Source organism: Eptesicus fuscus, chromosome 6, assembly GCF_027574615.1.
Source record: "Eptesicus fuscus isolate TK198812 chromosome 6, DD_ASM_mEF_20220401, whole genome shotgun sequence".
NCBI classification, from domain to species: domain Eukaryota; kingdom Metazoa; phylum Chordata; class Mammalia; order Chiroptera; family Vespertilionidae; genus Eptesicus; species Eptesicus fuscus.
This window is the reverse complement of record NC_072478.1, coordinates 31,004,860-31,076,749: the sequence shown is the minus strand read 5'-3', so window position 1 is coordinate 31,076,749 and position 71,890 is coordinate 31,004,860. Positions and strand designations below refer to the sequence as shown.

At 46.2% G+C, this 71,890-nt stretch overlaps 1 protein-coding gene across 2 annotated transcripts; it reads left to right on the top strand.

The window, feature by feature from the left end:
- Positions 1-13,518: 13,518 nt before the first annotated feature.
- Positions 13,519-35,706, top strand: TRIM35 (tripartite motif containing 35). Of its 2 annotated transcripts, none has more exons than XM_054717595.1 (7): positions 13,519-14,046; positions 26,330-26,425; positions 28,977-29,207; positions 30,637-30,659; positions 31,485-31,603; positions 33,200-33,809; positions 35,132-35,706. In XM_054717595.1, exons 1-6 carry the CDS (start codon positions 13,612-13,614, stop codon positions 33,775-33,777), a joined length of 1,482 nt encoding a protein of 493 aa, XP_054573570.1. In that variant the 5' UTR covers positions 13,519-13,611; the 3' UTR covers positions 33,778-33,809; positions 35,132-35,706. The 2 variants fall into 2 exon arrangements, with proteins under 2 accessions (XP_054573570.1, XP_054573571.1); XM_054717596.1 differs by lacking the exon at positions 35,132-35,706 and adding an exon at positions 33,991-34,053.
- The last annotated feature ends 36,184 nt before the right edge of the window (positions 35,707-71,890 follow it).

Here is a 71,890-nt window from a genome sequence, read left to right as displayed (position 1 = left end):
TCCATCTCCAACACCTTTCCTACTCAGCATTCTCTTTCTAGTCCTATTGCCTTTCTGGTTCATGGTGTCTGTGTCTTACACCCAACTCTTGTAACCTGTCCTCTACTCTCACCCCAAGAGAGGTTGGACTAGAGCTCAGAAAAGTGGTCTGATGAACTTCTTGCATCTGAAACCACAGGAATGGATGAGATTGTCTGGGGTGGGCATAAGAGAGAGTAGAGACCTTAAGGTCAGGCTCTTGCTAGAAGCAAATCTAGTGAAGAGGCAAAAAGTCAAATGGGGTGGGTTGATGAGTAAACTGGAAGTGAAGACATGGAGGCAGAGTGTGCCAATAACTTTCGAAAAGCTTGGCTGAAAGAGAGGGTGGGCGGGGTGGAGGGAGTTGGGAGTTGAAAGAGGGCTGTTTTGTCATTTGTTTAACCTGGTAGCCAGAGGAATGGGTTTAAATCCACGTGGGAATGATCCAGTTAAGAGAGAAATGTGACCTTGGGCAAGCAAATTCATCTCTCTCTGAGTTTGTATCTCCTAATCTAGAAGAGAAGAAGCGTAAGTATTAGTGCTCTATGTATTACACAGGGTACTATGATGCCCAAATTAAGTGATAGGTATGAAAATGCTGTAATTATTTTTTATTATCATGATTATTTTTAAATATATATTTTATTGTTGACAATATTACAAATGTCCTCATTCCTGACCCCTCCATCTGCCCAGCCCCTACGCCTCTACCCCAGGTCTTCCAATGCTGTAATTATTAATTTTAGAAATGACAGGAATTAAATAGGATAGGATTATCTATGTGGAGATACTACACATATATCTGTTACATGGATACAATTTGTCAGGTGTTCGCTGTATACCTTGAACTTTCATCCATAAGCTAGTTAATCTTCATAACAACTGAGGTTGATAGTAGTTTTCCTGTTTTGTAGAAAATAAAAGGAGGCTTGAAGAAGGCAATTTGTCTACAGCCACCCAAGTGTTAAAGAGTAGAGCTGAATCCCAAACCATCATTGGCAGAGCAGTTATGGTATATACTAGTAATCAGGGCCTTTCCATTCTGAACAATGGGATTAAATCACATAATGTAAATTTACTATTAAAATAAAATTTCATTTTAAAAGAATAGTATGGTTATAAGTGTTCTAAACCAAAAAAAAAAAGGAACAACAATAACAACAAAAAAGAACCTCATGGGCACAGGGCTAAATAACCGAAGTCTTTCATCACCAAAGAACATCTATCTATAATTTAATCAGGTGCCTCTAGATTTACTAAATGGACACATTTGAAGCCAAAAGAACTGAAGAACTCAAAACCATGCCCTTGACTTCAAAAGAACCCTTTCTTCCATCCATGAAAGCACTCCTGGTTGTCCCCTTTCCCCCTTATAATAGAATACCTGATTTTTAGTTGGTCATGGCTGCCCAAAATAAAGACTACATTTCCTAGTGTCCCTTACAGGTGTAACCATGTGATTAAGTTCTGGGCAATGGTTGGTGAGAAGTTACCTGTGCAACTTCAGGATGTGGCCCTTCAGGGAAATGGGCATGCCCTCCACTATTTCCTTTTCCATTCTACCTGATGATGGAAACCGGAGCAGCCCTCTTGATCTGTGGTTGTAAGAATAGCTGAACACCACGAGAGATGAAGCCTGGGTTTCTATTGCCATCAAGCTGCCATGCTAGTCCTAGAAATAGCCTGGACCTAGCTGAACTTTTATATGATACAGAAAACCACTTAAATTATTCAGGTTATTGCATTTTGGGCTTTTCTGTTACCATAGCCTAGACTGCATTCTAACTAAAGTACCACCATTTAGCCTGATTTATTTTGTATACAAATTAAGGCAGAACCTCAATTTCTTTATTTATAAAACTAGTGGACCGGTGCACAAAATTCGTGCATGGGATGTGTCTCTCAGCCAGCCTGCACCCTCTCCAATTTGGGACCCCTTGGGGGATGTCCGACTGCCAGGATCGGGCCTAAACCAGCAGTCAGACATCCCTCTCGCAATCCAGGACTGCTGGCTCCTAACTGCTCACCTGCCTGCCTGCCTGCCTGATCGCCCATAACCACTCTGCCTGCTGCCTGCTCACCCCCAACTGCCCCAAACCCCCACTGGCCTTCTCACCCCAACTGCCCCACCTTGCTGTCTGATGGCCCCCAACTGCCCCCCACCAGCCTGATCACCCCTAACTGCTCCCCCGGCCAGCCTGATTGCCCCCAACTGCCCCCCCCCCCCGCCAACCAGCTTGCCCCCAACTGCCACCCCTTGCTGGCTGATCACTCCCAAGTGCCTCCCTGCTGGCCTGATTGCCCCCAACTGCTCCCCACCCCGCCAGCCTGCCCCAACTGCCCTCCCTGCCAGCCAGCTCACCCCCAACTGCCCCCCCTTGCTGGCCTGCTTGCCCATAACTGCCCCCCCCCCCCCGCCGGCCTGCTCACCCCTGCTGGCCTGATTGCCCCCAACTGCCCCCCCTTGCTGGCCTGATCACCCCAAACTCCCCCCCCTGCTGGCCTGCTTGCCCCCAACTGCCCTCCCCTCCTGGCCTGATCGTCCCTAACCACCTCTGCCTCAGCCCCACCACCATGGCTTTGTCCAGAAGGACGTCCGGAAGGTCTCCCAGAAGGTCTCCCAGTCTAATTAGCATATTACCCTTTTATTAGTATAGAAGATGGGAATAATTTACCTTACAGGGTTATTGGGAGGACTAAAAATAATACTTATAAATTCCCATGCTAGTGCTATGGCTCATGATGATAAATGGAAGGTATGATATCCTTATTGTAATTTTATTGTAAAAAATAATGTGTCCCTGAAATAAATATAATCATTGTTTTAAAATACTCCATGACCCCCACCCATGTGGAGGGGAGAACTAAAATAAAAATAGCAAAGTTGATAACTAATGTAAGCTAAATGATAGGTATATGGGGGTTAATTATCCTGTCCTCTCTCATATTGTCCTTGAAAATTTTCATAGTGAAAAAAGTTACAAGAAACAAAATCTTTCCACAGAGAGAAAAAAATAATTCCTGGACATAATCCAAAGAGAATTTTCTTGGGAAAAATAAAACTGTATCGAGTCCTTTGAGAAATTAAGTTGGGTACTCAAGAGAGAGGGCAGATGGAGAAGGCAGACGAATGTTTTTATTTTTCCATTAAAGAACAACAGGCAGAGCCTTGGTGCCACTGAAGCCAGGCAGTTTCCACAGCCCTGGGCACTCCGAGCCAGCTCCATGACTTTTGTGACTATGGCCTTCTTGGCTCTCAATCCCTTACTTTCACCTCCAAGTGAGCTCACCAGGTTCCCCACAGCCTACAGCTAAGCTCTAAAGCAATGGAGTAACTAAATGGACTTTTTCTTGCCATCGTTGACATCTGCAATCCTCCCAAATGTGGCAATCTGCTCCCAGATCACACTATGCTAGAAGCATCAACTAGGAAGTGAGAGCAGAATGCCACAGGCAGATTTATTGTTAGTAGCAAAAAGAACCTCTTAAAAAGTAAGAAACAAAAAAAATGCCTAGCTAATGCAAGAACCCTCAAATCAGAAGAGACAAACAACCCTCCACACTTTATTACCTTCTGAAGGTAACCCTATATTACTCAGAGCAGCTCAGTAATTATTGTCTACTAGAGGCCCGATGCACAAAATTCATGCAAGAGTAGGCCTTCCTTCCCCCAGATGCTGGCACTGGCTTTCCCTCTGGCACCCGGGACCTGGGCTTCCCTCCAGCCACCAGCAGGCACTGGGACCCTCCCAGCCCCAGCTTCGGGACGTCCGGTCTAATTAGCATATTACGCTTTTATTATTATAGATTTTGAACATCATGAAGAAAAGTTTAAATCATGTTCTTCGTCTTCTATTTTAGAGAAAAAAACATACACTGTATTTCAGAAAAGTTTATTCAAATGTTTACCATAAAAGAATTGGGTGCTTATAGATAAATTTCAGGAACATGGGAAATCAACTTAGATTTCATTTTTGGGGGGATGCTAAGTTACCTGTCTGTACCAGAGTATTTCACCCTTCTAACTCCTTCGCAGTGAATCAAAGCAGTATGTAATCTTCACTGGGGACATCCAAACAAGCGGTCAGGTGAGGGTTTTTTAAAAATCACATAAATCATATCAATAGGTGCAAAAAGCATTTTGATAAAACCCAGCACCCATTTATGACCAAAAACTCTCAGCAAAGTGGGAATAGAGGGGATATACCTCAATGTAATAAAGGCATATGTGACAAATCCAGAGCCAATATCATACTCAATGGACATAAACTATAAGTGTTTCCCTTAAGTTCTGGAACAAGACAGGGAAGTCTGCTTTTACCACTCTTATTCAACATACTACTGGAAGTCCTAGCCACAGCAATCAAACAAGAAGTAATAAAAGTCACCCAAATTGGAAAGGAAGAAGTACAACTGTCATTATTTGCAGATCAAATGATACTTTATATAGAGAACCCTAAATATTCCACCAAAAAACTACTAGAACTGATAAATGAATTCACTAATGTAGTAGGATACAAAATAAATATCTAGAAATCAGTTACATTTTTATACACCAATAGTGAACTATCAGAAAGAAAAACTAAGAAAACAATCCCATTTATAATTGCTTCAAAGAGAATAAAATACCTAGGAATAAGTTCAACCAAGGATGTAAAAAACCTGTACTCAGTAAATTATAAGACACTGAAGAAAGAAATTTAAGAAGACACCGCCCAGCTGGTGTGGCTCAGTGGCTGAGCATCAACCTATGAACCGGGAGGTCATGGTTCGATTCCCAGTCAGAGCACATACCTGAGTCACAGGCTCAATCCCCAGTGTGGGGTGTGCAGAGGGCAGCCAGTTGATGATTCTCTCTCATCATTGATGTTTCTCTCTCTCCCTCTCCCTTCCTCCCTGAAATCATTAAAAATATATTAAAACCGAGAGATGCAAATCAAAACAACAATGAGGTACCATCTCACACCTGTCAGAATGGCTATCATCAACAAATCAACAAACAACAAGTGTTGGCGAGGATGCGGAGAAAAAGGAACCCTCGTGCACTGCTGGTGGGAATGCAGACTGGTGCAGCCACTGTGGAGAACAGTATGGAGTTTCCTCAAAAAACTGAAAATGGAACTCCCATTTGACCCAGTAATCCCACTCCTGGGAATATATCCAAAGAAACTAGAAACACCAATCAGAAAGGATATATGCACCACTATGTTCATAGCAGCACAATTTACAATAGCTAAGATTTGGAAACAGCCTAGGTGCCCATCAGCAGATGACTGGATCGGAAAACTGTGGTACATCTACACAATGGAATACTATGCTGCCATAAAAAAGAAGGAATTCTCATCATTTGCAGCAACCTGGATGGAATTGGAGAACATTATGCTAAGTGAAATAAGCCAGTCAATGAAAGAAAAATACCACATGATCTCACTCATTTAGGGATAGTAAAGAACATTATAAAGTGGTGAACAAAAAGATAGATACAGAGACAGTAAAGCATCAAACAGACTTTCAAAGTACAGGGGGAAAGTTTGGGAAAGGTGTGGGAGTTATGAAATCAAACGAAGGACTTGTATGCATGCATATAAGCATAAACAATGGACGCAAAACCCTGGGGGGGAGGGCATGTGTGGGTGTGGGGTGGGGGGGGTAATAGTAAGATATGTACACATATAATACCTCAATAAAAATATTTAAAAATAAAAATAAAAATAAAAATATATTAAAAGAAAAAAAAATAAGACACAAATAAGTGGAAGCATATAACCATGTTAGGTGATAGGAAGAATTAACATCATTAAAATGTCCATACTAACCAAAGCAATCTATAGGTTCAATACAATTCTTATCAAGAAACTAGTGGCGTATTTCACAGAACTAGAAGAAATATTCCAAAAATGTATATGGAACCACAAAAAAACCCAAATCGCCATAGCAATTTTGAGAAAGAACAACAAAGTTGATACTATGATACCCAACCTGATATCACAGTAATCAAAACAGCATGGTTCCAGCATAAAGAACAAATATATAGATCAGTGGAACAGAATAGAGAGATAAGAAATCAACCCATGCCTTTATAGTCAATTAATATTTGACAAAGGAGGCAAAAACATACAATGAGGTAAAGATAGTCTATTCAATAAGTAGTGTTGGGAAAATTGGATGGATACCCACCAAAAAATGAAACTACACTACCTTCTTACACCATACACAAGAATAAACTCAAAATGGTATAAAGTCTTAGATATGTTTATCAAAACCATAAAATTCCAAGAAGAAAACAAAGGCAGTAAAAAACATGACATTTCTTTTTTTTTTTCTTTTCTTTTTTTTTTTTTGCTACTACCACCAAGATCTGCACCTGCGGCGGCTCCACCCTGGCCCACGCCCTAGGCTTCAAGGCTCAATGCAGCGGCCCTCCTACTCGTCGAGGCGTAGCGTGCGCGGGTGTGGGAAAACATGACATTTCTTATAGCAATATTTTTTTTCTGCTATATCTCTTGGGGCAAGGGAAACAAAAGAAAAAATTAACAAATGGGACTACATCAAACTAAAAAGTTCTTGCACAGCAAAGGAAACATCAACAAAATGAAAAGACAACCCAGTGAATGGAAGAACATATTTGCCAATGATCTCTGATGGGGGTTAATATCCAAAATTTATAAAGAACTTACACAACGCAACACTGGAAAACAGCCCTGCCTGGGTAGCTTGCTTGGTTAGAGCTTCATCCCAATACACCAAGGTTGCAGATGTGATTTCCAGTCAGGTCACATGCCAGAAACCAACCAGAGAAATGCAAGTTAAAACCACAATGAGATATCCTCTTACACCTGTCAGAATGGCTATCACCAACAAATCAACAAACAACAAATGTTGACAAGGATGTGGAGAAAGGGGAACCCTCATGCACTGTTGGTGGGAATGCAAATTAGTGCAGCCACTGTGGAAAGCAATATGGAGTTACCTCAAAAACTTAAAAATGCAAATGCTGTATGACCCTGCGATTCCACTTCTGGAAATTTATCTAAAGAAACCTGAAACAATAATTTGAAAGAATATATGCACCCCAAGTTCACTGTAGCATTATTTACAATAGCCAAGATTTTGGAAGCATACCCTTTGCGACAGCATGGATGGACCTGGAGAGTATTATGCCAAGTGAAATTAGCCAGTCTGAGAAAGACAACTACCATATGAGTTCACCGCTATAAAAAGAAATACTAGTAGAGAATAACAAGTGCTGGTCACAGTGTGAAGAAACTGTAACCCTTGCGCATTGTGGGTGGGAATGTAAAATGGTGCAACTACTCTGCAAAATAGTATGGTAGTTCCTCAAAACAGTAAAAATAGAATTACCAAGTGAACCAAAGAGTTCACTTCTGGGTATATATGCAAAAGAATTGAAAATAGGCTCTCCAAGAGATGGGTGTATACCCATGTTCATAGCAGCATTATTCACTAGAGCCAAGAGGTGGGAGCATAAACAAAAATGTGGTATATACATACAAATGTTTATTATTCAGCTTTAAAAAGGGAAGGAAAGCCCTGGCCAGCATGGCTCAGTGGTTAGAGTGTCAGCCTCTGCACTAGGAGGGTCTTGGGTTCAATCTCTGACCCAGATTGGGTGAGTGTGGGAAGCAACCAATGGATGTGTCTCTCTCACATCAGTGTTTTTCTCTCTCTCCCCCATTCCCTTCCACTCGCTCTAAAAATCAATGGAAAAAATGTCCTCACTCCTCAAGTAAGGATTTTTTAAAAGGGGAGTGGGGGGCGGGGGAGGGAAGGAAATTCTAACACATGCTACTACATGGGTAAACTTTGAAGACATTCTGTTAAGTGAAATAAGCCAGTCATAAAAAGGCAAATACTGTAAGATTCCACTTATGTGAAGTATATAAAGTGGTCAGACTCATAGAAACAAAAAGTAGACTGATGGTTGCCAGGAGATGGGGGAAGGAGGGAGAAGGGATTTGTGTAATGGGTAGAGTTTCGGTTTTGCAAGATGAAAAGTTCGAAGAATTGGTTGCACAATAATGGGAATATAGTTAACACTACTGAACTGTACACTTAAAAATGTTCAGAATGGTAAATTTTATAATCTATTTATTTTAGCACAATTGAAAACTTTTAAGAAAAAAAAGCAAAGGTGGAAATCAGACTTTTTATGTGAAATCTCCCAAATTGCAAATGTTAGCAACTGTCCTCAAGCTGTAGTTGCCTACCTAATGGGATTACACCCTTTCCTAATAGCCAAGCCCCAATTGTATCTCAGTGACCAGCTCCCCCCCCCCCACACTGCACCCCCGCCCCATGTGACTTGGGTAAATCCTAATTGGCTCAAGTCAATCATAGTGGTCTCATTCCTTTTGCCAGGGCTGAACAAGAAGTGGGCATGTGACTCAGTTCTGACCAATAAGGTGTGAGGGAAAGTCTTCTGTAGGTTTTCATAAAAGGTTTCTTGGGTCTGAAATGAGACATACTAGGGAGAAACAGCCCTGTTCCATTTCTGGACATTGGTTCATGTCAGGTTAAGACGCCTGGAACTGCTGCAATAATTTTCCAACCAAAAGGCAGCCACAGGCAGATCAGAAGGATGGAAAGAATCTGGGGTCTCAATGTCATTGGGTTGGACATAGCCTTCTTGCCTCAGACTTTCTGTTAAGGGAGACAATTCATCCCATTATTGGTTAATCATTTTGAATTGCATTTTAAAAGTTGCAGCTTAGGGGCCTCCTCTGGCACCAGGTGCCGTCCTCCACACAGACTCGACTGAATCATCTTGACAGAGAAGTCAAGTACTGTATCTGAATGACAACCATCACAGGGTCCTGTGGCCTCGTGCTATCAGTATTGAGTATTGGTAATCCACCTCCCGGAGGAGGCCCAGCATCATCTAGGCAGGCTGACTCACAGGAGAGACGTTTGTCTCCTGGTCCCTGTGCTTATGCCCTCAGGTTGTGAGCGCACCCCTATTCCAGGCATCAGCCCTTAGTGCACATTTTTCACCATTCGATCATTAAATTTGTGGTATACTGTGCCATACCAAAAAAAAAAAGGTGCAGCTTAGAAGATCATAAGTGATACACAGCTGGGGTGAGTACGTGGATCAAATACACTGAGTGGCCAGATTATTATGATCTCTGAACGCATAATAATCTGGCCACTCAGTGTATATCCTATATAATAAGAGGCTAATATGCAAATTGTCCCCTCGACCAGGAGTTCAATCAGCAGGCAGGCTGGCCAACTGCCCTGGCCAAGCTGGCCAGACCCCCACACCCATGCACGAATTCATGCACCGGGCCTCTAATACACACACACACACACACACACACACACACACACTGAATATATACTGAGTGGCCAGATTATTATGCATTCAGAGATCACAATAATCTGGCCACCCAGTGTAAATCTGCTGCCAAATCTGACCCAGCAGCAGGCTATTTACTGCCCACGTGTTTCCCTGGTCTCTTGCATTAGCACTACTTCTTACGGAAGTTCTCCCTGCAATATTCAAACCAACTCAGAGCCCCCACCCTCCTATGTCCATCATTTAGGCCTCAGAGAAGGCCCAAGCCATCTCTGTGTCCCACATCAAGCACCAGTGATTTCCTCAGTCACTTACTAAACAAACTCAATTATGTCTGCACTGTGGTTGCCTATTTCTAGAAATGGTTCTTGCTACTGCCAGCTCTGCAACAGTTGCATTCAGCAGCCATCCTCCTTATCTCTACAAGATTATTTGATATGAAGTTGGCTTTGTCTGATATTAACACATCCACCCCAGCTTTCTTTGATTCCTATTAGCATGGTATATCTTTATCTCTCTTTTATTTTTAACTTGTGTTCTTATATTTAAAGTGGGTTCCTTTTATACAGCATATAGTTGGGGCTTGCTTTTATCTAATCTAACAATCTCCGCCTTTATTTGTAGTCACTTTGCAGTCAACTGCTTTAAGGGGCGGGGTGGGAGGGGGGGTGGTGTCTGCACTTAGGAACTTTATTTTTTTCTGGCACAACATTTAAAAAATAGTTGTCATTCCTTACATAAATTTACATAATGATGACAGGGAGGTTGGAAATGTGGTAGTGCCCAGCAAGGATGCCTGGGGTATGAGGTGGGGCACATTAGAGACAGTGAAAACTGCCACTAGACTTTGGCAATAGTTTAGCTGAACTTTGGGGTCCTCTGATGAAGATCCATTCTACTGAAGGAAGAAACAGAAGTTGGTCACAAATTGGTTATAGTCACCAAGATTTCTCCTTCCCAGGCTCTGGGTACGCCTTAGTCGCCCTCTTTATTGAAATTATGCAGAGGATAAAAAAAAGTTCAGAGTGTCTGAGTTGGGAACATTTAGTTCAGCCTTTTCTTTTACAGTTGAAGGAAGTCAGAAAAGTGAAATACTATGCTCAGGTCATGCCCCTAGCTCAGCAATTTTCAATATTGGTATGCTGCAAGAGGCACACTGGTATGCTGCAAGAATTTTTAAAATACGCAATATTTGCCTATTTAGTCAAGGGCACTGACTTCTTTTCCCTTAGACTATCAAATTAAAAAATTATAACAGCCAATACAACAATTGCTGTTCGGTGTGAACAAATCAAAATTATACCTATTTATGTATCAGATCAGCAAAAATGATATATTTTCTGGTGTGCCACAGAACTTTAGTAATTAGTTTATGTGTGCCATGAGATGAAAAAGCTTGCAAATCGCTTCCCTAGCTAGTGGTAGAGCTTGGACTAGAACCAAGTCCTTTCCGGATTCCTAGAAAGGGAATATTACTGGTTTAACATTAACCTTTGTATTCTACTTTTTTTTTTTAAAGATACAATTAATTTCTACTCTTTACCCACTCAAAGTTTAAGGGGGGAAAACAACAAGACAAACAAGGAAAATCCTTTAAGAACAGAATGAAACACAAAGATAGCAAAACAGACAAATTCACCGAGCAACTGGGACACACAGATAAGAGAACACAATGAAAGAAAGAGACAAGAAAAGTCAAGTTTTTCCAGGGAGTTGTTAGCCTCAACTTGTAGCCTTTTTGGAGATTGCCACTAAGGTTAGCATTTGAACCAGGAACTATAACTTACCCGGGTTTTGGGCTCAATCCCCACTGTGGTGTGTGCAGGAGGCAGCCGATCAATGATTCTCCCTCATCATTGTTTCTCTCCCTCCCTCTCCCTTCCTCCCTGAAATCAATAAAAATAAAAAAAGATATGTAGGAACTGTCTTCCAACGGAAACCAGGAATGGGTGTGTCAAGGGAAAGGAATCCTATGTGTTAAAGTAAGAAACATTCTAACCTGTAAAGAATTTTTGTGAGTTTATTTGAGCCAAACTGTCAACAACTGCCAGGAAGCAGACCCTCAACATATTGAGATAATGCTCCAGAGAATGGCGGTTTTTTCACCTAGTTTTATAAATTACCTTCAAAGGAAGAGACATAAGTGGGTTTACATGAAATCCATTGGTGATAGATTAGGGAGGTGGGAGAAAGCAAAGTGGGGAAACCTCTGGAATGGGATAAAAAAGTAAAATGGCAGACACATGCTTCTTTTACAGAGGTGGGTACAGGAGAGTTAACAGTCAACAGTTAACAACTGAACAATAACAATGTGGGAATTTGTGGTCTCTGCCCTGGCACATTGGTTGTGCCCTGAGGGGTCCTGAAAAATGGAAGCTGCTAGGTACCCTGACATTCCAAAGGTATGTTATCATAGATGTAAAAAGACAATAGGGCTGAAACCGGTTTGGCTCAGTGGATAGAGCGTCGGCCTGCGGACTGAAGGGTCCCAGGTTCGATTGTGGTCAAGGGCATGTACCTTGGTTGCGGGCACATCCCCAGCAGGGGGTGTGCAGGAGGCAGCTGATCGATGTTTCTAACTCTCTATCCCTCTCCCTTCCTCTCTGTAAAAATCAATAAAATATATATTTAAAAAAAAAAGACAATAGGCTCAGTTAAGATCAAAGTTGATCTTTGTCAGGGAAGATACCAGCCTAGGACATGACTACCCACTATAAACTGCTTTTTATTTTTTTAAGTGGAGGATTCTTTTAAAAAATATACATATATATGATTATTGATTTTTTTAGAGCAGAAGAGAGAGGGATATAAACATTGATGACAGAGAAACACCTATCAGCTGCCTTCTGCACACCCTCTACTGGGGATCAAGCCTGAAATCAAGGTACATGCCCTTGACTGGAATCGAACCCGGGGACCCTTCATTCCTCAGGCCAATGCTCTATCCACTGAGCCAAACCAGTTAGGGCTAAACTGCTTTTTAGTTTCAGACCATCCTTTGTGGTTACTTTAGGCCTCTGAGTTTGCAAGGCTGCCACGCAGGCCTTCCCTGAGTTAGTCAGGTTAGCATGTGGCCCCTTTTTGTCCACCTATGTCTGAAGGCTGTGAAGTGATCCAACTGAGGCAGTAATAGGGAGGTGGAGAGATTCAGGCCTCCTATACCAGGCTGGATTCTAGTTCCCAGAGCTAACTTTGCAGAAGTCCCTACTCTTTGTTTAAAGGGTACCTGCCTAATGTCATGAGCACTTTCCGTACTTATTTCACTTTAATCCTAACATCTCAAGGAGAGAAGAGAGATTTTACCCAGGGGGTGGGAGTAATATTAAGTAAACAACTAATGCAAGAGTGGGCACAGATCTATAAATCCTAAATAGTGAAAACACTAGCCACGCTGTGAAAACCAGACTCACCTAGCCGGTTTGGCTCAGTGTCTGCCTGCCAATTGAAGGGTTCAGTTCCCATCATGGGCATGTACCTGGGTTGCAGGCTCAATGCCCAGGCCCTGGCCAGGTCACCCCCTCCCTTCCACACTCTCTTAAAAAAAAAAAAAAAATAATAAAAGCCTGGCCTCCTAGCTCAGTGATTGAGCATGGAACCCTGAACCAGGAGATCACAGCTGGATTCCGGGTCTGGGCACATGGCTAGTTTGGGGCTCGATCCCCAGTAGGGGGCGTGCAGGAGGCAACCGATCAAAGACTCTCATCATTGATGTGTCTATCTCTCCCTCCCTTGCTCTCTCTGAAATCAATAAAAACAATTTTTTTTAAATCAATGGGGTAAAATATACTCGTGTGAGGACTTAGATTAACTGGGTGGGGGGGAGGGGGGGGGGAGAAGACTACCTCAAAACCAGGAAGTGGGGAGCTCTGGCTTTTCCTACCTCACAGGCCTCAGGGGCCTGACTGACCTTTGGGGATTGGTTAAGGAAGGGGCTTATAGACTTCATTTCCCATTTCAAATCGGAAGCAGGTTTCCGGTGACAGAGCATACCTACAGCACCGCTGGGGAGTTTACTCCTCGCTACATCCAGGTACCTCTCGGGGTACTGGCAGCGTCATTGGAGCTGATCAGCCCCGCCGCGCTCCCCCACGGTTTTCCACCCTGACCGGAAGTGGGGCGGAGCCTCCAGCATGTCCCTCGTGATTGGCCTGCGCCGCTGTCATTCAGCGCTTGGAGGGAAAGGGCTGGGCCGAGCTCCCCAGAAGTCCCCGGAGCAGCGAAGGGGCTGAGCAGCGGCAGCGGAAGCTGCGGGCACCCGAGGTGCTGTGGGTGCCATGGAGTCAGAAGCCTCGCTATCCCCCACGCTTTCCCGCTCCATCAAGGAGGAGCTGCTTTGCGCCGTCTGCTACGACCCCTTCCGGGATGCCGTGACGCTGCGCTGCGGCCACAACTTCTGCCGCGAGTGCGTGACCCGCTGCTGGGAGGTGCAGACGACGCCCACCTGCCCGGTGTGCAAGGACCGGGTGGCGCCCGCCGACCTGCGCACCAACCACACCCTCAACAACCTGGTGGAGAAACTGCTGCGCGAGGACGCCGAGGGAGGGCGCTATGCCGGCCACCGCTCCCCGCGCTTCTGCCGCGCGCACCGCGGCCAGCTCAGCCTCTTCTGCATTGAGGACAAGGAGCTGCTGTGCTGCTCGTGCCAGGCCGACCCCCGGCACCTGGGCCACCGCGTGCAGGCAGTGAAGGACACTGCCCACGACTTTCGGGTAAGCGCGGCTGTGTGAGGGAGGTGGCCCAGTCAGGGGCTGGAACCCAGCACCCCTGACCCCGCTGCTCCCGCCACCACAGCCTGCCTGAGCTGAGTGTGTCCAGCCCGCCCCTCATCCTGCAGCCAGCTTGCTGGTGTCGCCTCTGGACCCATTCCTGGATGACTCCGGTAACCTATAGAGGCGCCATTTCTTAAAAAATATATATTTTTTTTATTGATTTCTGAGAGGAAGGGGGAGGGAGAGCCAGAAACATCAATGATGAGAATCGTGGATAGGCTGCCACCTGCAAGCCCCCTACTGGGGATCAAGCCCACAACCCGGGCCTGTGCCCTGAGGGGGGATCTAACGGTGACCTCCTGGTTCCTAGGTCTGGGCTCAACCACTGAGCCACACTGGCGGGGCTAGAGGCTGCCTTCCCCCCTCCCCCCCTCATCAAAGCCGGTCTAAGGGGGCCTGAGATGGGAGAAGAGAGGCAAACAGGAAGTGTGTGGACTGGGCTTACACGAAGTTCTCATGACAGCCCCAACCTACGTGTTAGGCTATGCACCCTTTCTGCCAGCGGGGTGTGGTCCATGCCTCGTTGAGAAGCACAGATGTGGATAAAGCTCAGGAAACCTTAAAGGAACACACATTCCAGGTTAGAGGTGCCGGAGCCCAAAGCCTGGCCATGGATATGGAGCTGTGAGATCCTCAGTGTTGGTCACCTGCTTCCCCAGCTGGCCCATCTATTGTGTAGCTGTGGGGAGGCCTCTGGCCCTGGCCAGCTGGCTTATTCTGGATCAGCATCCCAATGCCTAGAGTGCCAGTGGCTATAAATACAGGAGCAGCTTACAGGGCAAAACTAACACGGGGAATATTTTGGTGTCGCAAGGAAAAATGATCAGAAAATAAGGATTAGCCAACTCGGGAGTTTTCAGATTTTTGTTGATTTTTTTTTTTAATTGATTTTTCACAGAGAGGAAGGGAGAGGGATATAGAGTTAGGAACATCGATGAGAGAGAGACATCGACCAGTTGCCTCCTGCACACCCCCCACCGGGGGATGTGCCTGCAACCAATGTACATGCCCTTGACCGGAATCGAACCTGGGACCCTCCAGTCCGCAGACCGACGCTCTACCCACTGAGCCAAACCGGTTTCGGCTGGAGTTTTCAGATTTTTTTTACCTTGGCCCATAGTGAGAAATAGTTTCTCCATTATGACCCAGAACACTCATGTATGTATCAGTTGAAACAAAAGTTCTGTGAAAATGATCATTGTACGCTGGCATTTTATGTTGTATTTTTGCTTATTGTTTTATTTTTAAAAATTGTGCGCGGTGTGAAATGCTAATTTATGTCGTCACCTATAATACATGGGTTAGACCCACAGTTTGGAGAGAACACCAGTTAGGTGGTAGGAGGCTGAATGTATTGAAAAGGAGGTGCTGCAAGAACCCCCTACTGCCTGGTTTACAGACACTTTTAATTAGTTGGTTTTAATGACTTCCTTAAGAACTGTCAAAAGTTGATTATTAAGCATTGAAATATGTAAAGTTTCATACACATTTTGACAAAGTTCATCAGTATGCATTGAACACTATGTGGCTGGCTGCTACCTTGTTTGTTTAACAACAGTGCTTTTTCCCATTTCCACGGGCATAGGTGCCAGGGCCTGATTTGGGACAGCTAAAGTAAGTGCTGAGCAGTCTGGGGCTGGGGTGAAGGTAGAGGATCAAGTCATGAGCAATCACTATGGGGCTGGCAGAGGTACAGATCAGGAAGAGGGTCAGGGGTCAAGGCAAAGGGTACCAAGGTAAAACCCCCAGGTCTGGACTAAGCCAGATTCAAGATCAGTGAGCCAGACACCAGGAAGTATATATGATCTAATGACAACTTTCTATTTATTCAGCAGATGCCTTGGGGGACAATACAGGACACAAGATAAATACTTTGTATCTTCTAGGAGCTTCAAGCAGAGACCAGAGGAATAAGGAAGTGTTAGCCAGGTGAAGAGGGTAAGGGAGGGGCAGCAGCAATGTGTAAGGGTCCAGAGCAGGGGGCCCTTCCTTTCCAAGACTGAAAGCATTATAGAGTAATTAGAATGAGGATGGAGATACAGTAGGAACCAGGAGGCCCTGAGCCTTGGCATTTATCCTAAAGACTATAGGAAGCAGTCTGAGGGTTTTAAGCAGAGGAAGGATGCTGTCAGATCCATGGCACCTCAGGGCAATGTCTGAGGAGGTAGGGAGTCTAGTCCTGAAAGATCTGAGGAGTGTGCAAGCTAAGTGTGCTCAGCCTTATGCAGGGTGGAGCTCATTCGTGTCTTAGACAGCTGTGTACCAAGGCCCTGTTGTGTTCCAGGGCCTCTTCCGGGTGTTGATGCTGCGGAGTTCACGAAGGCAGAGATCTCGCCCCAAGGAGTCTGTTTGCAGTGGGGGAAGACAGACAGTAAATAGACAAATTGTAGTTCTGGATGGTTGAAGTGGGTGGGTGGTGGTTGTCGGGGAGCAGTATGGGAAGGCTGGAGAGGTCTGGCACTGAGGGGGTCTTTCCCTTGTGTGCTGTGGGCACCTGAAAGCTTTTCCATAGGATTTTGTGATGAAGTGTGTGCTTTAGAAAGATCACTTTGACACCCATATGAAGAATTCAGCAGAAATCATATCAGCCAACCTTTTGAGCACTTACTGTGTGCCAGGTGCTCTTAAGTGCTTACCTGTCAACAATTTTAATCCTCACAAAACCCTATGAGGTTGTGTATTAATATCCTGTTGCTGCTGTAATAAATTGCCACAAACGTTGTGTTTAACACAGCGCAGACTTATTATCTTACAAGTCTGGAGGTCAGAAGTGCTAAAGTCAAGGTGTTGGCAGGACTACATGCCTTGTGGAGGCAAGGAAAGGATTTATTTCCCTGCCTTGTCCAGCTTTTAGAGGCCCCTCCATCTTTAAAGCACATCATTCCAACTCCTGATTCTTGTCCCATTACCTTCCTAACTCTGCTACCTCCATCTTATAAGGACCCTTGTAATTATAAGGGGCCCACGCAGATAATCCAGGATAATCACCCCATTTTAAAATCTGTAATTTAATCACATCTGTAAAGTCCTTTTTGCCATATAAGGTAACATACTCAACAGGTTCCGGGATTAGGATTGGCAACTCTGGGGAAACCATTCTTCAGCTTGCTTACAGGTAGGTACTGTCTCATTTTAGAGACAGAGACACTGAGTCTCAGACAAGTTAAGTAGCCTCCCTGTCCAAAGTCACAGAGCGGATACTATGGAGTTCTCCTGGGCCTTGTTCAGCCCTTACTCTGGTCATGGGCTTTCAGAGAAGCTTCTGTGGTCTCAGGGTAAAACTTTCCCCTCTGGTCCTCTGTTCCAGGAGCTGTGAAGGCAGTTGACTGTGTGTGTGGGAACTGAGTGGGCTGATTGAGTGCCTACTATGTCCAGGCACGGTATGTCCACTAGAAGACAGGGCAGGCAGTCCTAACCCCTGCCTTCTTGGGGTCTGATAACACGACTGAATAATCACGCTAACAGTTACATGGTTTCAGACTGTGACATTCCTATCGCTTCTTCTAGGCCTTTTGGCTAAGATCAAGTATAGTATCAGACTGTGACATTCCTGTGCAGGACAATAGGATGTGTGGGCCGTTGTTACAAGGAGGCCTGCTCTTATCTGATGGGCATGGGGAAAAGTTTCTGAGGAAAGGACTGATGAGCTTTCAGAATGTGACATTGTTTAAACCAGAGCTTTGAAGTGTGTGTTGGATCTTGAGGGGACCTTACAAAATCATCTAGTATTTGAACACCTTCTTTTTCTTTCTTTTTAAATATATTTTTATTGATTAGAGAGGAAGGGAGAGGGAGCCAGAGAGAGAGAGAAATATCAATGATGAGAGAGAATCATTGTTTAGCTGCCTCCATCAAGCCCGAAACCAGGCATATGCCCTTGACCAGAATCAAACCCGGGACCCTTCGGTCTGCATACTGACGCTTTATCCACTGAGCCAAACCAGCTAGGGCTATACACGTTCTTCTTAAAGGAACAAATATTCCAACAGTATGTCTTAAATTATCATTCCTTACATATAAACACAAAATTAGTGTGAATTCCTCTTGTTTATACCACATCGAAACAATAAAACCAAAAGAAATTTATAGATTAAATACAAATAAAACTAAAGTCAATACAATCCTAGTTAAAATATTAATTACAGGGTTTTATTTTGTTGGAACTAAAATGCTGTTTCTGGGTGGCTGTAAAGCCCCTTTTCCATGTTCAAAATGATGACTTGATTCACCAACCAAAACTTCCCTGTTTGCAGAATGAAACTTTCCTGGGATATAACTGTCCTTATTTGGGTCTAATATATCCTTCACCTGTAAAGTGAATTCTGTTCTTTATTAAACCAAGACATTGTAAGAGTATAGCCTGGTGTCAAGGAAGTTGTTAAGAAAATACAAATACTGGCACTGAAGTTAATAGGAACCGAAAGTGTGCGTCAGCACGGTTTATGAAATGATTCACAATAGGCTTATCTTGGGGTGTTTTTTTTTAGGTTGTCACTAAGTGAAACACTAATTTAAAACACTCATGGAAAACTTGCAAATTCCCCATATACTTAGACCCAGAGCCACAGGGGCTGTAAGGAGATGATTACATTTGACTAATGAGAAAACGAAAACTTGGAGAAATACAGTGACTCATGCCAGTCACAGGGATTGAATGTAGAACACCTAGGATCACAACTCAGGCTTCCTGACTCCCCAGTCTAGCCTTCACTCTGATATGCATCTCCAAAGCAAACCTGCCTTGAGCCTGCACCAAGTCCCAGGCCTCTGAACTGCCTTGTCAAGACCCTTTTCATATCCATCCCATGGGACTGACCTGATGGCCATCCTCTACCCTCCAGCCTTTTTCTCCCCCCGCCCCTTTCCCTTCCAGGGTTACCTTCTTAGAATCAATCTGACCTGGGAGTATTCCAGGCACTTCTTTTTTTTTTTTTTTTTTTAAGATTTTTAAAAAATTTGTTTTTATTGATTTTAAAGAGAGGGGGATAGAGAGATGGAAACGTTGATGAGAGAGAACCATCAATTGGCTACCTCCTGTATGCCCCCTATCTGGGATTGAGCCTGAAACCTGAGTATGTGCCCTGACTGGGAATCAGTCCTGTGACCTCTTAGTTCATGGGTCAACGCTCAACCACTGAGCACACCGGCCAGGCCAAGCACTTCTTAAGTCTTACCCTTCCAATTCTTTCCCCTTGTTCACTAAGTACTGGTATTCACCTCCATCTTACATCCTCTCCAACCCTCATGGGTCAGACCCTACCAGATCCAAGTGACACTGCAGGATGTTCATTTCCTACTGGCGAGGCATGTGCCCACGGACAGAATGGGGTCTTACTGAACACTGCTCATGAAGGCTCCTGAGGGACAGGGCCCCCAGCACTAGGTGCATAGTAGACACCTGCTTCTTAGGGCTGAACACCATGGGAGAGGAAGAATGGGGAGACTAGGTTGGAGTTGGATAAGAAAGGGATCTGTTGTCTCAGATGCATTTGTGTTACCCATTTAGGATAAGAAGCCTGGAGGTGGGTAAGCAAAATGGGTGAAGGTGGCCTAAAGGTACAAACTTCCAGTTTTAAAATAAATAAGTCATAGAATGTAATGTACATCATGGTAACTATTATTAATAATACTGCACTGCATATTTGGAAGTTGCTAAGAGAGTAAATCTTAAAAGTTTTCATCACAAGAAAATTTTGTAACTATGGTGATGGATGTTAACTAGACTTATTGTGGAGATCATTTTGTAATATATTCAAATATCAAAACATTATGTTGTATAACTGAAACTAATATAATTTTATATGTTAATTATATCTCAATTAATAAATGAAGAAACCTGGAAAATAACCAGTAAGAGAGGTAAGTTACCTGGCAATAAGTGGCACTTAATAGTAATAAGAGCCAGCACATGCCTGGGGCACTCTTGTAAGCAGTTGCGTGGACTAACTTGTTGGATCCTTACAGACATTCTACGAGCTAGGTAGTGTTCTTTGATGCCAGAGATGCAGAGAAGTTAAGAAACTTGCTCAAGATCACTCACCAATAAGTGGAGGAGCTGGGATTTGAACCTGGGTGGCCATCAATCTGCCTGAAATCAAATGTCTGAAAGAGATAGGAAAGAAGACATGAACTAGAGACAGATGGTCGGAAATCCTGGTGATGGACCAGTAAACATAAACAGAGGAAACTGCACTCTTCATTTTCATGGGAAAATTTGAGAGACCATAGAAACTTTGATGCCTTCATCTTGACGCTGCGGAGCCCAACAGCCACAGAGAGAGAAGTTCTCACCAGTGATGAGTGCCCAAAACAAGGGTGCAAATCAGTTTTTCTAACTTCTGATCCAGGAGGTGATGTGTCATAGTGGAGAGAACATGGGTGTTCAGTGCACTGATGGACTAGGCAAGTAGTTAGTTGAGCATCTACTTTGTGCTAAGACCTGGGGATATGCATTAGGCCAAACAGTCTCTACCCCTGCAGAGCAAGCCTTCACTCCTGCAAACGTTTATTGAGCGTCACTCTGGTAGGTTGTGAGGACAGGGTGTTAGGACTTGCCCCCAGGAAGCCTGCAGTCTTTCCAAGAGAGTGAGGTGATTATCCAGAGTAGTGAGTGGGATGATAGAGGTGGATTGGGGAGCTGTGAGAGCCCACGGAGATACATCTGAACTGTCCTGAGAGATCAAGTTGGCTTCCTGGAGGAAATGAAGAGGCCCAAGTTGTTTTCAAGGCTACGATGTGATAGTTGAGTGAAACAGGTAGGGATAAGTCAGAAACATATACAGGTCCTCAGAGGACAGAAAACTTGGGTTGGGCCTGACAGCCCTAGCTTCAGACATGGCCCTAGCACTTTGATAAGTACTTGCAAGGGTCCTGTGACAATCTTGGGAAATCATAGTTATTCTTTCTCTTACCCGCACCTTCAGCATTCCCATTTTCTGTTATAACATCTGAGTTAACAGATATTTTGGGTAAAACCATTTTATAAAATCCTTGGGGTATTAAATATGCTATTGAAATTTGCTGCATAAGGAATTAAATTGTAATTTCTAAAATATCCATATAGACTATATAATCACATTCTGAATCCTGTAGTGTAAATAAAAACTTCATATTTTCTGTGTATTGATAACTAAATAATATTGAATGTTATAATTTGATGCCAAAATCAGAGCTCATTTGTTCTTTGGGGTTTGGGGCCTGGGTGACATTCCAGATGTGTCATGGGCCACTTAGCCACCCAGGGCATTGATAACTATTAGTCCCGATGGGCTTCACACCAGAGCCCTCACTAGTGACCCTGTAGTTTCTGCTCATTCAGGCATTTCTTGGGTTACAAGCAGGTAATTGGGTCCCTGAATGGTGGGTCCAGTTGTGATACAAGTATGTTAAAACTTAGAATATCAAAAGCAAACATGAAAAGTATATGGTTTAGATTCATTTGTATTCATACTTTTAATGTATTTTCTAGGTTAACCACTAAATGCAGAGAAGGGGAAAGAGTGGAATAAAAATGCATAGTAAATTTTTCAAAAAGGCATAAAGAAACAGAAAAAGAAATACTGAACAAGCAGGGCAAATAGCACAGAACAAGAATGTAAGTTTAAATGCAGATATATCAGTAATTATGTTAAATATTCCAGTTCAATGACAAAAGTTGTTAGACTAAATAGTAAACCAAAATTCAATTCTGTGCTACTTAAATATGACATATCAGTTGATTAAAAATGTACTTGATAAAATTCAATATCTTTTTGGAATTAAAAGGAGAGGAAAAAAACACACAGTGAACAAGGAATGGAAAGAAGTTTCTTAATTTTGATTAAGGGTATCTAACAAAAAGTATATAACAAATACCATATATAGTGGTGAAACATTGAAAGCTTTCTTATTGAGATTTTACCAAAAAAAAGACAGGAATGCCCATTTTGACCAATTCTATTCAATTCTGTAATGGAGATCCTAGCTAATAAAGTAAATCAGGAATTATAAATAAGTTACAAGGTTTGAAAAGAGGGAAACAATACTGAAATAGGGTATGTAGTGTTGTGGTTAAGAATATGGCCTGTAGAATTGGACAGTTCTGAGTACAATTACTGGTTCTGCAACAGTCTGTGTAATTTTGACACATTACTTAGCTCCCCTGGGCCTTATTTTCTCTGCATAGTAAGAATACAGGGCCTCCCTTCTAGGAATGTAACAGGCTCAATAATAACTGCTTGCTGATAATAATAACATTTTTGGTTGATCTCCCCAACTGCATTAAACCAGAAATCTCCAGGTGATTGAAAAGTGTGGGAAGGACAAGGGACTTATCTATCTTCATTGTCCTACAACTCCCTAACTGTCAAGGTTGAAGGCCAGAGGGTCGGGCTCTGTTTGGGGGCCAGCACAACACTAGGTAATGTGTGTGGGCAGTTGCTTCACTTCTATCATTCATACTTATTTGGACAATCATAGAATTGTTCTCTTGGACTTTATTGCATGATTTTGTAACAATATAATAGAACAGGATGATATTTCAGTGGCTGTGTGGGACACTCATACTAATGTTATTTTGCTACTGAGGACACACACCACCTTGTGTGTCAAACGACATTTAAGTGGTGATATACTACAAAAATACCAGTACCTTAAAAATCTATTAAATATTCCAAGAAGAACATAAAAATGTCCAGAATGAGTAGAAAAGAAAACAAAACCTGCAGAAAATGAAATCAGTCATTATTTTGTTTTCTGTAGCACGGCAGTTAAAAGAATGGGCTGTGGAGTAGGACAGATAGGCAAGTAGTTACCTGTTGCTGTGTAACAAATTACTGCAAAACATAGCGGCTTAAAACAAAAAAAAAAAATTATCTCATGGTTTCTGTGCGTCAGAAATGTGAGCATGACTTAGCTGAGTGCCTCTGCCTCAGGGTCTCCTGCTGCTGCCGCCAAGGTGTTGCGGAGGCTACGGTCTCAGCGGAAGGCTCAAGTAGGCCAAGACCCCCATTTAGGCTCGCTGGGTGGTTGCTGGCAGGTTTCAGGTCCTCAAGGGCTGTTGATTGGAGACCACCTCAGTTCCTTGCCCCATGGGTTGCTCCATAGGCCAGATCAAGGAAGAGAGGGAGAGAAGGCGTACACAGCCTTTTTGTCACCTCATCTCAGAAGTGACATGCCATCACATTTGCCATATTTGATTGGTTAGAAGCTAATCACTAGCTCTAGTCCACAGGGGAGGGGTTTTTATCAGGGCATGAGTACCCAGAAGTGGGGATCATTGGGGCCATTCTATAGGCTGCCTCCTTCATTCTGTCCTCTGGCCCCCACTGTTTCATATCCCTCCCACATACAGAATACACTTACCCCCTCTTAAGATCCCCATACATCTCACCTCATTATAGTATCAGCTCAAAATCCAGAATCTCATCATCCAAATCAGGTCCAGGTAGGGATGAGGCTTTTGAAGACAACTCTCTATTATCTATTGGTGTATAATATATCACCTCCAAATTTGATAGATTAAAACAAGAAACATCTCACAGAAATGAGGGATCACTGGGGCCATCTTAGGGGCTGCCTACCACCACTGTCTCGGTTTACATTCTTATTCTGCCATATACTAGCTGTGTGCCCTTGGGCTAATCACTTTCTCTTTCTGTGCTTCACTTGTTTTCATCTTTAAAATGGGGCTAATAATAATACTTACCCAGTAGGAATATGATGATTAAGTGACATAATTTGTAAAGTAATTAGCATAGTCCCTGGCAAATAGTAAATGTTCAATAAATGGTAGTCATTTATAATTAACTAGAGGCCTGGTGCACGAAATTTGTGCATGGAGGGGGTGTGTCCCTCAGCCCAGCCTGCACCCTCTCCAATCTGGGATCCCTCTCACAATCCAGGACTGCTGGCTCCCAACTGCTTGCCTGCCTGCCTTCCTGATTGCCCCTAACCACATTCTGCCTGCCAGCCTGATCACCCCCTAACCACTCCCCTGTCAGCCTGATTGATGCCTAACTGCTCCCCTGCCAGCCTGTTTGCCCCTAACTGCCGTCCCCTGCAGGCCTGGTCACCCCTAACTGCCATCCCCTGCAGGCCTGGTCACCCCCCAACTGCTCTCCACTGCAGGCCTGGGTCTCCCCAACTGCCCTTCCCTGCAGGCCCTGTCACCCCCAACTTCCCTCCTCTGCCAGCCTGGTCACCCCTAACTGCCCTCCCCTGCAGTCTTGATTGCCCCCAACTGCCCTCCCTTGCAGGCCTGGTCCCTCCCAACTGCCCTCCCCTGCTGGCCATCTTGTGGTGGCCATCTTGTGTCCACATGGGGGCAGGATCTTTGACCACACGGGGGCAGCCATCTTGTTTGTTGGAGTGATGGTCAATCTGCATATTACTCTTTTATTAGATAGGATAGAGGCCTGGTGCATGGGTGGGGGCCAGCTGGTTTGCCCTGAAGGTTGTCCTGGATCAGGGTGGGGGTTCCCTTGGGGTGTGGGGTGGCCTTGGCGAGGGGCCTGTGGTGGTTTGCAGCCCGGCCACGCCCCCCGGTGACCCAAGCGGAGGCCCTGGTATCTGGGGTTTATGTATCTTCTACAATTGAAACTTTGTAGCCTGGAGTGGAGCCAAGCCTCCTGCTTGCTCTGTTGCGGCAGCCATTTCTGTTAGGATTTATGTATCTTCTATAATTGAAACTTTGTAGCCTGGAGCAGAGGCCAAGGCAGGCCAGGGCTTCAGAAGCTTGGCTTCCTCCATCGCTGGGGGCAACCCTAGCCTCCTGCTCTTTCCAGCTCCATGGCTGCCACCATTTCTGTTTGGATTTATTTATCTTCTATCATTGAAACGTTGTAGCCTTGAGTGGAGGCCTAGGCTGGCAAGGGCAGGCAGAAAGCTTGGCTTCCTCCATTGCTGGGGAAACCCAAGCCTCCCTCCTGCTCTCTGTGGCTGCAGCCATCTTGGTTGGGCTTATTTGCATATTTGCTCCTGATTGGCTGGTGGGCATGGATTGTGGGTGTAGCAGAGGTGTGGTCAATTTGCATATTACTCTTTTATTAGATAGGATGTTATTAGAATTGTTATTTTTTATTATTTTTTTCAAAGAAAAAACTTGAGCCCTGGCCAGGTGGCTCAGTTGGTTGGAACGTGATCCTATACACCAAAAGGTTGCATGTTCAATCCCCAGTCGGGGTGTGTATGGGAGGCAACTGATTGGTGTTTCTCACATCGATGTTTCTCTCCCTCCCCACTCTCTCTCTCTCTCTCTCTTTCTCTCTCTCTCTCTCTGGGAATAGCAGGAACATATCTGTGGAAACATATCCTCAGGTGAGGATTCAAAACAAAACAAAACAAAAAACTTGAAAAGCTTTCTTAGAATGTAGAGAGAAAAAGACAGAGAAAATGCTAGGCTCTGGATACAAAGGCTCTGTTTTTTATCTTCCTGTGTGATAAGAATCATCCCAGATTTCACTCTCCCTTCCACTATACATTGTCAGACTTTTTATCTCGATATTTCAACAGTGCTATCTCTCTTCCTTTGCATTTCTTGGATTATTAGTAAGTTTGTACATCCTATCACAACCTAAAACTAGTCCCAATGCCTCAAGGAGTCCAAGGAGATCAGAGTAGTGGCTAAAGTTTAAAAAACAAAAACTATTAAACAAAAAGATATTTGAATCTGCTAATTAAAGTATTTCACATGGTCAAAGCACAATTAGAATACTGGGATAAGGTTGGGATGTGCGAGACAGTTTAGATAAGGACCTGTGGGAATACCTGGATGAACCCTGTAATCGGACCTGCTGACTAGTGACTGCAGGCCAGTCCAGTTTAGAAAGTCACAAAGGGAGGCTGTGGGCACATTGTCTTTACAGTTAAACACACAGCTCCAGATTCACGGCCGAGCCTGGACCAGCTTTAGGCCTGAGCAGGTTGCATCCCCTCTCTGCTGTACTGTGACCAACGAGGGGGAATAGGTCCCTTGGTTTTCTCAGTCTTGTCTCTGTACCTGTAGCAGGAATAAAGCAACAGTCGAGTTAGAGGATAGCTGAGGGCCCTTTATGCTGTAAACATGGTTCAAGGTCAGGGCCATACTTTCTGCTGTTCCCTACAGTGTGTGGACGGAGTAGGTTCAGTAATTATGGTTGAGCTGTACCCTTGTGGAAGTGGAACTCCAGTTGTAAATGTGTCGTCCTCCCAATCTGGCCTCCACCCCTAACCTACCTCCTTGCCTCTCTCTCATTCCTCCCATCAGGCCAAGTGCAGGAACATGGAGCACTCGCTGCGGGAGAAAGCCAAGGCCTTCTGGGCCATGCGGCGCTCTTATGAGGCCATTGCCAAGCACAATCAGGTAAGTGAGTGCTCCGGCTACGTGGGACAGTGGGGCCACCTAAGGCCATCTTGGGGGAAGGTGAGGGTGGGCTGGCCCTGGTCATGGCTGTGGATACAGAGTCGGCCTTCCCCAGCCCTGATGGTCTAGCACAGCCATGCTTTCAGACACTGATCATGGCTGTAATGCCAGGCCCTCTTTAAATACCTGTGCATGCCATGCCAGTAGCCACAGGAGTGGCTTAAAAGCCACCTGCACTATGGTTTCAGACTAACTTAAGCATGTGGCACACTTCTCCATCTCCCTGAGTACTCAAGCCAGTGATGACCTGGGCTCATGAGTGATTACTCTTTCCTGCTCACTCTCTATGTCCACTCCATCAGCAGTCCTGACCCCTCTATCTCCAAAATACATCACGATCACATCCATCCTTCACTCCGTATCCACTGCCACCATCCCAGTCCAGGTCACCGTCTTTTCTCACTTGCCTTCCTACCTGAGCCCCATGCTTCCTTCACTCTTTTTTTTTTTTTTTTTTTGATGTTTCCACTATTTATTTATGACAAATTAAACATCTGTGATGCTCCTCAGTCAGTTCAGTCAGAAGTTCTTTGAGACGATGTTCTAACCACGGAGCAAACCAGCGAGGGCACTTCCTTCCACTCTTCTTCTGCAATCCACTCTCTGCAGAGTAGACTGCTCTTTTAGAAAATGCATCGATCACATCACTCCTCCCTTTATAATTGTCCAGTGGCTTCCATGACCCACAATACAATCCAGACTCCTCACCAAGGCCCTCATCCAACACCTTCCTGCTCCTCAACTTCATCTCCTCTCAGGCTGGCCTGTGCTCTCTGTTCCAGGAACATTGGCCTTCTTCCTGTTCCTTAAATGAGCTAAGTCTTCTGGCTGTTTTTTTCCTGCCTGCTCTGTTTTTTATCTTCCTGTGTGATAAGAATCATCCCAGATTTCACTCTCCCTTCCACTATACATTGTCAGACTTTTTAGCTCGATATTTCAATAGTGCTATCTCTCTTCCTTTGCATTTCTTGGATTATTAGTAAGTTTGTACATCCTATCACAAGTATAATAGCCATTTGTGTTTCTTGGAATAGTTATCTTTTCTCCTTGTGGACACATAAGAGCACTTTGTATATTAAGAATAATATGTAGGCCTTCCTTTCCCTGGCTGCTGGCACCAGCTTCCCTCCAGCACCCAGGACTTGGGCTATTTCTCTCCTCTGGCCGCCGGCAGGCACCCGGGACCCGGGCTGGCTTCCCTCGGGCCGCCCGCAGGCACCTAGGACCTGAGCTGGCATCCCTCCAGCCCTGGCTTCATCAGGATGGACATCCAGAATGACATCCGGAAGATGTCCGGTCTAATTAGCATATTACCCTTTTATTATTATAGAAGATTTATATATGGGAAAATATTTTTCCTACTTTATCTTTCCTTTTTCAACGAATCATTTTCACTGTTTTGGGTCATTTTCATTTTTTCAGTGAATCATTTTGTCATCAGATTGTCGGAGCCATAAACATATATTGAATTTTCAATCCAAAGATGTGGATTACTGACCTTCCATTGCTAGAGCACACATTTTGAGGTGTTTTTCCGGTAGTATTCATGAAATATACAATTTGTGTATTTTAATAAATATATATTTACCTTTTTTAGTATTTACCTTTATTACTTTTTTAAAGCTTTTTGTGGTTATGATTAATTATGCATATTATTAATGACTAGAAGCCCAGCGTGCAAAATCGTGCAGCCCCGCCCACCCACACGTACCCCACCCGGCCGCCAGGCACCCACCCAGGACCCGGGCTGCTTCACTGTGGCCACCGCTGCCACCCACCCGGTTCCCCGTGGTTCCCCGTCTGGTTGTTGGGCGTTACAGCATTACGGCCACAGGCCTTTTATAATATAGCTTCCAGTTTTTGTTTGTTTGTTGATTTAAGAAAGGGAGAGAGAGAGAAACATCGATTTATTGTTCCACTTATGTATGCATTCCTTGGTTGATTCTTTCATGTGCCCTGACTGGTGATTGACCCTGCAACCTTGGCATATCGGGATGATGCTCTAACCAACTGAATTACCCAGCCAGGACAATGATTCCATTTTTAAATAAATATTTCCTGCTGCTTTTTTGTGATCGAACAAATTTGAAATCCTAAGATTGGAAGGCAATTAATTTTTTTAAATAGTTGCTATTTGCATCGATTCTTTTCTGTGACTCAGGATTTCTTTTGCTATTGTGCAGCTTAAACAAGATACAGAATATTGTATATTGAGGAAGTTACAAGACCACAGTTGTCATATATAAGCAGCAATTTCAGCTTTTAAAAAATTAATCAAAAACAACTTCATAATGCTGTTTGACTTATTTCAAATTTAAACTTGTAAATTTGTGCTAAGAAAACTTCTATATTTTATCCATTTGAGTTCTGTATATGGTTTCTTTGGAAAGTCGAGTGCCTTTGCTAAAAATCTGAGTCACTGGGCTAGCTGACAACTTAGGTTCCCACCACAGTCTGATCCTCTGTGCCTCCTTCCCGCTCTCTGTTGCAGGTGGAGGCTACCTGGCTGGAAAGGAGAATCCGGCAGGAGTTTGAAAAGCTTCGAGAGTTCTTGAGAGGGGAGGAGCAGGCCATCCTGGATGTCATGGCCGAGGAGGCGAGGCAGAAGCAGCATTTGGTGGAGGAGAAGATGAAGCAGCTCAAGAAAGACACAGAGACTCTAGCCCATGAGATTGAGCGGCTGCAGATGGAGATGAAGGAAGATGATATTTCTTTTCTCATGGTGAGAAGCTCATCATCTCAGTTCATCATCTCAGTGACAGGGACCAGATGTTCAGGAACCAGTGGGAGCCTGAGACCAGCAGCCCCGGGCAGCCCAATATGTTTTTATTGGGGGGGGAGAGAGAGAGAGAGAGAGAGAGAGAGAGGGGTGAGATCAGCTGCCTCTTGGATACCCCCTACTGTGCTCTGACCTGGAATCGAATCAAACCAGCGACCTTTGGGTGCATGGGACAGTGTTCAACCAACTGAGCTACACCAGCTGAGGCTCCCGTACAGTTTTGATTCGCATTTCCCTGATGGAAAATGACTTTTCATGTAGTTGTTGGCCATTTGTATGTATCTTCTTTGGAGAAATGTACATTCAAGTCCTTTAGCCATTTTAAAAATTGGGCTGTTTGTCTTTTTGTTGTTGAATTGTAAGATTTTTTTCGTATATTATGGCTACTAGACCTTTATCAGCTCTATAGTTTATAAATATTTTCTTCCATTCTGTGAGTTATTTTTTCACTTTCTTGATGACATCCTTTGAAGGACAAAGACTTTTCATTTTGATGAAGTGCTACTTAACTGTTTTCTTTTGCTGCTGCTTAGTGCTTTTGGTGTCATATCTGAGAAACCATAGCCTAAGCCCGTGGTCGGCAAACTGCGGCTCGCAAGCCACATGCGGCTCTTTGGCCCCTTGAGTGTGGCTCTTCCACAAAATACCATGGCCTGGGCGAGTCTATTTTGAAGAAGTGGCGTTAGAAGAAGTTCACATTTTAAAAATTTGGCTCTCAAAAGAAATTTCAATTGTACTGTTCAGTCGTTGGCTCTGTTGACTAATGAGTTTGCCGACCACTGGCCTAAGCCAAGGTCATGATTTTTCTAGTTTTATCTCTACATTTAAGTCTTTGACCCATTTTGAGTTAATTTTTTAATATGGTGTAAGGGAATCCAAGTTCATTCTTTAGCATGTGGATACCCAGTTGTCCCAGCACCATTTGTTTAGACCGTTCTTTCCCCGTTGAATGTTCTTGGCACCCTGTAGATTAACCAATTGCCGGTAAATGTGACGGTTTAATTGTAGACTTTCAATGGACAGACACCGGTCCATATGTCTGTCCATATGTTAGTACCACACTAACGTGTATACTGTCGCTTTTATTAAGTTTTTAGTAGAGAAGTGTGAGCCACCAGCTTTGTTCTTTTCCAAGATTGTTTTGGCTATTTTGGGTCCCTTGAATTTTCATATGAATTTTAGAACAGCTTATCAGTTTCTGAAATTTTGATAGAAATTGCATTGAATCTTTAGGTCAGCTTGGGGATTATGGCCATCTTAACGCTATTAAGTCTTCTGATCCATGAACATTGGATGTATGGCTCCTTCTGAGGTCAGAAACTTACATGTTTTCTCTGTGTCTATGTTTGTGTCTGATTTTTTTCTCTTTCAGAAACACAAGAGCCGAAAACGCCGGTAAGTTGCCAAGGTTGATGGAGGGGAGGGAAAGAGCAGGCAGAAATACCTGGGGTGCAAACTCCAGTGGCTCCAGGGCCAGGCGTGTAATAAAGCCAACTGGGTGTAATACGGAGGGCGTGATGGGGACTGGCCAGGTGTACAGAGCCCTCTTTCAAGGCATCCCCCTGGTGCAGTGTTGTTATCCACTGGGCGGGGAGAGAGAGTGCCATCCTGTGCGTGGCTCGTAGCTCTCAGTAGGTCGTCCCAACATTTAAGCTTGTTTCTTGATCAGCACCCTCCCTCCGAGAGCCTCTGGACACGTACTGGTTTATGTTGATGGTTGAACACAGGGATGAGCACAGAAGAACTGTGTCTCAGACAGAGCTGTACAAAGAAAGAGAAGTGCTTTGGAAGAGAGTGCTTTGGGCAGTAGTGAGTTCCCTGTCACTGTAGGTGTTTAAGCAAAAGCCAGTGACACCTTCCTACTGTTGGACTGGAGAGCCTTTATGTTCTCTTTTGACTCAGACATCCTTTGAGCAGATGTGGGAGTGTAATTTCTGCCCACAAGGAAGGCAGCCATGTCTGAGTACCTCCTATCTATATTTATCTCAGCTGGGACAGATGAGCCCTAATACTGAATCTTGAAGCGGTATGAGCTGCCCAGATGGCTCCTGGCGCATCTCTCATCGGAGCCCAGTTTGGGTTTGTCCTGGGTGAGGTGGCGGGGGATTTAGGCCTGTGACGAGGGAAGAAGTCCTATTGTTGGTTAAATCCAGCTGACCCAGTTAGGCCCACGATGCGTGACCCCGGCCTTGCCCACCAGACCCAATTCTCCTTCCCCAGCCTCTTCTGCACCATGGAGCCAGAGCCTGTGCAGCCTGGCATGCTGATCAACGTCTGCAAGTACCTAGACTCCCTGCAGTACCGTGTCTGGAAGAAGATGGTCATGTCTGTTGAAACTGGTGAGTGGGGGCGCGGGCAGGTGGTACAGGCCTGGGAGGCACTTCATGCAAGGCAGAGGGCTCGCTAAACTCACTTCCTCCAGCCTCATTCAGACAGGGCCCAGCACCCTGCTCCTGCTCCTGCTCCGCTCGTTGCCCCACTGCTCAAACGCCTCTGAGCAGGAGCCTCTTAGCAGGACCCTTCCTCTTTGGGTCCTGACACTTGGCCACCTCCTGAGAAAAGGAAACTGACTTCCCTCTATTCAGAACTGGATTGTGTATGCAAAATCTTCCTCAGTTCGGAATTGCCTCTTTCAAGGTGATTCCAGCCCACACGACCACTAGGTCATGTGCTGTGGCCGAGTGTTTCTATGCCCTCCTCCCCGACCCCAATCATGTTGAAGCCCTAGCCTTGCACGGGATGGTGTTTGGAAGCAGGGCCTTTGGGGGGTGATTAGGATCAGATGAGGTCATGAGGGTGGTGCCCGAGGGTGGGATCCGTGGCCTTCTAAGAAGAGACACGAGGGTGCTGGCTTCCTCTCTCTCACTCCATCTTGTGAGGACACAGCAGGAAAGTGGCCCTCTGTAAACCAGAAAGAGGGCCCGCACCATGCCTTGGCCGTGGGAGCGCCCTGATCTCGGACTTGCAGCCCCTAGAACTGTGAGAAATCAAGTTCTGCCGTTGGAGCCACCCCGTCCGCGGTGCTTTGGTTGTAGCCGCCCAAACGGACTGACTTTTCTAGGGAGAAATGTCGGTGACCCAGGGGATGTCCCGCGCTTTGCTAAGGCGGCATGGGAGTGGTGTGAGCATCAGGATGCCTGCCGGTGTTGCTTCCTATGGCTGACGTAATCACAGACTGCAAACCGGATGCCCTAAAATGACAGAAATTTATTCTCCCACTGCCAGGGGCGGAGAAGTCCAGAATCAAGGTGTCAGCAGGACCATGCACCCTTTCAACCCTGTGGGGGGAAATCCTTCTTTGTCTCTTCTTTTTTTTTTTTTTTTTTTTTATATATTTTATTGATATTTTACAGAGAAGAAGGGAGAGAGGTAGAGAGTTAGAAACATGGATCAGCTGCCTCCTGCACAACCCCCACTAGGGATGTGCCCGCAACCAAGGTACATGCCCTTGACCGGAATCGAACCTGGGACCCTTTTGTCCGCAGGCCGACGCTCTATCCACTGAGCCACACCGGTTTCGGCTCTTTGTCTCTTCTTAACTTCTGGTGTTTGCAGGCAATCTCGGGTCAGGGCTGCAGCACTTTTATCTCCACCTTCGTGGTCACATGACCTTCTCCCCTCACTGTGTTGCTTCTCTTTTTGTAAGGACAGCAGTCATTGAATTAAGGCCCCACTATATTCCACTCTAATTACATCTGAAACAAATAAGGTCACCTTCTGAGGGACTGGGGGTTAGGACTCCCACATATCTTATTTGGTGGGGCACGTTTCAACTCCTAACCCTGTCCCTCAGCCCAGGGCAGCTCCCTCCCTGCACCGGGGCCAGGTGGGCCACCATTGGTCAGTCTGCTGGGGGGCGAGGGCACCAGCTGGCATGGCAGAAGGGCAGGATGTGAGGTTCGCTGATTGACCGCACTCTCTCCCTCTGCTCTCAGTGCCCTTCAGCTTTGACCCCAACACGGCGGCTGGCTGGCTGGCTGTGTCCGAGGACCTCACCAGTGTCACCAACCACGGCTACCGAGTGCAGGTGGAGAACCCCGAGCGCTTCTCCTCGGCGCCCTGCCTGCTGGGCTCCCGCTCCTTCTCCCACGGCTCCCACGCCTGGGAGGTGGACCTGGGCGGGCTGCCCAGCTGGCGGGTGGGCGTGGTGCGCATGTGCCTGGAAACCGGCCCCGAGGGCTACTCCCACAGCTGCTACCAGGACACTCGCTCTGGCTTCTGGTACCTGTGCCGCACGCAGGGAGTGGAGGGCGACCACTGCGTGACCTCAGACCCGGCCACGTCACCACTGGTCCCCTCCATCCCACGCCGCCTGCGTGTGGAGCTGGAATGCGAGGAGGGCGAGCTGTCCTTCTACGATGCCGAGCGCCAGTGCCACCTCTACACCTTCCATGCCCGCTTTGGGGAGGTGCGGCCCTACTTCTACCTGGGGGGCACCCGGGGGAACGGGCCCCCCGAGCCTCTGCGCATCTGTCCCCTGCGCATCACTGTCAAGAAGGAGCTGGATACCTGAGGCCCACGCGGAGCCTGCCGGGTGCTGCCCAGGTGTTGTGCCATGGTCCTGCTTTCTCTCTGTCCCTCTTCCTCAAGCCCACACGCACCTGGACACCTCTAGGTCCTGCTTTCTTGCCAGGATCTTGCTACTCACTGTCTAATCCTTTTCTGTGTCACCAGGCCCCAACCCCCCCTACCCTCTCTTCATTTTTGGTCTTTTCTGTACCCACAGTTGAACGTCATCCAGGAGATAGCTTACGGGCCAGGCTCTCCCCAGAGTCCTGGCATCTTCGGGATGTGAATTTCCCTCCTTCTAACTCCAGGATTTCTGGGGACAAAGTTTGCCTCTAGAGTAAGACCTGTTTTTAAGATGTTTTAATGTAGTTTTTATTATTCAGGTATGATGAGGCCAACAGGCCAAGAGTTAACTGCCATTGAGAAGAGTTTGTTACTTATAGTTCCTAAGAGGAGGGGCCGTGCTGTGGGGTGGGAGACACAGAGGGAAGCACCAGGTCTCCCTAGCAGGCGGAGGGAGTGAGGGGGGTGCGTAGGCAGGAGGCTGTAGTGTTTTCACAGGAAGGAACGGATGAGGCAGGTGCAGGGTGGACAGATTGAGGATTGGTTAGTTTAGCTAGCCCTGGGAGGGGCAGTTCCCATAGTCAGTGAGCTCCAGATTTTAGAGTATCAAGAATCTATAATAATAAAAGTGTAATATGCTAATTAGACCAGACGAAACTGGGGCTGCAAGGGAAGCCCAGGTCCCTGGTGCCAGAAGGAAGCCAGTGCCCACAGCCGGGGGAAGGAAGGCCTACTCTTGCACGGATTTCGTGCATTGGGCCTCTAGTATATATATAGTTAATACAGGATCATGGCTTTGGGGAAGGACCAGGACTCGGCTTACCTGTCACCTTAAACCAATATTTTAACACTGCCTCACAGAGCCTCCCTGGGGGTCCTCAAGGCCCAAGGCGAGGATGCCCACCAGATCAACTCTGATTTAACTCTTTATATTTATTGGACGATTTCCTCTGAACAGAGGGTTCCAGAGCACTTAAAACACACTATTTTAGAACCATGGTTTAGGCCTGTTCCCTCTCTGGTCCTGGGTTTCCCCGTCTGTAAATGAGGCAGCAGGACTGCAGGATGATGTGCTTCCGTAGTCGCTGCCGCTGCCGAGGAAACCCCTCGTCACTGTTACGGAGGTAGGAGACGGGGAGGAAAGAGGGTGCAGTCGGGGTGCGCGGGGAGTGAGAAGGGAGGGAGATGCTCTTTCTTGTTCTGCTGCCTTTTGTGTTTTTATCCCGATTTCTTCTCCCTCAGCCATGCCTGCCAGATATGTACCTCCATCTTTTTTTCCTCATGCATGCCTACAGGTAATTTTAATCGTCAAATCACCATGTCCTGGGGACAGCATTGTAAAAGGAAAAAAAAAAATTTTATAGTAGCGATGTTCTCACTGGGGGAGCGCGTTCCTGACCGAGGATTGACATTCTTTCTCCTGCCTGCGCCCTCGGCTCACAGAAACGGATATTTTATACAGACATGATGACTCAGCACTATAAATCGGTTATAAATGTGGCGTGTACTTTGGCAGGGGCCACGGCAAGGACGTGGTAGGAAATACCGCCGAGTAAAGGCAAGCAGGTTGGGAGTGGGGATGCTGACACGCTCGTGAGCAGCCCCTGCAGAGGACTCAGACTTGGCAAAGCTCAAAGCACTTTGATACTGAACACGGGAGGCCAGTGCGCACTCTACAACAAAGTATTTATCGAGCCCTTCTAATATAATTTCCATGTAATTATCTTGACCGGAAATTTTGTTAGTTACAGTAAACTTTTAAAAATGTTTTTTATTTCCATCTTACATGTTGGAAAAGTTGTGTGTTTTTAACAGCTTGATTTGGATAGCCTAGGTCCCTTTTATGAAAATAAAAATATTTGAGCTAAAACCCTCTTGTTTTGACGTTTTCCTTTTAGTGTTCTCGTAAGCAAAAGTTCATCCATGTTGTAGCACGTATTCAACTTTATTCCTTTTTATTGTTGGATACTATTCTGTCGTGTGCATAGACTACATTTTAGTTATCCATTTATCTTCCCTTGAACCCTCTCCCATCCTCATCTTCCACGCTCTGGTTCACGCTCCTGCTCATCACTGCATTCCGACTGAAGACGCAGTCTCACCTGTCATCTGAGGGACCCCCACTCCTCCCCGCCCAGGTACAGTTAGTTCTCCAGGGCAGGGTCTGCAGCCATCTTTCTCCAGCTCTGCCTTTGCACCCACACTTCCCTGCCTTCCATCACACACACGCCCCCTTCCGCCCGGCTTCTCCTGACCCTTCAGACCCAGCCACCTGGCTTCCTGCATGCAGCTGGCTGTTGAGTTGGAACGTCCTGACGTCGGTTCCTCTGTCTGTTCTCGTTATATTGGCTCCACCACTTCCGTGCTGGGTCTCCTTGGGCACACGCTTTACTTTCCCGAGTCCATGTCCCCATCTGTAAAAGCGGGGCAAGCCCACCTTGTAAAGGTCTGATGCAGCTGCCTGCACGGTGCTGTCCCACGTGAGCGCTTCACAGTGGCAGCCATTGGAAGCGGGCAGAGGAGATCACGTACGTTTCCCTCATTGACCCCCGCCCCCCCCCTACACTCCCCCGACTCCCCATCACACCCACATCAACCACCAGTTATGTTTTGGGTCAGAATTAAGTGTACTGCAGGCGTCTTCCTTGCTTCCTGTGTGTGGTGGATGAAATTTCTCTCAAGAATCTGTTGATGAGAATACTGGGAATCTCTCATGACCCCTGCAGTTTGTGAAGTGGCAGTACCAGGGTCTTCAGCACGGAGTGACTGTGCCATCCTGGAATTTACCCTTAAAGTGACGTTCAGAGCCCTCCCCTGCTGCTCCTACCCACCTTTGCCACCGTTCTCTGCACAGACTCTGCCCAGCCTCCCGGAGCCCCTGGCACATGCGCATCCCTGGAAGCTGCCTTGTAGTTCTGCTGGCAGGGCCTGTGCCCTCCCAAATGGGCCCTCAGTTGTCCTTGAAGCGGCGCCTTCTGAGACCTCCCGGGGCTGCCCCTGCGCGTTGTCCGTTCTGCTGAAAGGGTGCTTGGGGGGCAGAGCTGCCCCGTGGACACGAGTGCAGGAAGCACAGCCTCCATCTCCGGCCAGTTCCAGATCCGCTGCCGGGCGGAACAACTGCTTACGGAACTGTGTAGCCGAGCTCAGGGGGCTGTCCCTGAGAATCCCACAGAACCGGCAGCAGCGTCAGTAAGGAGAACATGGCCCAGAAGCTAAAACTCCCTTTCCTGGTTCCAGATGCCACCTATCATGAGCTGCCTGTACCTTTTGAACCTCTGCTCCCATCTAAAAGGAGGATTACGATTTCACCTCAGGCTGTTGTGAGGATTAAGTCAGGCAATTTTTTTGGTACAAATGCCATGTGCGCTATCTTAAATAGTATAGACTTAGTGATACGTGTTGGCTAATTCTTCGGAGGGTGGGAAGTTCTGAATGTTGATGTTGTGATTCACATTCATAAAGAAGCCCCAAAGGAAATGGAGACATGTAAGTTACCTGTATTAGGAGTGCCCCAATTTCTTGAGATTTTTAACAAGGATGTGTACATAAAACTTACGTTTATGAGAAATTTCAATAACATGGGAAATGGTTATGCTGTAATAACCAAGAAAAACAGGATTCAGAGTTATGCATACAGACATTCAACACACACAAAACGACAAGCGGGCCCTGGCCAGTGTGGCTCAGTTGGCTGGAGCATCGTCCTGTGCATCGAAGGGTCACAGGTTTGATTCCCAGTCAGGGAACTTACCCAGGTTGTGGGTTCCATCCCTGTTCTGGGCATGTACAGGAGGCAACTGATGGATGTTTCTCACATCGGTGTTTCTGTCTCTCTCCCTTCCCTTCCTCTCTAAAAGCAATAAGAGCACATCCTTGGGTGAAGGTTTTTTAAAAAGACAAGTGGGGTCTTGTCTCTGATTTTTGTGTACTGTTGGATTAGATCATTCATTTACATGGCTGTAAATCCCAAAAGCACGGAAAGTACTAGAACAGTCTCCCACTTTTTCCCACTCAGCTTCCCTCCTTGTGGACAATCATACTACCATTTAAAAAATCTTTCCAGTTATATTTTGTGCACAGTAATAGTCTGTTTATGAGTATATTATCTGGTTCTCCCAAAACACTGTAATTTAAAAGCAGATACTCTGGATCTGTATCTCTACTAGTAAGCAACCCAACAAGAGGAGAAAAAATAAGGGATATTAAAATAATTTCATCATGGGTATTTTCATTAGTGAGTTCAACTGGTGGATTGAGCTTTTTGCTCTTGTTTAACTATTTCACCTTAGAGTGTTGTTGTTGTTTTTTTAATATATTTTTATTGATTTCAGAGAGAAGGGAAATGGAGAGATAGAAACATCAATGATGAGAGAGAATCACTGATTGGCTGCCTCCTGCATGCTCCACCCTGAGGACCAAGCCTGCAACCCAGGCATGTGCCCTGACTGGGAATCGAACCGTGACCTCCTGGTTCATAGGTTGACACTCAACCTCTAAGCCATGCCAGCCGGGCACACCCTAGGGTTTTAAAACGGGGAAAAACTAAGGGGAATCTAGTTGCTCCTGACATTAGAAGGTAAAACTTAAACCTGAGACCTCAATATACATTTAAAAAAGCTCAGTCCTCACAAACATATCTAGTGACCTAAATAGGCTAGTGGTTAGGAGTTGGGATATGGGGTTGGACAAGCTGGGTTCACGCACTCAACTACTGTGTGACCTTGGGAGAGTTACCTTCTCAGTGCCTTAGTTTCATCACGTGAAAGATGGAGATTATATGATACCTTAAGAGTCATGGGGACAACCTACATATGGTGGTTATGAGAGTAAATGGGCAAATGTGTGCAACACTTAGAACAGGGTCTGGTTCATGCTTGGCAGTTGTGAGTCTACTACTGTACTGTGTGACCTGGCCCTGCTACGAAAGAGCTGTGAGACTGTCGATAAACTTCTGTAAGCAGGGAAACTAGGCCTCTTGCATATTGTTTTCGAGGTCTTTTCCAATTCTAAAGTCCTGTGAATTGTGTCAGTAGCAAAAGCCTCGCTTCTTGCATGCAGCCGGGACTGCCGAAGACCTATGTTCAATAGCCTGGGTGTGGTACCAGGAGCTTTGCCTCCAGTTTTGAGTCTAGAGAGAAAGAAGCCCACGGAGTCTTAATGTCTGGAGTGTAGAAAAGGTTCTTCTAGGGAGGAGCAGGTCTCGGGAAATCGTTCCTTAAATTAGTAATCAGCCGTGCACAATAAAATTGTATTGTCGTGTCCCAGCGATGGCTCGTGTGCGTGGATGTGCCAGACTGTGGATGTCAGATACTGACTCACATCTACCATGAATATGATCTCAGCGGCAGCAGAGCTATTTGGATCGGGCCAAACGATGACTGTTCGTGGTGGGGGTTGTAGCATCTCCCTTCAAGGTTTCAAAAATAAAAGGCAGCGGCTTACACTGACCTGTGCCTCCCATTCCTTTCCCCAGCGACGATTGGAGGACCAGGCAAGACAGATTCAATGACCCTTACAGCCCGATGCCTCTGGGCGGAAGGAAGCTCTTTGTCCTTGGTGGTGGGTGTCACTCGGGTGGGTTTCTTTTGCTAGGGAACAGGCTGAGGAAGATGGGAGGTTTCGGTTTCCATGGATACTGGGCTAGCTTGGATTTGCATAATGTATTTCAAAGAACAGACAATCTGGGAACAATGTGGACCCAGGAGGAACATACCAGCACATGGGAACGAGCTGGAGGGTCTGGGTAGCCGGGCTCCATTTCAGCCCTCCTCCAGGGACAGTCTGGGCTCCAACCCTCTTCCTTTGGAGAGGGGGCAACGTGGAGCCCTGAGGACCAAGGAAGGCGTTCCCCACAGGACACGGCACACATTTGGGGCTCAACAAATGCTGGGGCTCTTGCCTCCCCCTTTATGTCAGCGATGGGCTAGAGGGGTCCTTGATGAACTCTATTACCCTGTGAAAGTTCCTTGTTTACTTACAAAGCATTCCACATGTGCCCTCTCATTTTAATCTCCTCTGCCACCTAATGACTATGTGAGATAGGCTCAAGAGGCTGGGAGACAAGTCCAAGGTCACATGAGTAATCCATAGCAGAGCCAGACCTCAATCCCAGGTCTGGAGGGACATCCAAAATCCCAAAACATCGAGGTTTTACAGCAATAAATGTGGCGTAATGGTGGCAGTTCCGCTTGTATGGGAAGGGGAGTGTGGGTAAAAAGAAATGGGAACTAGAAATGCTGGAGGTAAGATGGCCAGGAAGTGTTGTGAGGACTGGACCAGCTGAAGGAAGTCAGGAGAGTCATGGTGACCAGGTTTCTGGCTTTCGTGGTGTGTTAGTCGAGACTGGAGGAAGCAGGCGGGTGTAGTGTCCCGTGGGGGAACGTTGTGGTGAAAGAGAAGACCATTAGATACAGCTCTGTAGCTCAGGATCTGGATGGGAGATACAGAGGGAGGAGTTGGCAGGGTTGTCTTGTTGAAGCTACTGGAGCCCGCACTCTCACATGGCAGTTGTCTAGAACAGCCATCTAGACCAACCAGTCGTCCATGAGGTCCAAAAGGTTGGCGACCGCTGATCTAGAATAAAAGGAGCGGGACAGGTCTTGGGGAGCACTGATGCATTTAGAGGTGGGCTGAGATCTCTGGGTTAAAGACTGAAGAAGTAAATAGAGAAGCAGAATCAGAACCAGAGAAGGTGGTGGGAAAGAAAAAAGAAAAAAAACACACCATGTTGAAGGTAGAAGCGAGTGAACAACATTGTCAAAAGACCCAGAAAGTCTGATCAAATGAAGGTGGAAAATAATTCACCTGCTCTGATTTGATTGCAACCCCTGGCATAGCTTCTCCCAATATCAGTGAAGATAAGAGAAGATGAAAAATCACATCAATGAAAAGTGATGGGTGACCAACCTGTTGGCAGAAATTAAGAGGAATGCCCTCTAATTATAAAGCCAGGGAGCTGGACTTTAGCACCCTCCCAGACTTTGCCTCTTTTTTTTTTTTACTGAGAGAAGCTGGGAGGTGATGGCACCTGGGCACCTGAAGAACTGCCCTCAGTTGTACCCATCATCATCACCTCATTGGATCTTGTGTGGGGCTGATGGAATCCATGTGTCTAGTTAGGTATCACTTCCTTTGAGGATGAGCCCATTGGTTAAAAAAACAACATCGGGCATGACAAAATACCACAGAACAAAGGAGAAGAATCATCCAAAGACCCAGTGGGAACTTATATCCCTTTAAAAGGCCATCTGCGCCCAGCCGGTGTGGCTCAGTGGCTGAGTGTTGACCTATGAAGCAGGAAGTCATGGTTCGATTCCTGGTCAGGGCACATGCCTGGGTTGCAGGCTCAATCCCCAGTGGCAGCCAATCAATGATTCTCTCTCATCATTGATGTTTCTATTTCTCTCTCATTCTTTCTCTCCCTCTCTGAAATCAACTATATATATGAAATTGACTAGAATAAGCAGTCATAAATCAAAATTCCTCACTGTTTAGTTTTGAAATTAGACAAAGTGATTTTAATTTCATTTGGGATAACAAAGAGGGTTAAACTAAAAATTTTCTTTGCATGTGTGTGGGGGCTGGGGGGGCATGATCATATCCCTCAGTTTGCAATTTGAGGAAATATTTAGATATATGGGGCAATTTATGTTCATCACAGAATTATTTAGAAGAGGTAATAGTTGGAAATAATCTAATATACAAGAGAAGGGTAACAGTAAATACATTATTCCATATGCAGTCATACTATGAAGCCACTAAATAAATAAAGAATATTTAAAGACATGAAATGCTTGACAAAAGCCAAATTAAGGAAACAAAGTATAATCAGAGCGATTCCAATTTTATAAATCTACTGTATTTTAGAAACAAATACCGGTATTGTTAACCATAGCTATCTTTGGATGAGGTGGTTACACTGTGACTTTTGTTTGTTTTTCTTCCTCCTCCTTTGTTTTCTAAAGAAAGAAAGCATTATACTTAAAAAGGTAACATTAGGAGAAGGAGTGTTGGATGTGGCTATTAAGCGGTTACTGGTGCCCTTGCTGCAGGGTTCTGTTTTCAGAACTGAGATTAGGAGGGGGAAGCCTGGTCAGAGACCTGCGAGAGAGGGAGTCACCGCTGGGCTGGGTCCCCAGGGAGAGGACGGGTGACGACATGGGGACAAAGGGAAACATTTGCATTGACTGATTATGAATCCTAGAGTTTTTTCAGCAGGATGCTAGCGGCAGAGTGTCCGAAAAGAAAGTGGTGAAGCTCTGGGACAGAGGGGCTGGGAGAGGGAGCCAGACCCCGCTCGGAGAAGCCCCCAGGGTGGTGCGTGCCTGGGAACTGGGACGAGGTCCAGATCTGCAGGTGGAGGTGTCTGCGGAGCTGGTCCAGAGGCCTCATTAAGGTTTGCTACTATTGGCCCTGCTGCTGGCATGATGTCACCATCATCCAATCTGAAGTCGGTTGCTCCTCCCAGATTAGGAGTTAATTAGGAGTTAACTCTTTCTGAGCCTTAGGAACTAGCAAAAACAGTGCCCCTCATCTTTTTTTACTCTGCTTTCCAGGATAGGGAAGTGAGGAGGGGGCGATGGAAATAAACCGAATTAGAGAAAACAATGCCAGGTTTGGATAATAGGTATAGATAGAATTTTTATGGTATAAAAGTAATGCATGTTCATTCAGAAAATTGTAAAAAGAATCACACCACCCAAACTTAATACTATTAAGCTTTTTGATGCAGTTTCTTTCTATATTTTTAAACTAAAAAGTATGAGATTTTAATGGAAATTAACTCACTATATTTTTGCAGCCTTTTTAAAAATTCATTTGCTGTGAATTTGTAATTAAATAAATAATGAATCTTCAAATGCATAGCATTTGACTGCAAAACTTTTCAACTAAATGGCCACTTCATAAGTACATCATTTCCCAGGATATGCACCTATACTAGCATTTTACTAGCTATAAGGAATGGTATTGTATGAATATATTATAATTTATTTTCAAAGTGCCCAGGTCACTGCTGCAATGAACACTATTGAACATACATTGTATCGTAGGACTCTTGACCAATTCATTCCTGAGGATAAATTCTTAGAAGCAAAATTCCTGTGGCAAAGATTAAAATACATGTTGCCCAATTGCTGTCCAGAAACGTTGTAGACAGTCCATGAGAGTGTCCAGCTCTACACAGCCTAAGCAAACTTGGGTGCTTTTAATCTTTTACGTATTTGATGATCTAGTACAAAATGATAGCTCATTAATCTTTTCCCCCCATCTCCTCATTACTAGTGATGTTGACCACGATTTTATGTATGCAGTGCCTCATATATCCTTTATGAATTATCTGTCTTCTCTGCCCATTTTTATATCAGGAAGTTTATTGTTTTCTAATCCATTAGCAAGATCTTTAATTTCAACCTGACAGCACTTTCCTGAATCTTTTTTCATAAATACATAGTGGATATACAGGGTTTTTCAATCATACTGTTTTTGTCAGGTGTTTCTTTCAGTGCTCCATTATTTTTGTGCTGCACCTGGTCAGCTTTCCTACTTTTTCTGTGTGGAATAGTTCATGTAGTATGCTCCTGGGAGCTCTAAAGAACCAGAACCATTATTGGAAGTAATTCTTTGACTTTTTTAAAAATATATTTTATTGATTTTTTACAGAGAGGAAGAGAGAGGGATAGAGAGTTAGAAACATCGATGAGAGTGAAAAACACCGATCAGCTGCCTCCTACACACCCCTCACTGGGGATGTATTTACCTGCAACCAAGGCACATGCCTTTGACCGGAATCCAACCTGGGACCTTTCAGTCCGCAGGCCGACGCTCTATCCACTGAGCCAAACCAGTGAGGACCTTTGACCACTTTTAAAATATCTTACATATGCCCTGGCCGGTGTGCTCAGTGGTTAGAGCATCACCCGTGCACCCAAGGGTCCCAGGTTCTATTCCCGGTCAAGGGCATGAACCTGCATCCCAGGTACCATTCCCAGCCCTGGTCAGGGCACATGTGGGAGGCAACCAAGACATATCGATGTTTCTCTCTCTCTCATCCTCCCTCCCTCCCTCCCTCTCTTTAAAAAAAAAAAAGTAATGGAAAAATATCCTTGGATGAGGATTAACAAAAACGAAATAAATAAAAAATAAAATATCTTACATAATTACTAGTCAATTCAATCAGTCTTTTCTTTATTAAATTTTATTTTTTTTAAATATATTTTATTGATTTTTTTTTTTTTTTACAGAGAGGAAGGGAGAGGGATAGAGAGTTAGAAACATCGATGAGAGAGAAACATCGATCAGCTGCCTCTTGCACACCCCCTACTGGGGATGTGCCCGCAACCAAGGTACATGCCCTTGACCGGAATCAAACCTGGAACCCTTGAGTCCGCAGGCTGACGCTCTATCCACTGAGCCAAACCAGTTTCGGCTCTTTATTAAATTTTAAATTTTTAATTATTCTTAGTTAAAATAATTAAAGTTTTAATTAAAACTTTATTTAAAATTTTTACTAAAATGTTTAAATTAGTAATATACACTTGGGTACAAACACAAAGTTCAAAAGGAAGACAGTACAAGGTTAGTTTTCTCTCCTCTCTGCCCCAGTCATCTACCTTCTCTTCCCATAAGGAACCACTCTTACTGGTTTGTTATGGATCTTTCCAGAGATATACTGAAAATAAGCACATTCTTTCTCTTTTTAAAACCACAAAATTATCAGAGACTATAAATATTTTATCTTGCTTTTTTAAAATGATACGTTTTGAAGATTGTCTTATTTAATACATACACAGTTACCTCATTCATGTTAAGAGCTGTGTATTGTCCCATTGTATGGAACTTATAATTTACTTAGCCACCTCATTTGTGAGAAAAATTAAGGTTATTTCTAATATTTACTACTAGAGGCCCTGTGTCCCTCAGCCCAGCCTGCACCCTCTCCAATCTGGGACCCCTTGGGAGATCGGGCCTAAACCAGCACTTGGACAGCCTTCTCACAATCCGGGACTGGGGCTCCCAACAGCTCGCCTGCCTGCCTGCCTGCCTGCCTGATTGCCCCTAACCACTTCTGCCTGCCAGCCTGATCACCCCCTAACCACTCCCCTGCCAGCCTGATTGATGTTTAACTGCTCCCCTGCTGGCCCGATTGCCCCAACTGCCCTCCCTTGCAGGCCTGGTCACCCCTAACTGCCCTCCCCTGCCAGCCCGGTCACCCCTAACTGCCCTCCTCTGCCAGCCTGGTCACCCCAAATGCCCTCCTCTGCCAGCCCGGTCACCCCAAATGCCCTCCTCTGCCAGCCCGGTCACCCCTAACTGCCCTCCTCTGCCGGCCTGATCACCCACAACTACTCTCCCCTGCCAGCCATCTTGTGGTGGCCATCTTTGACCACATGGAGGCAGCCATCTTGTGCAAGGGTGTGAGGGTCAATTTGCATATTACCTCTTTATTATATAGGATTATAAATAATGCTGCAATAACTATCCTTACACATATAACTATCAAATTTGTGAGCTGTTTTTTTAATTAAGCAAGCTTAGTGCACTTGTAATAATTATCATGACAAATAAGCTTGGACTTAATTATGTCTTCAATTTATATTATGAGTTCTGTTTTTATTCTGAATTTTAACTACTTTACTATGTATCTGTTTGTGAGCGTGCATGTGTTGCTTCTGATAATCTGGAAGATTTTTATTTCCAGTCTGTTGGTTATCCTCATAACATAAACTTTAAGCTGTTTTTTATTTATTGAAGTCAGAAAAATGAAGCTTGTATAACTTCTGCTGTTTGTGTTGTTGATGCTTCCTTGGGGTTTTGTATATAACCGTTTTTTAAGGTGGTCTGTGCTTCATGTAGTGGTTTAAAAACGTGTTCACAAATTCTTTGTTGCTCCTCTTTTGAAGAAAGGGATCTAATTCCTCTCTCCCTAAGTGCGGATTGGTCTCAGCAACTCAATTCTGAGGAATAGAATGAAGCAGAAGTGATGGTATGAAACTTTCTAAAGTAAGTCACGTAAAGGGACTGCAGCTTCCATTGTAGCTGCTCTTTCCCTTTGAGTCACTAACTTTGCTGTATCTCGAAAACATTTTTGGAAGCAGATCCTCCAGCCCCAGTCAAACCTTCAGATGACCACAGCCCTGTGAGAAACCCAGAGCCACTGCTGGGTACTGACCATCAGAAACTGTCAGATAGTAAATGTTTGCCATTTTAAGTTTTGAAGTAATGTTTTTACAACAATAGATGACAAATACATTCTATGTTGCCTCTTGAGTTTCATTGTATCTGACACAATATTGCTGCTCTCATTATTTTTGTATCCGTTTGCTACTATATATTGGTCCATCCTTTTAGTTTTAACTTTCTGTGTCATTTTTTAAATGCCTGTAGTAAAATAGATGAGATTTTTCAAACATTGTTTGTCATAGAAAAATCTAAAATTTACTTTTACTGTCACTCTGTTTTTAATATATTTTTATTGATTTAGAGAGAGGAAGGGAGAGGGATAGAGAGATAGAAACATTGATGAGAGAGAAATATAATTGACTAGAGGCCCAGTGCACAAAATTTGTGCACAGGGGTGGGAGGGTGGGGGGGTGTTGTCCCTCAGCCCAGCCTGCAGTGTCTCCAATCTGGGACCCCTCAAGGGACCTTCATTTTTTCCTCCAGGAGTGTGGTGGAAAAAACCCTAGATCACCTTGGATTCTTATAACCCAAGTTACCAAGAACATTGCAAGTGGCGGCCTACAGGGAGCTTAGCCAATGAGTTGTCAGAAAAGGTATTTACTCTCAAACTCGTTTGGCTCAGTGGATAGACCGTGGGCCTGCAGACTGAAGGGTCCCAGGTTTGATTCCTGTTAAGGGCATGTACCTTGGTTGGAGGCACATCCCCAGTGGGGAGTGTGCAGGAGGCAGCTGATTGATGTTTCTCTCTAATTGATATTTCCAACTGTCTATCCCTCTCCCCTCTTCTCTGTAAAAAAAAAATCAATGAAATATTTTTTAAAAAAGGTGTATCCTCTGCAGCTCATGCAGCCCCTGGGTTGTGTCCACTGGGCTAGGGGCGTGTCCCTGCCACCCAGTGGTGGCTGCCGGGGTCTCCGCACACCCCAGAGGCCAGCAGCCAGCCCCCGGTCTTGGGCGCCTGGCTGGGGGTGTGGCCCCAAACCGCCGCTTCATGTGCGAGCCTTTGCAAGCCGCTGGGGGCCGGGTGGCTTGGCGCCTGCACCCATAGGCTTTAAGTGGCCAGGGGGCGTACTGGGACCCCTGCCGCTCAGGACCTAAGCGCGGGCCTACAGGCTAGGAGCGGCCTGGGTCCGGAGGATGTTTCCAGGACCCAGGCCACTCAGCGCCTGCATATGCAAATTAACCACCATCTTGTTCACTCTGATTAGCTGTGGGCGTAGCGAAGGTACGGTCAATTTGCATGTTTCTCTTTTATTAGGTAGGATTACCTCCTGCAAGCCCCCTACTGGGGATTGAGCCCACAACCCAGGCATGTGCCCTGGTTGGGAATCAAACCCTGACCTCCTGGTTCATTGGCCATCGCTCAACCACCATGTCATTGCCATGGTGACAATGCGGCGTTCTGCACCACCCCAGCTGCTCCCGGCCTCTGGGCAGCGTGGAAAGGCGGAAAGGCAGCTCTGGCCAGAGTGAAGGTGGTGCCAGCAGCCAGGGGAAGGAAGGCCCATTCTTACACGAATCTTCCTGCATCGGGCCTCTAGTAAATAAATAAAAGGTATAATAATTGAAAAGGAAAAAATATAAGTATCATTATTTGCAGATGTTATGATTATGTGTGTAAATAAATCAAAACAATCTACATATAGTTATTAATAAATAAGTCTAGCAAGAAACTAGAATATAAAAATCGACAAAAGATCTTTTCAATAAAACATTTTTCAATAATATTAAGTATTTAGGAATAAATATAACAATATTTACAGGATTCTACACAAAATTATCAAACATTTTTTTAAAATTTAAAGAAGGCTTAAAACATGAGATTATAATTTTCATGGATTATAATTTTCAATATGGCTAAAATGTTCTTTCCTAATTGGTCTATAGCTGCAACACAATCCCAGTTAAAACTCCACATGGCCCTGCGCCTGCGTTGGAGAAGCCGGTCGTGGGTCTGAGACAGGCACTCTGGGACTGGACTGGCCTTCAGGAGCCTGCGGAGGTCAGTGTGGAATGCAGGTGTCACCTCGGAAGGCCGCCACACACTGGGCCTTCCCTGGCCACCCCCTTGGGGGGGGGGGACCCCACTCTAGCCCTGCTGGGCCTCCCTGGCCCCCTCCCAGGGGCCTGGCTCTGCAGGCAGGGGGTTCTGTCGCCCACCTGCTCCTGGTCGCCTTGGCATTTCTGTGTTCACACAACCCGACTGAGACTCAGAGGGCTGCGGCCTTCCTGATGTTCCTCAGTCCTTCCTGCCAATTGTCTAGCTCTTAGCCTCCGGGGATCTCCGGGAGGCCAGGGTCCCCTACCCTAACTATAATGAAGAGATCGATGAACTTGACTACATTCAGACTAAGAATGTAGTCTGTTCATCAAAAGAAATCAAGGAACTGATGATACAGGCCACAGATGAAGTGAAAACATTTGCAATACATATAATCTAACAAAAGACTTGGATTCAGAATATATGAAGAAGCAAAGACAGATTCTGGTATAGTTTTATGTCTAGATCCCAGGACAAAACGAAGAGAGAAAATAAACATTTTTATTTACTATAGATATTATTTCCCAGTTCAGAGAACCAAAAGCCTGGGTGAGACGATTAGGAGAGAGAGAGCGGAGCGCCCCGGTTAGGCACACGGGGAGTGTTGCTTCTGTGCTTGTGTGGCTCCTCTGCCTTTTGTGGCTTTGCCCCATCAGGAACACGCTGCGGCTGGTGCGGCTGCTCACCTCTCTCCAGCGTGGTGCACTGCTCTCTGCTTGTAGGAAAGTATCTGGAAGCTGGAATTACGAACAACTTAATCTCCTAATTTTGTAAAACCACTTTTTTTAAAATATATTTTTATTGATTTCAGAGAGGAGGGGAGAGGAGGAGAGAGATAGAAACACCAATGATGAGAGAATCATTGATCAGCTGTCTTCTGCAGGCCCCACACTGGGGATCGAGCCCGAAACCCAGGCATGTGCCCTTGACCAGAATCGAACCTGAGACCCTTCAGGCCGCAGGCTGACTCTCTATCCACTGAGCCAAACCAGCGAGGGCGTAAATCCACATTTTAAAAACTTGCTACAATGAACATGGATTGCTTTAAAAATTAGAAAACAAAACTCTAAGCCTTATAATAAAAATCTGCAAAACAACTGAGTGGCTGAGCAATGATGTAGAATGAGAACTACAGCAAACCCCTCCCTTGTTGGAAATCTTTTCCACTTTGTACTTCAGCATCTAAACTTTCACCCTATCCTTCCTATGGTTTAAGAATTCCACTTTCCCTTTAAAAATGTTAGACTCATGTTCCGCTCTCTTATTAAGCTGTTCTTAATCATTCTCTTTATCATGTGCTTTGGGAAACACAGGATAAGAACAACTGTCTCCTGAGTCAGAGGAAAGCCCCCCAGAAGAGGTGACAAGTATGCTGGGACTTAAAAAATGAGTAGGAGCTGGCCAGACAGAGGTGGTGAGATGTCAGCCCAGCCATGAGGAAGGACAGTGTATTCAAAGGTGGATGGCTGGACATGGGGTGGCTTCTTTGAGGAGCCAACTATATTTTGTTGCAGCTCAAACAGGAGTTCAGTGTGTAGGGTGGGCCTGTGTGTGTGTGTGTGTGTGTGTGTGTGTGGCAGGGGTGGGGCACAGGAGTGGAGGCCTCCGGGACACACAGAGAGGCTTGGACAGTGTCCTATAGGTGCTAGGGAGCCATTGAAGGGTTTAAAGGAGGATCAAGGTATAATTAGGAACAGGTTCCCCTTCTTTTATCTTCCCCAGCTCCCAGCCCAGTGACGTTATTCTCTGAACCGCGTCCAGCACGGCCAGGGGTGAACCTGAGGAGGGGCGGTGAAGGATTCAAGAAGACAGACAAGAGAATACAGTTGGGGCCAGGTAGGAGCACTGTGCCTGGATGAGGAAACAGTGACAGCCTGTAAGCCGAAGCTTTATTTTATAGTCAGATCACACACAGCAAAACAAGGGCAAGATGTTTACAATGTTCTTTCGAGTTTCAAATCTATTTCGTTACTCAAGCCTTGATTTGGCAGCACTTGCTGCACCTCCCACAGCCCATTAGCTACCTAGGCACCAGGGAGGACTATAAGGTCAAGCTAAATTGTGCTAGGAGGGCTCTGCCCTCCAAGCTGGGACTTGTATGTCGCTCTGCCACAGGTCAGTCCGAGGCTTGACCCTATCGCCGCTCCCTACAATTCTCTGTATGAGGAAAAGGTGCCAATATTTGTCCTGAATTTCACAGCTGTGATGCTCATTACTTAAAGAACTGCAGCCACTTGTGGTCCTTGCAGGGCCTGCTCAGTCCCTGCTCGTCCCTGGGGAGCTGAAGGCATCATTAGAGTTCTCAGAACCTCAGGGACCAGGATGATGTCATGCTCAATGTGATCTGAGTCCCCTTCCCCCAGGAACGGTATTCACTGTGCCTGTTACCTGTAAGCCTCTCCCCAGGCAGAGATCATTCTCACAAGGCTGGTGAGCTGAGCTGCATGCAGGTGGAGATAGGGGCCAGAGATGGCTTGTGTTGCTTTCTGAACCTCAAGCATGAGGCTGACAGTGGCTTCCATTTTTTCCATTTCTAGATCAGCTCTGTGAGGGAAAGGGTAGAGCAACACCAGACCTCTGAGATGGGTACTCTTTCCTTTTGGCCCATTGGAATGCACCCTCTTTTCCTGTAGAGCCTTCCTCGGAGTCCATGAAGGCAGACCTTAAATTATAATAGATTGAGTTCTAACAGCCCATCTTGGGGATAGGAGCTCAAAACTTGAAACCCAACCAGTAAAGTAATAACAGTGTTTCTATTGCCTCAGAATGAATCCATTTGCTGCCTGTCCCCAAAAGTTCTCTTCTTTGTTTCCTACTCCTTGGGGTGTTTCTGGTACCCTCTGGGCTCACAGTCTGCTGAACTGATCCCCAACACCTGCACATGTATTTCTGTTGAAATGCACACCCAGCCCAAGGAAAGAAGGGACCAGACAGAGGCCGTGCACTGTCTTCCTTTTCTTCTCTCTGGACTCACTTAAGAGTCACAGCGATGCCCCAGGAAGGGCCCTTGGATATGATGCAGCTAAACGCTCATCTTACAGGCTGGGAGCTTAAATTCTCTCTTCCTTTCTTCATCCCAGAGAACACCTAGGACCACCCGGCATGAAGTTCTGTGTCCAAATTCTTTTGCAGAAAGGGGTTTGCAAGGCCAATTCATTCCCTGTCATTTATTTGTTCATGGCTCTTTCTTTCTTTCTTTCTTTCTTTCTTTCTTTCTTTCTTTCTTTCTTTCTTTTTTATTTACTAGAGGCCTAGTGCACGAAATTCATGCACGGGGGGGGGGGGGGGTGGGCGGTTATGTCCCTCAGCCCAGCCTGCACCCTCTCCAATCTGGGACTCCTCAGGAGCAGTCAGACATCCCTCTCACAATCCAGGACTGCTGGCTCCCAACCACTCGCCTGCCTGCCTTCCTGATTGCCCCTAACCGCTTCTGCCTGCCAGCCTGATCACCCCCTAACCACTCCCCTGCCAGCCTGATCGATGCCTAACTGCTCCCCTGCCGGCCAGATTGCCCCTAACTGTCTTTTTCTGCAGGCCTGGTCACCCCTAACTGCCCTCCCCTACAGGGCTGGTCCCCCCCCAACTGCCCTCCCCTGCTGGCCATCTTGTGGTGGCCATCTTGTGTCCACATGGGGGCGGCCATCTTTGACCACATGGGAGCGGCCATCTTGTGTGTTTGAGTAACAGTCAATTTGCATATTACCTCTTTATTAGATAGGCTTTTTTTATTGTCTAAAGTTTTACATATGTTTCCTGTTCATGGCTTTTTCATACCTGCCTTAATTCCACAATTTTTGAGACTCAGCCTGATGTTAACATTCTTGCAAAAGATAACAAGCTAAGTCCTTGCTCTCAAGAAACTCATAGTCCAAGGGAGAAATAGATAATTAAAATATATTGTGAGCATTTAGTGTCAACAGTCTGTCTGAGGCCAGAGAGGAGAAGTGGGATGGGAAGGCAGTTGTCCCATAGGAAGAGGGAAGGATGAACAGGAGAAGGCTGGGGCTGGAAGGAGAGTGGGGTCACACCTGCACTGTCAGGATTGTGAACTCCTCAAAGGCTTTTGAATTCATGAGTTTTGTTTCCATAACATCAACATACATAGAGTATTTCGTTCTGGGACCAGCACAGCATAGAACCAGAAAAGCTGGATTTATCATTGAGCTCCTGTAGGTAGAAATGTGACCTTGGCCAAGTCAGTTAACCTCCCTGAGACTCAGTTTCTTCATGTGCAAAATGGCAATAGTCATTCCCAACATATAGGTTTCTGCAAACCTCAGCTTGTAACTGAAACTGAGGTTCAGCTGCCTGTCACCACAAAAGCCAAACTCCTGAGATAGGTACTGGTGAAAAAGGAAAAAGGTTTATTCAAGTGTCGGCCACCTAAGAAGATGGGAGACTCTTGCTATAAGCCCATCTGAACATCTCAGAGCAGGCAGAGGATTTTATAAGGAGGGAGAGGGAAAGCAGAATAGAGAGATCATGATAGGGGTTGAAAAGTTCTCTAAATGCAGACCAGCACAGTCCATTCTGATAAGGATCTCAAAACTGGTCAAGTGATAGTCTGGTATGCATCATCCTGGTTTTTATCATCTGATATGGTTTTCCTGGTTATACAGTTGAAGGTTAGCAAATCTCCTGGAACTGTGATGACTGAAGGTCAGAGTCTGCATCTTCTGAAGTTAATTCCTAGGAATGTTATACAAACACTAGAGGCCCGGTGCATGAAATTTGTTCATGGATAGGGTTCCTAGGCCTGGCCAGTGATCAGGGCCAATTGGGGCCTTCCTTCATTCTGCCCCACCCCCTGGTGGTCAGTGCATGTCCTAGCGAACAGTCAACTCCCAGTTGGTTCAACTCCCGAGGGGACAATTTGCATATTAGCCTTTTATTATATAGGATGCTGTTTATCTACAAGCTACATATTAGCCAGAGTCAGCATTTACAGAAACAATGTCAAAAGAATGATGGGGTGGGTTACAATCCCCCACTGTTACAAGCTGACCTCCCTCTTTCCCAACCTATAAGAGAAGTTTAACACCAGGAGCAGGGCTGGGATTAATGGGGGTATTTCTCTGAGGAGCATTATTAGGGTGCTGTGGGTCCCACCTCCCCCCCCCCCCCGCAATTCCCCAGCTCCCCATATGCACTTCTACGACCACAGGAGAATCAAGAGCATGCCTTTCACTTACCCCAGCACTAAGGAAACGAACTTCACCAGGACAACCTGGAATACCTCCTACGTGATCTCTGAATCTTGGAAGTCACAGTGGGCTGGCGTCTTATTAGTGCTTGAAGAATCACGCTGAGAGGATTACCTGTTCTGATGACAGAATAGAGAGAGGCTGCTGCCTCGGGGACAGCCTGAGCCACAGACTTTGTTGGAACAAAGGGGTTGTGTGAATCTCCTGAGGATCAGATGACCTCGTGATGACCTGCCTGGAGTTGTCTTAACTTCTGTCCAAAGGAGCCACCTGGGAGGGAGAGGGACCCCAACAAAAGTAAGCTGGCATGTACCCTCCACTCCTGCCCCAAGAGGGCTAGAGCCAAAGCAATCCCTTAGAAAGGCACCCACCCACCCACCACCAGGGAGCTGCAAGTAAGAGGAGCCAGAAATGGGGCGTGACTGGCTCTCTAAGGAACCCTCCAAAGTGCTGCTCGGGAAAGTCAGCTCTGAACACCTGCGGCCCCGAGAGCAGCAATTCACCATCAGGGCCGAGGCAGCCTCAGAAGACCCTACTTTCCCCACTCCCCACCCCACCCCTTCATCCCCATTGCGGCAGGAGGGGAAGAAAGCAAGGCAGAGGGGTGGGGAAGGAGCTGACCCTAGCCCCAAACACCCCTAGTGGGAGGAGGGGAGAAAATGGGAAGTTCTAACAAAGTTGGACATTTTGATGGGATGTACTAATTCCTGATGAGGCTGCTTTGGGAATTAAGAGTGTAAGCAGGAAATCATGGGCTTTGCCAGGATTTTCATCCAGGAACAATTTGTTGCCTCTCACAGGTCTTGCTTGTTTAACTTCATGATGATTTTACTATTATACAGTTCACTGAATACGCCACTCAGTACACTCAGAGCCTTACACAGCTGATCTCGGCCTGACATGCTCTTCCGGCCCCTGCCCTCCTAGGGAAACCCTGTTCCCTCATCTGAGAAAGAGGTGCTTTTTTTTTTATTCCAGGAGGGCAAGGCCCCAGCTTTGGTGGAAGATGCTATTCTTATATAATTTTTTCTACCATTCCCCCACCGTAGCTGTTTTTTTAAATTAACTTTATTGAGATACAATTTACCAACAATAAACTCATGTTAAGTTCAATGAGTTTTGACAAACATATAAGCCCATGCCACCACTGCCACAACCAAGATAGGGAACATTTCCGTCACCTCAGTGGTCCCTGTGGCCCTCACCGCTCCAGCCCAGGCAGCCCTGACATGCTTCCTATCCCTGCAGATGTGATCTGTCTTTCCCAGAGCTTCGTATAAATGGAATCATGCATGACAACCCAAGCTTACGCAGGAAAAATCTCTCTAGATAAGAAGAAACCAGTTTCTTATTTTCCTAGAAAATAAGAAAATCCATTTAACCTTGGCCACTCTATCATTGGTTAGAGCGTCCTCCTGAAATGCCACGTTTCAGGTTAGATCTCTGGTCAGGGCACATACAAAAATCAACCAGTGAATGCATAAATAAGTATAACAACAAATCTCTCTCTCTCTCTCTCTCTCTCTCTCTCTCTCTCTCTCTCTCTCTCTCTCTCTTTCACACACACACACACACCAATAAATTTTTTTTTAATTTTTTTACAGAAAATCTATTTAAAGTGTGAGTTGTTTCCTTCTAACAAGCAAACCAATATTCATTCTCTCTGGAAAGTAAACATACTGTAAATAATTTTTTGACTATATATTTCAATTAGTTCAAAAACTCTGCCTCCTCCCTCCTTACCCCTCCTTCAGTTTATGTTTCCATTCTCCTCTGATGTCTTATTTATTTTGCTAGAATTTGAAAGTGTTATTGATGTTATGCTTATGGGTATTTCTAGTTTCCTTTAATCTTGGGATTCAAATTGACTTTTTCACGGGCGAACACATCTTCAGGATTTCTTGGCTTGAATTTGGCCTATTCATTGATCTAACGTGGTTGTGAAGCCGTTGGGCAGAACGAGGCAGATCCTAGCCTACGTGGTACATGAAAGTAACCGTGGCTTTTGTCACTGCGGCAGGATTGTATGTGTTTCTTCCTATTCTGCCCTTCTTTTAAAGCCACCTTTACAGCCCTTTCCGTCTCTACTGTCCCTTTAAACCTAAATTCTGCAGGTGAGAGCAAATCAGCTCTTTTTCCACTGTTCTCTCTGTGCTCCTGAGCGGATCACGGAGGGAGCGTGCCAGGATGACCCAGAGGTGTTCCCAGCTCCCTGGTTCCAGCACCGTCCACACACAAAGCCGCACGCAGCACGCAGCAGACAGAACTCAGTGGCTGGCCAGCCGTGACCTTAGCTGAGGGGGCAGGCGGCTCCCTCATCTCCCAGCACCCAGCCCTTCCGACCTCCCATGTTTACAGCATCCTTTGTGAGTTCCCCTTCTAGGGGTTTCAGCCCCTGGGAATTTTGCTCCGGAGAAGGGACAGCTGGAGTGCTAGAGGCCAGGATATGCTTACGGCAAATCCTCTTCCTGTTCCCAGCTTTTCTCTTTTTTCCCAACCTGATTCAATTGTTCTGCTGTTGGCCATTGCCTTTTGTTCAAAGGCAAGGAGCACAATGTTGCTGTTTTGTTATTAGTCACTAACCCTGATGGCGTACCCGAGTGGGATGACTGCTCAGCACTTCCCAATGCCCACTCTGAGAACAGTATCCCTTACTCCATGCAGATTCACACTGTGGAACTCACGCACCCACCCACACCCCACCAAAATCCTTGCCATCAGACACGCACACCTGACTGAAATTGGGCCAGATGAGTTCTCTTGCTTGGACATTTGAAATTGGGATTGAAGGAGGGTTGGTTTGTCTCTTTTTCACCCCAAGAAAGGTGGGATGGCCAATGCTCAGAGAGCAGAGTCTCTGTCATGGAGATGGACGGGTATGGCCTTGTGGACAGATGCAGATGTGGACATGAGTGACCACATGGTGTTAGCAGCGGGAGGCACATCCATGTACAGGGAGGAGAGAGGAAGACTGGCAGGGTGAGGGGTGAGTGTGTGTGTGTGTGTGTGAGTGTGTGTGTGTGTGTGTGTGGCGGGGAGGGGGGGGGGCGGTTTTCCCAGATTCTGTTGGTTTCCAGATCCAAGTTCAACCCCGCTGTCCTTTTGTGTTGGTTTCTATGTGATCTCCCGGTAAACTTGAATGAACGTCCTGGTTTTGCTTAAGGTGATTTGGAATAGTTTCCTGTTCATTTACAGCCAAAAGACTCTGAATGAAATGCAACCTGGGACCAGGAGATGAAGCTGCACCCAATCACACAACTGGCTCATTTCAGGGCTTGGGAACTAGGATCCCACCCCGCCCGCGTGGGGAGGAATGTTTGTGGAACACGGACGGAAGCAGCTGGCGAAATTAGTGTCAGTTGTTTTGGGAACGTGGACAATTTTGTCCTGAATCTGAGGCTTCAGGGGGCTTGAAAGGCCACCTCGAGGATGTCCGGCTGTGCCAGCTCCTCCCTGGGACTTCAGTAAGGGGCACGGGAGACCTGTGCAGTCCGACGCTGCCTGACTTGGAGTCGGTAACGGAAAACAGGTCAGTTATGCAACCCTGCCCCCGGCGTTCTTTATGCTGATAGTATAGGAGCTGAGAACACGGCGAGTTCATTCTCAGAATCCACCATGGGACTTCCTGAGCCGCCGCACCTAACGCTGTGCAGCCACTGACACTGAGAACGAATGTGGTCACCAGCAATGAGACAGTCAGGCCCTGGCCCCCATTGCAACGAGGTCCGCTGGGACCCGCTGGGGGCGTGGGGGAACCCTGACCCTTCAGCACTTTCGCCAAGTCCGTCTGCCGCGCCCTCTTGCTGGACAGAGGTGGCGGTGCCTCCACTGCACAGCACACTGGAGGGCCAGGCTTAGGATGCCCCACTGGGCTAATGAGGTGAGGCAGACTCTGTCCCCTCCCCTCTACATCCTAAAGTGAAGCCCATTAAGCAAAAAATAAAGCAGGCATCCCAAGAAATGGAAGCCCCTTAGATGCAGCCTGCCTCTGGCTGGCCAGCTTAGCAAACTGTCTAGAAATGGCTTCCAGCAAATCGAATCTCCTAAATTAAGTCCAAGGACTGCTAACGAGGGTTTTACAGGCTTTATGCTGCCGGGAAAACTTCAAGCCTGGAGAAGAGCGTTTTTAAAGTGACACAGATCCACATTAGGAGCTTCCCAGTCCCTCAGGCGAGCACAGGCCCAAGCTCAGAGGCTGCTAACTCCACAGCCAGTTCATCCCCAATCTCCTCCCAGGGGTGGCCCGGGAGGACCCCACACAAGGACCATGTCCCCAGGAGCAGATCCTGGAGTGGCTGGACTGGCTGACCAAGGACTCCTCCAGAGGCCAGCAGGAGTCACCAGGCAGCTGCCACGAGCCTTGTCAGATACCCAGACACTAACACGGGGCTGCAGTCTGGGAGGTCCCTTCCTTCTTCATTTTTCTGGGAGCTTATCGTCCACTCTCTGGCCTCGTGTTCTTTGTCAGGTGGGATACAGGTGACAGATTTACCACTCCCCCATAGACTAGACCAGCTGGAGACTGACTTGGAAGAGAAAGGGACATGGCCTGGGGTCAGGGCCTCGATGGGGGATGGTGAAGATGTTTGTGTTGGCAGACACATCTGTGCTGTGTGACCCCACTGTCATGGGACGAGGCGTAGGGCTGGTTGATTTTATTTTCCCGAGAATTTTGAACTGAATCAAAAAGGGAACTAATGGATTTCTGTGTGTGGCTCAACTACAAAGGATTTCAGCACTGCTGCCAGATGAGCAAGGAGTTTCTCATGGCGGTGAGGCAGCCATGTGCATGGAGGACCAGAGATGGTGCCCACAGCAGGGATGGTGCCCACAGCAGGGATGGTGCCCACAGAGAGGAAGGAAGCAGCTTTGCAAAGAGGCTGGGGTTGGGTGAGGGAGCCGATTCATGAGTGCCTTCCCGATTCTTGCTTCTCAGGAGGAAGGGTTGCACTTTTTGCTTTATATTCCATGAAATATCTCTGACACTTCCTCTAGCTCCAAAAAAAGAAGCACCTTTAATTTTGAAATAATTGTAGGTGTAGAGGAAGTTGTAGAAGGTTCCCATGCACCCTGCACTATTTCTCACATGGTTACAACTTCCATAACTATAGTGTAATATCAAACCAGGAAATGGACATTGGTACAATGTGTGCCATAAAGATCTTACTGCTTTCCCTATACAGCCACCCTCCTTTCACCGCTCCTAAGCCATGGCAACTTCTAATCTGTTTCCATCTCTATAATTTTGTCATTTTGAGGATATTCTTTTTATTTTTAACCCTCACCCAAGGATATGTTTTTATTGATTTGAGAGAGAGAGCAAGGGAGAGAGAAAGCACGAGAGATAAATATCAATGTGAGAGAGAAACATCAATCGGTTGCCTCCAGCATGCACCCCAACTGGAGATTGAACCCAAATCCTGGGTATGTGCCCTGACCGGGAATCGAACCCACAACCAACTGAGCCACACCGACCAGGGCTCATTGTCATCATAAATTGCATTTTTAAATTGCAATTTATTGAACTTTTTTTTTCATGTGTATATTTGTTGTCTGTATATCCTCATTGATGTGTCCCTTCATGTCTTTGCCCATTTTCTAATTGTGGGGTGTGTGTTTTCACTGTCAAATTTTAATATAAACTTGTTTTGTTAACAAGTTTGAAATGGGCTTCTGTTCCTTGCAAACTCATGGGTATTCTACTTTTGTCTTTACTGACAATCATAATAGCTAACATTTATTGAGCACATACTTTGCATCAGTGACTCACAAGATTTAGCTCACTTTATATATGTTGTTTTTATAAACATTATATCGTATTATTCTAATCATTAACTGCCATTACAATGCCGTTTATAAATAATTAGCATAAACAAATGGCTCCAGCAATCCATTGCCTAAATTCCAACTGATTTAGTGTTGATTGAAAAACATCTAAGCCACTGATGTCACAAGAGTGCAAGAATCACTCTTCAAGTGAAACAGCGTTCACAGTTTAAAAAAACATTTCATAGTGCAAACGTTTTTATTTGTTTTAAGTAAATCCCTGACAGTGTTCAGTTCAACACATTCTACAGGGGAAAAAATCCTCCAAGCTTCCATCTCCTCCTAAAATAAAAGCAGAAAGTAAATGCCCATTTACATTATGTAGTGTTTATAAACCACACCAGTATGAATGAAGCTGATACACACTCGGTGTTCAAATACTCTGAATTCCTGTGTGAGGCTAGGACGGTATTTCCTGGGGGTCCCCAAGGTGACTGCGCAGTGGGCCCTACAGCAGAACTACCTCTGTGATGGGCAGGTCCCTTAGGGGACTGGGCACTGTCCCCTGTGGCCTGGGGGCTGTACATGTGAGTTATTGTGAGTCAAGTCAATGCCTGCCCTCTGGATAATCAATCATCCACTGATGGCTTGCCGCTGCTTCTTTCCACTTGGAAATTGACAAGAGGATGCGGAGTCCCCATTCCCACACGTGAATTATGTTTCACCCTTGGAGGAGGTAAATGATGGCGAGCCCACGCGGCAGCCAGGCAGCACACGGGCGTTCAGGGAATGGCCACACCTGCCCCACCCCAGCGTCATCGCCACAGTGCAACCCGCGCCGTGAAAGGTGGCGTTAACAGAGCAAAGTCACAGGTCTGTGCTTTGGGGGCCCCAGGTCCCTTTGGCTAATGTTTAGCCACTGCGTTTAGGAGGGTCCAGCGGCTGTGGCTCTACCTGTCCACCCTCTTCCCATTACTATTTCCCCTCCCCGCGATAGTTCAAATCTAGCCTCGCTACTCCACAGCCAGGCTGTTTGCAGTTGACCTTTCCTTTCTGTCTCTGGGGTGGCAGGGGAAGCCCTTCCTCGCAGGGCTGCTGTGAGCTTTGCCGATTATTGCATACGTTACCAGGGAAGAGGGAAAGGGGTGCTGTCGTTTCATGGGTTCAGAGTTTTCGTTTGGGAAGATGAAAAGTTCTGAACAGTGGCGATGGGAGCAAAACACTATGGGGGCAAATGATATATATATCCATCCACCTCCCATCATAGTTAGTACTCAGATGGTAGCTAGCTAATTCTAGAACTGGGGCAGCCCTCCTCACTACCCTTAGGCCCCCCCCACCACCACCACCACCTTGGTCTCTGCCCTCAGGTCATGATGTTTTCTCTCCGGTCCATTCCCCCACCCTGTCCCAGCCACACCCTCCTACCAGTCAGTTGGGGGGATGCAGACAGAGTGCTCCCCTCGCCTAGTAGCACAGGATCTCTCATTGGCTGCCATCACCATGGCAACTCACTGTCTCCTCCCCCACCCCCTCCCTTTCCAGAGCCTGCAGATTTGTGGAATTCCAGACTTCCAGGGCTGGGAGGGAAGAGGAAAGAGAGGCGGGGGGAGGGGAGAGAGGCTCCCTGACTGCAAGGGCCGCTGCAGGGTTCACGTTTGCCTGGATTCCCTTTGCAGCCTGGGGTACAGGGTGGCCTCTGTGCTCTCTCCACGTTGAGAAACCACGCTGACATTCATAGGCACGCCTGATCCCCTCTGACACGGGCCAGCCCAGGGCCCCAGGTTCGTGGCATGAGGCAGGCACGATGAGAGTGTTGTTCAAACCGAAGAACGAAGAACGGTTTCCTGCTGCTGGCCTTCCAGCACCGATGGGGATGACACAAAAGCCCTCGTGTGGGCGAGTTCTGAAGCCTCCCAAGACTTTGGGGTCATTGGTTACTCTGGCCACGGTGCTCTCCCCCCCTGATGAGCCACACAGGGCACTGGGCAGTGAGACCCCAACCAGTGGGTCTCAGCTGTGGGGTGCAGGCCAGGGTCAGTGCCAGGGCCTGAGAACCTACTGCTTCCCCAGCTGCCTGCAGAGTGACCACACAGCACTCTTACACACGCATGGACTGCAGTTTGCAGACGCTCGCCGGTGCTCTTGTAGTTTAAGAACATAATTTAAAAGCAAGGTAACCTTTTGTCATTATGCGAATTCTCAGGCCGCGGGGGCAGGGTGGTAGAGCGTGGGGGCCCATGAAATTGATTGTGGTTGAACTAACCCTCCTTGAAGAGGGCGAGGCCAGGACATTCTGACACAGGCCTCCGTGTTGGATGAACCTTGAGGACATGCCGCTAAATGAGAGAAGCCAGAAACAAACGGATGAGTCTTGTATGATTTCACTCACATGAGGTAATACATGAGGTAATGACTTTGCTAGAATAGGCAAATTCATTGAGACAAAAGGTAGATTAGAGTTTGGGGGGCATGAAAAGGGCCAATGAGGAGTCACTGTTTAATGGGTACAGAGTTCCGGTTTGGAAAGATAAAGTTCTAAGATAGATGGTGGTGATGGTAGCACCGCAGTGTGAATGTACTTAATGCCCCTGAACTGCACACTTAAAATGGTTAAAATAATAAATTTTATGTTTTTATATATATATATATTACTACAATAAAAAGGGTGTCCCCACCCCAGCCAAAAGGGGGTGAGGCAGAGCTGGGTGGTGGGGCAGCCCTAGCTGCTGTGGGAGTGCGGATGGAGGGCACGCCCAGGGAGCTGTGACAAGGGGAAGCACTCTGGAGCAGGGGGCTTGCTCCACAGCCTGTCTCCCGCTCAGCCTCCTCACCCTGCCCCTCCAGCTGCCTGGATCAGGGTGAGCAGGTTGAGAAGGTTACACCTGGGGCTCCCTGCCTCCGTTCCCTGGAGGGACTAAAGAAGCTCGCTGGATGACCCATTGCCTCCCCTCAGGGTTCCTCCTCATTTAGGAGTCCCCCGGACAATGATGATCTCAGCTTCAGTCCCGACCAGGAAGATCAGGAGGACCCCAGGGAAGGCCCACGTGGGCTGGCTGGGCGGTGAGGACCCACCTGCTCTGGTCAAACAGCCACAGCACAGGAGCAGCCACCAGCACAGCGAGGTGGGGAGAGGGAAGCCCTGCTCTCCTGGGGCCCCTGTGCCGCACCTTCCCCACCCCCGTGGTCTGAGGCACCTGCAGCCCCTCCTTGCCTTCTGAGTCACTGTTCAAACCCACCAGGCCTTCTGACCAAGATGGAAACCGGCACCAAGCCCTCCGGGAAGCTATTTTTAGGAGTCATCTGTGCTTTCTGACTTCTCTAGATTCCATATTCTCCCACCCCCAGACCTGAAAGAGCTAACGATTCTGGAAACCATTCATCAGCCCCCCCTCTCCAGGTGCTGTCGCTCGCGGGACCGCTCAGCTTGCAAGCTGTGCCTTCACCCCCACCTTCCCGAACCACTCCCTCTTTCTTTCTTCATCCCCACCCTCACCCTCTGGTTCCCCCGCTCTACAGGCTGCATGGCAAGCAGGCTATTTGTCTGACATCATCTTCCACTCCGTGGCCTGCTAAGAGTTACTCACTCAGGCAATCCCAGCTCCGCCGCCGGAGGAAACTGTCCAATTGCCAAGCAACCCACTGTTGGCCAATCAGAGAGCTCGGAGGTGATGTCATGGCGAGAGCCGAGCAGTGGTGCTGATGTGGAGAGAAGCCCAGGGTACCACTAATTGAGGGAGTGAGGAAGGGAGCAGCTCGCTTCTAACTGGACTGCAGGTAAGTAGAAATGAAATGCAAATTATGCGAGGCTCTTCAGATAAAAGAAAAAGGAAACCAGCAGCTTCAAAGAGGAGAAGCAGCAAGGGGTCTGGCACCTATTGTGTTGCCTTTTGGTTTCACGCAATCAATTAAACTTTGTTCAATCCCGGAGGAAATTGGGTGAGGAGAAAAGAATGGTCTCCGCCGAGGGGAGAGGGTGGGCTGCCTGCCTTCCTCCCATTCCAGAGCTCAGGAGAGAGAGGATGGGCGGGAGTGGCCTGGGCCAGATGTCCATGGTGAGTTTTTCTCCTGCATAAAAATGTTTTGGGGCTGGGGAGAAAGGTCTTGCTCACAGTCTGGCTTCCCTGGAGCTGACTCTGACCCCAGACCCTTTCATGCTAGAGGCTGCTCTGTGTTCTACATTTCCTTTCTCAGCCCCAGCGTTTCTCCTCTTCCTTTCCCTTTGTATCATCCGTTCTTTACCCTCCTACCGGCACCAAGTTACTTTTTTCTCTTGGTTCTAAGGATGCAATGAGATCACCACCTCTTCCCTGCCCCGCCCCACCCTGAGGTCAACCTGATCCTACCTGGGGAGGGTGGCTGGCTGTAAAGCTGCAAACTGTGAGACCACAACTGCCACGCCCTGGTCCATGCCTGTGGCCCAGCCAGGCCACGCCTCCTTCAGCCCACCACCCTCGCCTGTGGCTTGGACGGTCCCCTTCTCATGCAGGACCCAGGGAGTTGATGTCCAGTGGCCAGCTATCCCCACGCGGTGGTGCTGTTTTGTTTTATTCCTCCCGGGAAGACACAGTCCTGCGTGGAGGAGTCCCATTGTCCTGAAAAAGACCAGGTCTCCACAACTCCTGGCGGGGGCTCAGGCAGCCCACGTCTGCACATTGGGGCAGGGATACCCTGTGTTTCAAGACCAAGGGAATAGCAGGAGGCTGGCCAGCGGTGGCTGCGGGCGTCCTGCAGGAGGGTGGGAGGTTGAGAGGGGAGGTGGGAGAACCTGTGTCTGCTGAGGCTGAGGCCCCTCGAGGGGGAGGAAACCCCTCCCACGGGCAGGGAGTCAGGGTGTGAGATCATCTGCCAGATGAGGAAGTAATCACAGTGCCGGAGCAGTGAGGAGGCAGAGGCGAGAGGTCTGATCAGCGCAGCTGAATCTCTCAGAGAGCCTGCCCTCTCCTCTGGGCCAGCCAACTCCCCTCTCCTCTGGGCCAGCCAACTCCCCTCTCCTCTGGGCCAGCCAACTCCCCTCTCCTCTGGGCCAGCCAACTCCCCTCTCCTCCGCTGCCCCCAAGCCCTCACCTTGCTTTCTGGAACTATCCCTTCACCTCTCCTGGAAGCCCACTCATCCTCGCCAGCGCCTGCGCACCTGTCAGTGGGTCCCAGCCTTTCTGGGACAGGTTGGCAGTGGGTGAGAATCTTTCATCGCTAGATGGACCCACCATAGAGCATGGTAGGGAGTGAGTTCCCCAACACAAAAAGCACTCAAGCAGAAATTGGATTTCCACCCAGCAGGGTGGCTATAGAGATTTCTGCGTTGTGTTGGAGACTGGTCTAGATTAATGTTTTTCAAACTGTAGATTGAGACCCATTATTGGATTGTGAAATCAATTTGTGGATCATAACTGATTTTTTAATAAAATGGGATAAAATTGTGTAAAAATAAATCAGAACACATTCTCTATAGTACAGTAAATAATGTTTCCTGTACCATTTGCTAGTAATATATATTCAGTTATATATATTTATAAATATAAATTATATACTTATGCTTGTATTTCAGTTATGTATACATCTTTGTGTATGTCTGTCTAAACATATGTGTATGTATCAGTGACTATATATATGCACTGATACATACATATATATACATGTATACACATGGGCCTTCCTTCCCCTGTCTGCCGGGACCGCCTTCGCTCCGGGCAGAGCCGCCTTTCCACTCCCACCTGGAGCCACCTTTCCGCCTTCCCACACCACCCAGAGGCCCAGAGCGGCTGGGGTGGTGCGGAACACCTGCGTCCTGCCCCTCCCCCAGCCGCTCAGCGCCTGCATATGCAAATTAGCCCGCCATCTTTGTTGGGTTAATTTTCATACTCACTCCTGATTGGCTGGTGGGCATCGCGAAGTTACAGTCAATTAGCATGTTACTCTTTTATTTGGTAGATATACATGTATATATCAGTAGCATGACATATACATACTGGATCATGATATAAATGCAATTCGTTATTATGGATTCCAGTAAGAAAAAGGTTTGAGAAACATTGGGCTGAGAGACCTCTAATTTCTTTTTCTACCTATACAATTGTAAACCTATTGATAACTCTTACTAGACCATAAACTTCTTTTTTAATTTTTAAGCATGGTAAAATACACATAATATGAAATTTACCATTTTAATTATTTGTAAGTATACAGTTCAGTAGCATTAAGTACCTTCACATTGTTGTACAGCCATCATCACCAATCATCTTCAGAATTTTTTCATCTCTTCAAACTAAAACTTTGTCCCCATTAAACAATAACTGCCTATTCCCGTCCATGGCAACCGTCATTCTATATTCTGTATATATGTAAGTGGGATCACACAATATTTGTCTTTACGTGACTGGCTTATTTTGCTTAGCATAATGTCCTCAAGGTCCATGCACGTTGCAGACTGAATTCCTTGCAAGGAGAACTGTCTTATTCATGTGCCCTTATTACCAGGTAACTGGTAATAAGTGCCCAAAGGTCCAACTAAATCCAAGTATTTTTTAACTGGAAAAAATTCCATCTCTTTAGGGAGATACCTTTTTTCTAAGGACCCATCAAAGAGAGAGAAATCTTGTGTCCTGAGCAAACTGTTGAGGAGACATACTATTGGCGTTGGAGTAATGGAAGTGTCTTCCATTTTTGCTTAATATCTAGATTTCATTTGACTTCATAAAAGAAATCCAAGAGCCCAGCCAGTGTGGCTCAGTGGTTGAGTGTCGACCTAAGTACCAGGAGGTCACGGTTCAATTCCTGGTCAGGGCACATGCCCACCCAGGTTTTGGGCTCAATCCCCAGTAGGGAGTGTACAGGAGGCAGCCAATCAGTGATTCTCTCTCATTGTTGATGTTTCTATCTCTCTCTCCTCTCCCTTCCTCTCTGAAATCAATAAAAATATATTAACTTTAAAGAAAAGAAATCCAAGAGCCAAGTGGGGTTAGCTGCCTTCTTTCATTCAACCAGGCCATTTGAACCACGTTCACCCTATGGGACAGAGATGGGATGACTGATAAGATTTAAAATAGAGCAACAGCCCAAACCAGTTTGGCTCAGTGGATAGAGCGTTGGCCTGCAGCCTGAAGAGTCCCAGGTTCGATTCCTGTCAAGGGCATGTACCTTGGTTGTGGGCACATCCCCAGTAGGGAGTGTGCAGGAGGCAGATGATTGATGTTTCTAACTCTCTATCCTTCTTCCCTCCTCTCTGTAAAAAATCAATAAATATATTTAAATAAATAAATAAATAAAATAGAGCAACAAAGATTGATGAACTGAGATCCAGAGAGAAAGGCAGTGGAACAGAACAAGGGACACAGGGCAAAGAAGAAAGGAGGGAGGAAGGGAGGGAGGGAGGGAGGGAGGGAGGGAGGGAGGATAGTAACAATATAGAAAGAAGAGTAAAATTCAGATCTTTTATGTTCTTGATTTTAAATAATTGGATATTTTTAAAAATAAAGTTCATAACCAAAGAAAGGTTTACATTTTTCCTGAACCCCTAAGATGTTCTCCCTAGATATTTTATATTATTTTCAACTTACCTGGAGATTCCCATTTGTAGGCATAGAATTCCCAGACATTTTGAAGTCACAGATGGTTAGAAATGAGACTTTTTTTTTTTTTTTTTTGCAGGGGGATGGAAATTATAAAATATGCAAAAATATGTAATTTTTATTTTATAATTTTTATAAGAGCCAAACTCTCTTCTCTCTCTCTCTCTCTCTCTTCTCTCTCTCTCTCTCTCTCTCTCAGCTTGGGAAATAAACATTTATCATGTACAATTCAGTGTGCTCATAAAGTGAGAATTTGCTATATTTAGAGATGTGATAGTCTGGAAAAGGTTACTTTTTCTGCTTTTCTTTGGTGAGGAATAAAGACCAAAAATTTTTCTTCTGCTGTTTAAAAAAGAATTTTGGGGTTTTGGGTTGTTTATTTATTATTATTATTATTATTATTATTATTTGCATTTTTAATCCCACTAGAAAGACAGATGTGGGTATATTAACCCCGCCCCATATACCCCTCTCCATCTCCCCCACCAAAGCTCACTGGCCTTTTTCATCAATTAAAACTGGCAGCCAGCCCTAGCCAGTTTGGCTCAGTGGAAACAGCATCGGCCTACAGACTGAAGGGTCCCAGATTTGAGTCCGGCCAAGGGCACATGCCTGGGTTGGGGGCTCAGTCCCCAGTGTGGGGCATGCAGGAGGCAACCAATCAATGATTCTCTCTCATTATTGATGTTTCTATCTCTCTCTCCTTCTCCCTTTCTTTCTGAAATCAATAAAAATAAAAAACCGGACAGCCATGTATCCACCCCCTCAGGGTCCTGCTGTCAGAGGTGGGTGGGAGGGAGGAAGCAGGAGGACAGAAGAGATCGGAAGGGGCAGAGTCTGGGCTGGTTGGCCTAACATGTGACAGGGCCAGGCAACCCGGGAGTTCAGAGAACAAACCAGGGAATGTGAATCAGAAAAAAGATCTGAGCTCAGACACTAGAGTAAAAGGTCCAGTGGGGGAGTGGTGGGGGGCAGAGTGCAGAATTCCAGTGGGTCATTTGGGTGTCAGTACCCAGAAATCCAGACCAGGTAGGAAGTAAGGTTCAAACTAAGTACAGTAGTGCCCCACCCCCCCACCCCCCCACCTTATCTGCTGTTTCGCTTTCCACTGTTTTAGTTACGCTTGGTCAACAGTCATTTGAAAATATTAAATGGAAAATTCCAGAAATAAGCAATTCATAAGTTTTACCTTGCGTGCCATTCTGAGTAGCATGGTGAAATCTCACTCTGTCCCACTCCGTCCTGCCTGGGACGTGGATCATCCCTTTGTCCAGAGTTCCCACACTGTTTGCTCCCCATCCATTAGTCACTTAGTAGCTGTCTCAGTTACCAGGTCGACTGTCATGGTGTTCAAGTAACCCTTACTTTACTTAGTTATGGCCCCAAAGTGCAAGGGTAGTGATGCTGCCAGTGAAGATATGTCAAAAGAAGCCGTAAAGTCCCCCACAGTTGAGAGCGCTTCCATAAAGTGAAGTGTATGCATGTATAGGGAAAAAACAGAGTGTATATAGTGTTAGTGCTATCCACAGTTTCAAGCATTAACTGGGGTCTTGGAGCTTCCCCCGGCAGTTAAGGGAAGACCAGCGTATGTAGGTGAAAGGCTCTGTCTGCTGAAGGTAAAAACACAATTTGACTATTGATACTGGGACAGGTCTGTCTGTCTTCTGCTCTTACCATCAAACCAGATATGTAAGGACTCAGTAAGTATTCTATGAGTCCTTCCTAGAAAAAAATTACTGCAGAAGTAGTCTTGCTAATTTTTTAGCAAAAATTTTTTATCAAATTACAGAATTCTAGTACAAAAAGAATATTGATAATGGTCATGAAGAAAGAAAACATTAGAATTAGAGTCATTGTCTAATTATAATCAATCTATATATATAAAAGCCTAATATGCTATGTATCCAACCAATTGGTGCACTGACTACCAGGGGGCAGACGCTTCCACAGGTAGGTTAGCTTGCTGCTAGGGTCCAGCCAATGTGGACTGGGTGATACAGGCCAGACACGCCCTGGAGCCCTCCCTCAGTCCCTCCCCAGCTGGCCGGCCCGGGACTGGGTGAGTTGGCCTCAATCACCCCGATCGCTGGCCAGGCCAAGGGACTCCACTGGTGCACAAATTCGTGCACCAGGCTTATAGTATGTTTATAAAACTGAATGCAATTTTCAAATATCTTGAGGCTAGGATATATGTCTGTTCAATTCATCATTGTATTCCTTCCTAGTATCTCACATAGTGCTTATAGTTGGTTCTCAATAAATAAATCAATAGCGGTAATTCATAACTGAAAATCCAGGCCACTCGGACAAAACCATCTCACACCAAGAAAACCATGAGGTACTGTTTTATTCTCAAAGTAGTGACATGTAGGTATAAATGATATTAACTTCAAGATGAACACAAGATGTAAAACTTACAAAGCACTGGAGAAGAATGAAAGAACAAAGAAAGCGAGATTATTACTGCAAAAGATAAGAGTCTCCCTTTAGCGTAGCTAAATGCAGGCCTGAACACGGGCTCTGTCACTGCTGCTTAATCTTGGGGAAGGCACTGGTTCTCGTGGACCCTCTGTCTCTTCATCTGAAAAAGGTTGAGGAATGAAAATGCTAGAAATCTCCATGGCTCCTCCCATCTAAGGACAGAGAGCTTGACTTCTGAAAATGTCTGCAATTCTACTGCCTGTGCCCTGCTGATAGGAAAATGATTTAATTCACTTGGCAGGTCGTGTGTGCACATTTTAACAGGGGCTTTCTGAGGCAATGCTTGAGACAAAGGAGAGCTAAAATGGTGAGAGTTGTAAGCACTTAGGTCCCCCACAGTTGAGAGGCAGATTTGGGGCAAATGCGCCTCTGTGCACCCTTCAACCACACGCTCTAGGGCAATCATCTGTCTTCCATTTATGGTTGGCGTTGGATTTGAGGAAGTACCATGGGACTCTACCAGAAACCACATGGCCTTTGGTATAAGATGGCTTGGGTTCAAATCCCATCTTCGTTATGTTTTGCTTCTATGACTTCTGGGCAAATCAAGTCACCTACCTGAACTGGCTATCTATAGAGTGGGTATAATAGCACCTATTTCATAGGATTTGGGGAGAATGAGATGATAAAATATACATGCCCAGATTACAGATAATAGGCACAAGAAAAAAAAAAACTACAAGGAAATGCCAATAGCAAAAAGTAGCAAGATGGCAGGGATTTTTCTTTCTCTGTCACATAGTGGTTCTGAAATATGATGTCAATATGTTTGTAATTAAAACACTACATGTAAAATGTGTATATGCATGCATATGCCTATGAAAGTGCCTGGTAAACTGTAAAATGCTACAGCATACTCCTAATGTTGTGACTACAGTAAGGTTACACAGGCTTGTTCCATACACTGATTCCTCCAAGTGCTTTGACCCCAGGACCTCACACGGTCCTGGGTCACAAAGCCTTGCACTCCGTCCAGTGACACTGAATGGAGGTCTGTGCCCCTGAACTTTGCTTCCACTATATTGGTCCTCCTGTATATATTGACTCAAAATAGACATCGCCCAGCAAGTGCCATCACTTGGGTTGCGTGGGGCTGTCGGTGATCCAGGCTTCCTTTGCCTTCTCTGGCTTGCCTCCCAGTGTAAACACAAACCCCAGAGCTCTGTTTGCCAACAGGTGGCACCTCCCTGTTTCCTAGAAGCACGACTGAAGCTGCATTTCTGAGTCTGTTGGCTACGGGCCGGAAGTTGATCTTGACTACGGCTCCCACTTTCTCTTCCTCTTGAAGCCAACCGGAAGGGGGTGATTAGACAGACGCCAGACCCCCAGAGCCAGTCAATCCCACGCTATTCTGCTTTGCCCGGTTTCCCTCCGCGTGTCTCGCTAGCCCACCTTGGCCTGTGCGCTGACACCGACTCCTGTCCCTTCACAGCATGTTCTGTGTGACTGCCGGAGCATGCCCGAGGCCCGCAGAGCATCTGTGAAAGCCCCAGAGGCTCCAAATTCCCACCCAGGGGACCTGTTTCACTTTTTATCATCAAAAAACAAGCAAACAAACACCCTGTGGTTATGTTAGGACCTAGCTGAGGGCCTGGCACAGAATTAAATATTCAATAGTAATTGTGGAAAGAATGAAAACCACATTCATGAAAAAATTATTATTTTTTAACCAAAATAAAATATGCCTGCCCATCCGAGTCTCTGATCAGCATGCAATAACCAGGGTTACTGTACAGAGATGATATGACTCCACGACATTTGGGTAGCTTATTTCAGGTAAATACATAACTGCAGCAGGACTTTTAAAAAGACTGATAACTGGCCCGGACGTAAGAGCCACCTTCCTGTCCTGCTTGTGGCCAGAGAGCCTGGGTCGGAACTCATTGCTTCCATGCCTTGACTGTGCAGAGTTCCCATACGGTCTCTGAACAAGCTTGCCAGGAGCCACTCGACTCAAACCATTTAGCTTTGCATTCGCTTCTTATCCCTCGAAAATAGCCCTCGGGGGAACTGACACATCCTGCGGGCCCTCTCCAGGCATTTCTTGCCGTGACAAATAACATGCTTGCTCACTCTGGCCATGTGGGCAGTCAGAGGCACCTTAGGAGGTCAGGTGTGCACCCAATCAATGGCCACCTGGCATCTGAGAGCTGGTTGCTCTTCTCTGTCAGCGCCTGGTCATTGACTGCATTACAGAAAGCCTGGGTCACTGTTCCTGGTCATGTGAATGAGCCGCCTGCTGTGGCGTCCCTTACGCATTCCCATCCTGGTATTGCTGCGCTGGTGGCCCCCATGTGGGCTGTTCACGCACATCCTGGTCTGGGGAAGAGAGAAGGGATCAGCATGAAGGGGAGGGTACTGGCACTGGAATCCAGAGGCTCGGACTCCGATCTTATCTCTGCCACCAACTGATCCAACTCAGCGTGATCTCAGCATCTTTGGTTCCTGGGGGAAGGGTATTGGCACTTCGGAAGGGACTATTTTTGGTTGTGTGGGATTGTTGCGTGCAATGCAGGATACTTAAGCTACCTGGCCCCTGCCTGCTAAATGCCCCCAAGTACCACCCCCACCTCACCTCCACTCCCGTCTGGTGACCATCAAAAAGTCCCACATGTTTCCTGGGAGTGGAGCTGCTCCCGATTGAAAACCACTAGCTGGTAATGGCTGGGTCTCTCCATCTCTGACATTTGGATGTTCTAGGGCAGTGGTCGGCAAACTCACTAGTCAACAGAGCCAAATATCAGCAGTACAACGATTGAAATTTCTTTTGAGAGCCAAATTTTTTAAACTTAACTTCTTCTAACGCCACTTCTT

Coding starts and splice junctions, on each gene's coding strand:
- TRIM35 (XM_054717595.1), top strand. CDS start 13,612: ATGGAGTCAGAAGCCTCGCTATCCCCCACGCTTTCCCGCTCCATCAAG. Junction 29,208..30,636: donor ATGATATTTCTTTTCTCATG/GTGAGAAGCTCA, acceptor TTTCTCTTTCAG/AAACACAAGAGCCGAAAACG. Junction 31,604..33,199: donor GGTCATGTCTGTTGAAACTG/GTGAGTGGGGGC, acceptor CTCTGCTCTCAG/TGCCCTTCAGCTTTGACCCC.